This window comes from Pinus tabuliformis, chromosome 1_1 (genome assembly GCF_031772625.1).
Source record: "Pinus tabuliformis cultivar Carrire ecotype Pingquan chromosome 1_1, CPIR1, whole genome shotgun sequence".
NCBI classification, from domain to species: Eukaryota; Viridiplantae; Streptophyta; class Pinopsida; order Pinales; family Pinaceae; genus Pinus; species Pinus tabuliformis.
Window position 1 is genome coordinate 374,242,694 of NC_142297.1, and position 72,089 is coordinate 374,314,782.

At 36.7% G+C, this 72,089-nt stretch overlaps 1 protein-coding gene and 2 pseudogenes across 1 annotated transcript; 2 read left to right on the forward strand and 1 right to left on the reverse strand.

Annotated features, from left to right (window-relative positions):
* Positions 1–9,947: 9,947 nt before the first annotated feature.
* Positions 9,948–16,095, forward strand: LOC149213181 (polygalacturonate 4-alpha-galacturonosyltransferase-like; annotated as a pseudogene).
* A 9,266-nt stretch (positions 16,096–25,361) lies between these two features.
* LOC149213182 (uncharacterized) lies at positions 25,362–26,396 on the reverse strand. The gene is made up of 3 exons (XM_089388939.1): positions 26,290–26,396; positions 25,891–26,192; positions 25,362–25,684 (listed from the first exon to the last, which is right to left on the reverse strand). The coding sequence occupies exons 1-2, from the start codon at positions 26,394–26,396 to the stop codon at positions 25,895–25,897; spliced, it is 405 nt and encodes a 134-aa protein (XP_089245065.1). The 3' UTR covers positions 25,362–25,684; positions 25,891–25,894.
* A 21,441-nt stretch (positions 26,397–47,837) lies between these two features.
* LOC149213183 (polygalacturonate 4-alpha-galacturonosyltransferase-like) lies at positions 47,838–54,031 on the forward strand (annotated as a pseudogene).
* Positions 54,032–72,089: the final 18,058 nt, after the last annotated feature.

A 72,089-nucleotide genomic window follows, 5' to 3' on the forward strand; every position in this document is an offset into this window, starting at 1 on the left:
CATCGCTTCTACCTGAGATTCGAAATTTGTTAGGCTTCAATAAAGGAACCAGTCGACCATTAGGGATCCTTCAAATTTTCCTATAACTTTGAGAAGGAAAACTGTTCATTTGAACGTGATGGTAGTCCAAGGGCCACTAGATTACAATCTACTCCTTGGGTGTGACTACATTTACAGCATGGGAGCTATTGTTTCCTCAATCTTTTGGGTGATGTGTTTCCCGTATGAAGGCAGAATGGTACAACTTGTTGACCAGCTTTCATTCCCCTGTTCAAACATGTCTACTAGTACAATGCCATCCTTGAATGGTCTCTTTGCATGAGGGATGTCTCATCAACCTTCAGTCCATCCACCTAATGACCACGAGTGATTCGGTGAATGTGACGAAACCCAGGGGGCATGCACCCTGGTCTGCTTCGGCAAGAAAACCCAGATAAAAGATAGATTTCCTTATAGGATATATGACCAGTCTAACACACCCATCCGTTTAGGATATGGGATCAGGCTAGAAAAAGATTTCCTCGCCGTAGGTTATATGATTGGTCTGACACACCCGTCCATATAGAATATGGGATCAGTCTGAAACAAGATCTCCTCGATGGTTATGTCATTGGAAGCTCACACCATTCACCTTTGTTATTTCGATGGACAAAGGCAAGGAAGTGTTTTGTCTGCTATGCGGACAAAACAATCTTGCTTTAATGTAAGGACTTCCATATGGTAACCTGGAAACTCTACTTTTATTTATACCTGGGGGCATGCAAACTTTTTTTATGCAAGTAAAAAGCAACCATCATAACTCTAACACCGTATTATTTTACTAACTTTAACCGCTTAGGTTAGGTGATTGGTTTGATCCACCATTCACCTTTGTCGGTAGCCCGACAAAGCAAAGGAAATGTTTTGTACGAAACTATCCTACCTAACCTTAGTAGTTTATTAACTCTTAGTTCTGTAGTTGGTTGTTCCTAGCCTGCATACAAAAGGCTCATGATCAAAGTTTCGCATGGGGCAAGGTCATTAAAAAATGAACCTACTAATAAGAGACATCTTTAAAAGATGGCTGGTACGAGCAAGGTTTCCGCAAAGTTCAAGCTCGTTAAAAAATAAACCTAACACTGAGCACATGTTGGCACAAAGTTCAAGCTCATTAAAAAATAAACCTTCCTCTCGGTAAATAACCTTTGTGATCGCATTCCTATTAGCATTTTGAGCCTTGGTCTTGTTCTTACCGTCACCTCCACTCTTTTAGCCGATCATATGCTTCCACTTGATTGTTTACCCTTTTGAGGAACAGCTACGATGACTGATTCTGTTAGCCACCCTTTTTAGACTGTCGTGCTTGAAAAGTTCCAAACTTACCTGGAACCAATTGTTCCCGAAAATATCACTCATTCCTAAAAAATGAGTCTCTTTTAAGCTCTTTTTAGACTCATAAAATATGAAAAGATTGCCGAGCTACTGGCCTTTACAGCTCGTTAAAGTAAAGGGAAGCACCATCCCTCCTCTATATTTTAATCTTTTTGGTCCTAAGGGATCATTACACAAAAATATCGAGTGCTTGTCTTGTTCAGCTTTCTAAAACTATCGAGAAGTCATCCCTTTCGTATTATTTTATACTTTTTCGGACTTAAGGGATTATACCACAAAAAAGGACTACTCGAGTTTCCTTTCCGTCTCTTTTCAAACTCTCTAAACATGAAAAGGACCGAGTTATCTTTGTCATTAAACTCGTTAAAACCATAGCGAAAAACTTGTCCATCCGGGCAAGAGCGAGTTTCACTGTCGCTAGGCTCACTAAAACATAGCGATAGGTTTGCCTGAAGGGCAAATTATACAACAAGCATATGTTATCCTCCTCAAGATTGACAAAAATAAAGAGGTATTGGTCAGCAATGACTGGGGAAAAGGGGAAGAAAACTTGAAGAACTTCATTGGTAGTAGGTCACTCTTGAACATGACACTTTCACTCCATCGCCATGATTGAGTCAGGTTGGGTTATTCCATTCACCGGTCATATCACCATTGGTCCTCTGTACCATTCTTTTTTGGGGTTAGCGCTACCAATCCATTTTAGTGTCACCGATATGTTCAAGAGAAGTTTCTCAGAGAATTCACCAACCCAGCTAACGCCTCATCCACTGCAATACCTTCACGCTCCATTCTTTCATGACTGCCACCCTGAACCTTGTGTCATCAAATTGTTTTCACCTCCACAAAAATCATTTGCTCTGTTCTGTGTCGTAGATGTGGGATTCATTAAGGCCCTCCTATGACGGGTCACTTCTTATCGACATCAGCTCATTATCTAAGAAATTGACTTAGGAACAACCCTTTCAGTACTTTGAAGCTTGCATGCCTCAATGGCAAGTTTCTAACTTCCAGCGATAGGTTTACATCAATGGCCTTCGACCAAAAGATTTTTTGCGGTGTTCGACACCGAATCATGTATTCACACCACATGAATTAAACTGTAGTACCTTGAGGGTCATTATCATTATCGGTGATTCCTCTCGCGCCTGTTAACAGCTTACATCATTGGCTAGTAATCAGGTGATGTCTTTCCATGTTCAACATCAGAACATTTTTTCACATGGATCGATTTGTACATTGGGTGAAGATTGAACGAGTTTGAAGACCCCGAATCTAGTTTCATATATCCAGGCTATGAAATATTCAGGAAAATAAAGACATCAAATGTACTCCATAGTTGCACAGATAATCATCCAAGCTAAGGGATGATGGCTCTACCAGAATCATAAGTCTGCCACACAGACGGTTGTCTGTCCTATGTACATGAGAATGAATTTATAAAGCTGAGCATGGGAATGCCCACGTCAGCTAGATCATGAAAATATTATGAAGATAATGTATTATATTATATCTTATACAGGTTACCTTCCAGTTCGAAAAACCTCGGATCCTCATGATAAGGCATTTCACCCGACATCAAAAGACTTACGACCTCATGCTTTAAGGGGAAACTGTTATAAACATATTTGGGCACTGCAACCCCAATCACATATGTCGATAAACCAAGGGCTCTCAAACTACTAAAAGTGTTGTTTCAAACCCTAAAGGATCAAGGTCGACTGATTGCATCATCCGAGAAGTTCTTCCTGAAAAACTACTCAGAACTGGTCAAAACTAGACCATACAGAATGCTCCATGCTGAGGGTGTGATCCATCTCACTTGTTACGCACAAAGGGTGCGATGCATACTGAAAAGCCCTTCTATAGAGTCCGATGAGAGAGAGAAAACAAATGGAAGAGGTAGTTTCTAGGTGGAAACTCAGAGAATCTTCTAGAAACTGCTCATATGACACTTACCTCTCTAAATTCACCCAGAGATGAGTAAGAGATGATGAAATCTCCAAGTGGAACCAAGAACTATCAGTGAAATGACACTAATCAAAAACCCAGAAGTTGGCTCACCTCTCTAAAATAATCTATAAATAGATCCCTCATCCTAGAGATCCAGAGGCTGGAATTTTGTATTTTGTAAGGAAGTGCTATTGGTTTCCCTGTGAAACATTGTATTGTTGTGTGATCTAGCTTTTCATGAGGTGAAGAGGGCTTTCATGTTGGGAGGATGATGCTGGATCAGACAGCTGGGTTGTAATCCTCTCTTCTACTTCTACTATCAATAAAGCTATTTGAGTTTTCCTCCATATACTTGTGTACTTATGAATCTTGTATTTGTGTATGCATTTGTATGGTTAGTGTACATCTGATTCTACATTGTTTATGGTATCATAGATCTCTATGCTTTGATGGTATTTTGCTGCTTTGACTCTACAGGTGTTCTTTGAAGCGGGATAAGTGAGAAAGGAGTGGCGAAGCTCTATCAAAGGAGAGAGGAAACAAGCAAGGAGCCAAGCAAAAGACTAAGGTTGGTGCTCTTTGCTTCTCTCTCATCTATCTCCCATAAATAAAAACACAAGTTACTTTGAATTGTTTGTTTCTAAGATAGCTACCCATCTTAGTGGGACTAGCAGATATGAATAGACACTAGTTTTCCCGGAAACACACAAACTCCTCTCCTCGTAGCAATCTTTCAAATGTTAGCCCATAAATCAAACACATGCCCTTGTTTCTCTAGTTTGGAAACCCTTGGATGGATATGACAGTGAACTCCTCCCAACCTCTTCTTTAACCATCTATTGAATGCCTTTGATTCGTATGTGTAAATGATTTTGATTGATTCCTGGAAAGGTGTGAAATCTAATTTTGCATTGATATACTACAAACACCAAACTTAACCCGTGGTAGCCAAAATTTCAGCCTTACAACTCTCTCATCCAATATTAAATACTTCACTAATTAGTCAAGGGGTAATATCCTTAACAATATATTAAATATTAGAAGCATTCATATTAATTGAAAGAATAAGAATATTATTTAATATTAAGTTATAATGTAGGTAGCTGCCAAGTTGACATATGAGACCCCCTTGTTTGTGAGACAAGGGATGCCCTCCATTCAATGCTTTAACTATTTAATCCATGGATGTGTACATACATTAATTTCCATTGGATTGAATCCTATGACCTTTAAAGTGGAAACACTTAACACAAATCGAACATGTAAATACAAACCTAATTTGTATATGTATCAAAGTTAATTTGAGAGTTGCATGGAATGCTTAATTTTGTATAGAAGCAAGGGAGAACTTGAAGGGTTGATCGCAAAAAACATGTATGGTCAATTATGATTATCATAGGTATATTAGTTTGGTTTTCCAAAACCAGAACTTGCACACTTTGTTACTACTGTTAAAGGCATGTCATGATGGTTTATGGGTGTAACATCATGTACATTTAGTTGTGTCTATTAAAGGCATGTTTGTTTAATGACAAAACCAATGGTTTGTCAACTTGGCCAGCTTAGTGAGCTATGTGTTAATCATCTCAATGAACAACATATAAGGTCAATTAGCTTAGCCATTGACATGCACATTCATTATCACTATTATTGACATGTTAGGTTGGATATTAATATGTATTTTTGATTAACATTGTCTCGGAGATTAACAAATCAACATGCATGTTTGACTACAATTGTGGGAGATATGTTAGATAGGTCAACCCCATCAACAACATTTATTTTCAATTTCACATGTTAGAGGCACGACACAATGGTCAATTGATTAGTAACATGTACATTTTGGTTATCACTATTAAAGTTGTGTTAGGATGGTTAACATGTTCAATGACTTGCATGTTTGGTTACAATTATCAAAGCCTCACTTGATTGCTTAATGCAGTAAGTGGAGTGTAAGTCTAGTTACCATTGTCGAAGGCATGTTTTGTTGGTTAAATTAGTTAACATCATATACATTCAAATATGATTGTTAGAGCCATCCAAGGCTATTAAACCCATTTAAAGTAGCGCATAACATCGATGGGGGCTTGCTTATTACATTGTGTGTGAGTATAGTGTGTTATCTTTTCTTGTAAGTTGAAGATTTTTCATTAATAAAAAAGAATGTGCAAGGGCATCAAAATTCATGGCTTATAATTATTTATATATTTAATGTAATATGCCTTTCATTAAGAAGAGGAAACAGACTTTGGGGGATAGGGGAAATGGCATTGTCTAGGGGAAACTTCGATCTCATCTATCTCATCTTCACTCTCCCTTCCCTATCATTAGCATCCCTCTCCTTTTTTTTATCCACAAACACCAATAACAGACTTTTTGTTAAGAAGTAGCATTGGATGACTTAGGACGAGGGTTAGACCTCATATGTTTATCTTGGGTTCCTCCTTGGGGTTTCTGAGCTTACGTATCTTGCTTTAAATTCTTCTTAAACATCCCAACAATATCCTTTCACATCTCTTTTTCATGAAACTTCAGCTTGCGAGCACAATATTCATCCTAAATTTCCTTTGAAGATTCATGTAGCCATTTTTCACTGAGGCCTATTCCTGGGGGGAGATTGGGAGGATCTACATTTGTCAACAAACCTTTTTATTGTTTTCCCATAATGCCCCAAACTTTATAGCCCATGTTTGTAGCAAAGATATGCCCTCTTCCATATGTAAACTATTTATCAGATTGATAAAAGGAGAAGACTGAGCTCTTCCATGAGCTTTTATTTGAAGATGAGAATGACAGTGAAATGTTCATTTTTAACTGTACACCTAAACAAGCTTAGAGACCCTTCCACCTCACTGGCTTAAAATCTGGACTCAAACCATGGCAGAATGTGACATTTTGAAGCGTGTCACTCTAGTCCCTTTGACAAGGAGTGACATGACACCTTTTGTGAAAGAGCAACAAGAGACTGTCGCCTCTTGCCCATTTGAAAGTGGTCAAAATTTTTAGAAAAAAGGGTAAATGTCTAAAAACATCATGGAAAAAGGTTCCCAAAAATTTAAGAATGATTACATTTTATTCAATCACTACTACAAGAGACTATCACCTCTTCCCCCTTTAAAAAAGGTGAAACTGTCTAGAAAAAAATATATATCTGAAAACATCATGAAAAAAAGTTTCCAAATCATTTAAAAATGATTCCATTCCATTGAATCACTACTACATGAATTCATCTTAAAATTTCATTTTATTTATTAAATTTATCATAATCAAAATTCCCCATGGAAGACATTGAGAGGCATTAGAAGATATATATATACTTGTTAAAACATACCATGGCAATTTAATAACTTTATTTAAGACATTTTGTCTCCCATGTACCAGTCACCAAATAAAATTTCTAGGTGGGCGATGCCATTTTTGTTCAAACCCTCAAGGAGCACCCTCAAGGAGCTTTCAAGAATGGAAGAAGAACAATGGGTGACGCAATTTTGTTCATACCCTAGATTTTTGAATTTTGGAGAAGGTTCAGCAATTTTGTTCAAACCATGAATTTTTGAATTCTGGAGGAGGTTTTAGCAATGGAGACCAACGTTTTTCTAGGAGTATCCTATTTTTCCATTCCAGTTTGATAGAGGTAGGGGATTGTTGGGGTTTTGTGCATGGAACGGGACAACTAACTAGAACTTGTGTGGCTCATGATTTCGCTATGGAACCCTAGACCCACATAAGGTTCAAACGGGCTTTTCCTTTCCACCGTCATCCAAAAATTCCCCTCTCTATATAGGTTGTCGCCTTCTCCTCCAAGGCAGTGAAAGAGGTTGATAGATCTATTCCAGAAATTCTGGACTCAAGTAACTGATGAAAAAGCTTCGATTGTTGGACATCCCCTTCGGAATCATACATTTTCCCTAGCACAAGCAACAAAAACCCCTCTGAGGCTACTGCAGCAAAGGCTGTTGATAAATCTAGGGAACAGGCAAAAAAATTCATGGAGCCCATCTGACTCTAGTTCTATTATCGAATTTTTGTCTCTGCAAGATTTGATGGTTATTGAAACCAGAGTAAATTAAAAGAAAGGAAAAACCATAGTAAATTAAATTCAGTTCGAATCCATCAATTAAAATAGACTTCTTTGACTAAGACTAATTCTATCCTAGCTTTAACTGATGGAATGCAAATTTGGCTTCTATGAAAATTAATGTGCAACATGCATCGAGCATGGGTACTAGAAATTACTAGTTAGAGTATATAAAGGTTTTTTAATCCGAAGATGTAAAAATCATATAAAAAGTGATGGCTCTAGGCTAAACCCACGTGTGTGTCCTGATTTCCTCAATGAGTTGATATGAGAAGAAATTTTGAGACGCATTTGGCTTAGACACCAATAACAGTCATACCTATTTAAATGAGATTTTAGAACATTGTGTTTCACATTTCAAGATCCTTGAAATGATCTTTATTTTTCATGAACCCCCTTTCCTTTGATACCAGAATCTCAGAGACGCACAAAGGTTGATCCTTTACCTTCAATAAGCATCTAACCAATGGAAAACCGTGAACACTATTTTTCAAACCCTCTTGATTGATGTCCTAGGGCTAAGGATACTTCACCTTTTGTAGCCTTTTATACTTCTCTGTGAGACAGACAAAGCCCTAATACAAGGCTAAAGTCATGTCAATGAGCTCAAGAATAATATTATATATATGAACTTAGATGCTAGGAAATTTATAGATTCAGATATGATTTTATATAAACTTGCAACAGAGAAGGAATTTCGAGTGAGACACTATCTCCAAACCAAATTCAATTCAAGGGTGATTTCATAATAGAAGATTTGGCCCTAAAGCAACCAAAGCTTCCTGGCTATAGTCATGACAAAAGGCCTTATATATAGATCATTTGACCAAAAATTTGATAGAGAGCTCTATCCTATAGATGCTTGATTGATGAGGCCTTGATCTCATTTCCTTTCTGGGATCTGTAACCTAGAATTTTGCAGTAGGATTTTCAGTGCTTCACGATGACTGATCTTTGAAGAGGAAGGAGGTTAGTGTTGTCAGAAAACTTCTTGCGATCTCTTTCTTCCTTGCTTGGGTTTTCCCTCACCTTAGCTCTGATACCTTGCCCTCACCTTAACTTTGATGCCATTCTGGCGGGGCAAGCTAAACATGAAAACAATGGAGGTAAGAAGTTGTAGATTCTTATGTTATCTATCTTTCATCTTCTAGAACATCATATGTTTTATTGCCAATTTCTGCTAAATTTAAAAATGACATACCGATCTGAGAAGAGGATTTACAATGCTAATAACATCTTCTTTAGTCCATGTTGGCACACTCGAGTCTTGTTAAAGGACCAACTATTTCTTGTGAAAAATTTGAAGAAGATGGCAACATACAACAAGTTTTTTGAGAATCAAAACAAATTATATAAGTGTTATGACATTAATCCAACACTATGTTTATAAACCAGTTCGTACTAATGGACACAGGATGTGTAAAAAGTATTCTTTAACAAATTTTTTCTTTATTGGCTAGTTGAAATCTACATCCTTACTCCTATCTTGAAGAAAGGGTACTTGCTTCCCTTTCACTTCATAGGTATATGAAAACCCAGTTTTGTAAGCACCCATAACCATGAATATTATACCAACTCCCTATGGTTAGTGCATCAATAATGTAAGTGTAACACTTATCCATGTAACATTCATAAGGCATTTAGGTAAGGTTTTACTAACACTGGCATCCCAGGCCATTAAGATCTATCCATGGCCTCAAAATAATGTATTTCCTTTACTCAACAAAACATTCATGATTTCTCTCCCCCAATCATCAGTTTTTTTTCTCTTCATTCTGAATGAGAAATCAATCAACAAGTCACCATTTTAAATGTTAGATCACAATATGTTTAGCTTCTCTCTTGTGCTTACACTCTAGTATTCTCACAGCTTCAGAATCGCGAATCTTAAACAAAGTCTGATGATGTGCATTCAGGGACGCATAATTCACCCTTTCTTTTCATCAAATTACCCCCCTAGCATTCTCTTTACCTTTACATGCCTCAATGCAAGGCATGCCAAGTTGGTACCTACTCAGTTAAATTAGTAAGTTGAGGGGTGTCATATATACCCAACGCTGCCTACCTGTTCCTCCTCTTCCTATGTCGTAGTGTATGAACAGTTAGATAGACTGGCAAGGATCCCCATTAATAATAACATCTATTTTGGCATTTGAATCTGAATGACGTGTTTCCCTTAATTATATGTTTTGTTTTTTTAACAAAAAAGGCTAATAGAGATAGAGACCCTCAAATCTATCTACTTTCGACTCCTATGCCCATTTTCATCTAGGTTTTTACCATGTCAGTGTCCATTTTTTCTCAAAACTGCAAGAAATCAATTGATCTATCCATTTCGTAATGCCTTTGGTAGACTTTTCTATCAAATGATTTGAAGTATATATGATATCTAAGGGTTTTTTTGGTTGTTGATGACTTCATATTTTTCTGCTAACCATGATATGGGTTTGATGTAGAGGATTATGATTCAGTCAGGGTTGCATTACTCAATGTCTGTTTAGGACGAGGAGAAGGAGAAATGTGGTGTTAGGGTTGAGAGCTAAAGATGCCTGTGAAAAGAGGAGGAGTGTGGAATGGAGGGTGGCAGGGCTACCAGCACGATAGAAATGGAGGATGGCGAGGTCGGGCTTTTCATCATCGAATAGCTATGGTGGGATTCCTTGTTATCTTTGTGGTCATGGCATTGGTTTTTCTGGAAGCTAGGTTTCGTCACTCCATATCTACATCTATAACTGGTAAGCTTCTTCCTTGCCTCCTCCCTCGCTAGTAAGCTTCTTCCTACCATCCTCCCTCACTGGTAAGCTTCTTCTTACACTCCTCCCTTGTCAGGTTGCTTCTATCTCTTTTTTTGGGTTGGGTCTACGTTTAATTTATCTTTGTTGGCAAGCATGCCCTTTCTTAATCTCGTAGTATTACAATGAAGTGTAGACTTCTTACAAAATTCAAGTAAGATCTCCATTACAATGAAGTGTAGTTGTCTTATAATATTTTAGAAAGATCCCTTTCATTGAGAACCCACTGAACAATGTATTTATGTGATCTGAGCCTTGGCGGGGAATTATCATCACCCCCAGTTAACCATTGAACCAAGACCCCATGGACCTGCTTAGAAATTTGATTTGCCTTCACCACCCTCGGTTAACCATTAAACCAAAAGCCCATGGACCTGCTTTGGAATTTGATTTTCCTTTTAGCTTTTTCATGGGATCTGAAGGCGTAGATGTTATCAAACTTACTTTTGCACCTCTAACATTTTTCTAGACATTTTGTGAGTTTTCTTTATAGGTTTCCTTTCATTTGATCTGTGTCATGCTGTGAACTCCATCTCTATATTAACACGGTATAATACCTACCAGGAGAAAGATTCAAAGTTTGTACCTCTCTCATGCAAGAGCGAAGGTTTTACCAACTACCCCTAGAGTAATTTCCCTTGCCAAAGATAATGAAACCATTCATCCCAATAGCAAGAAATAACAATGCAGTTTCCATTTTTTAACAAAGGGAAATGCGAAACTGCTTGGTGAATTCACTGGGCACTCCTCATTCTGAGGAGGATGGTACTAAGTGTGCGCTGGATTCTACATAAGCTCGATGGGTATTATAAAAATATATTTGTTAAGAGTTCATTTCAACATCTTACTCATGGGAATTGAATCTTGTGGGAATTGAATTTGGGTGGGAAGGGTAACAATCATTCTTCCCATCCCCTCATTATCCAAGCTAGGCCCACTTTTCATCCATAAAGCTAAATCCACTTCTCATCAGTCAAGCTAAAACTAGTTCTGATCCACCCAACCTAGACCCAATTCATAACAACAATCTTGTTCACCAGCTACTTTCTACTATACATATCATTTTCACACTGTTCCCACAGTGTTCAGAGCACATTGGACCAAAAAAAGTGATAGATATTATACACACCATTTTATTATTCATGTGTAATGAAATCTTGATATTAGCATATCCATGATAGCAAAGCAACCCCATTTTTAGTGTTTCACTATTTTTATAGATATTCTTCTCCATCAAGTCTTTCTACCTGACCTTTTATGCGTTTTTTATCATTTAAAACAACAGGGCACAACTTCTTGGGAGATGGATCTATTAGAATGGTATTCTCTTTCCACATCTTGAAAACCAATTTTATTTTTCTATGGCCATTTTGTTCTTTTTCAGGATCTGGGCAATGCACTTGCAGTTACGTTAGTATAATCCCAGAAAATAAATAGTGTCCCTAAACTGAAATTTAATCAACCTGAGTGGATCGAAATAGAGAGGAATTATTGAGGATACTGGAGCTCTGTCATGTGTTTAAAATCACTCTTGTCTATTTGTTTGCGGGGTTCATAGGAACAGGTAGATGACTGGAGAAGGCAGAGTTTAACAAAGAGCATTGACTCCCTCTTCCGAAAGGAGGCAAGTATAAGAAACTTGTTGTATTTGCATATCTTAAATTTGTTTTCTCCCCTATTGAGCATAGAATTGAAAATAAACTCTATTTACTGGGCAGGTGATTGATGTCATAACAACTAACACAGAGGACTCGGGAACTATAAACTTGAATATTGTTGGACGAAATGATTTATCTTCCTCATGGGTATTAGAAAAGCCCTCCGAAGCAAACCAAAGGGATATTACTAACTCTGAGGTACGATTGGCGAAGATTTTGGTTATTTTCTCTATTGAACATGTAAGGAAACCTATGTGATGATGATCTATGTAGTTGAGTAGGGTTGTATTAAGCAGGAAGTGAAAAATGACATTGGCAAGGGTGCTTCTCTATTTCTAATGGTGTACATCAAGCAGAGGCAAACGACTTCTGGAGACAGCTTATAAAAGTTACATTCACAACAAGATTGTTTGATCTTCAACGAAGAAGGCAAGGAAAATCCTAAGGGGGGTAAAATGAATGATGAGGTGTAGAAAAAATCTTCCATTGACGAAGAACTTCTTATGAGGTTTCAAGAGGTTGACATAGGAAGTGAACATCGAGACATCAAAGAGAATGATCTTGATGGTAAGTTTTTATTTTCCCTAGTTAATTGGTCTATGATGTTGGTAGCCTATTGTAAGGTAATGTCTAGTCAAACTCTTAGGACAATGGTTGTTGTAATGCAGACCATTTGCAGCTTGAAGAAAGTCCAACAAAAGTTTTGCGGAGGATAAAATTCTTTACTGCACTAGATCGCTACTTTTTGTTCTCATGGAAAAGGGAATTGTTATATTATTTTCCAAAATCCTTTTTGAATGTTACTTCTCCAATAGAAAAAATTTATATATCTTAGATTTTAGCATACTATGCTTTAATTTATAGTAGTTTAATGCTTACAGCAATTGAGTCCAAAGACGAGGGAGGAAAGGTCAACAAAGTTGATTCAACAGGATGAAGAAAAATGAGTTGAGCTTGAAAACACGGCAATTAAACATTCCAAGGAGGTAGATTCTATTGTTCTAGGAAAATATAGCATTTGGAGGCAAGAAAATGAGAACGAGAATTCTGACTCCACTGTTAGATTGATGTGAAAGCAACTGATCATGGCTAGGCTGTATTCAAGCATTTCCTAGGCTAGGAATAATCTTGATTTATACCATGAATTGATGCTTCGTATTAAAGAATGTCAGTGTACATTGGGTGAGGCTAATGCAGATTTTGATCTACCTCAAAGGTAATAGTTTTCACATTGGCTGCTTCTAAATCAAGAGTAGTAAGTGCTTCCATTTTCATTTGGTGTTCATATCCTTTGTTTCTTTTAAAGTTACAATCTGTGTGTCAATCTTTCTTCTTTTCATTCTCTTTTTCATGGCCGATAATTGATATGAATGTTTCAGTGTAGCTAAGAAGATCAAGGCTATGGGTCATATCCTATCCAAGGCTAGAGAACAATTTTATGACTGTGTGAAACTAACAAAGAACTTGCGAGCCATGCTTCAGTCTGCAGACGAGCAAGTAAGGATATTGAAAAAGCAAAGTACATTTTTAAGTCAGCTGGCAACAAAGACTGTTCTCAAGGGCCTACACTGTCTTTCCATGTGATTTACCATGGATTATTACTCGCTTTCGATTGAAAAGTGAAATTTCCTAAAAAGGACAAGTTGGAGGATCCAACTCTTTATCACTATGCATTATTTTCTGACAACGTATTGGCTGCATCTGTGGTTGTAAATTCAATTGTCATGAATGCTAAGGTGAAGTGTTATTAATTTAAAATGCTCTAAAGTTTGGAAGTCCAATAGTTTTGTTGCATTTTACATCTAATATTTGGATCTCATTGTAGGTGATTTACTTGTGTTTGCAAGAATCTCAAAAACATGTATTTCATCTCATCACAGACAAGTTAAATTTTGGGGCCATGAAAATGTGGTTTTTACTTAATCACCCAAGGAAAGCTGCGATACAGGTAGAAAATGTTGATGATTTTAAATGGATCAATTCCTCCTATTGCCCTGTGCTTCACCAACTTGAATCCGTAGCTATGAAAGAGTATTATTTCAAGGAAGATCACTCAACTACACTCTCAACACGTTCTTCCAATTTGAAATATATAAATCCAAACTATTTATCCATGCTAAATCATCTTCGTTTCTATCTTCCACAAGTTTATCCCAAACTAGAAAAGATCCTTTTCTTGGATGATGATATTTTGTTGGAGAAAGATTTGACCCTGTTGTGGTCAGTAGATCTTCATGGAAAGGTTAATGGTTCAGTGGAAACTTGTGGAGAAATCTTTTGCCGGTTTGACAAATATCTTAATTTTTCCAATCTGCAGATAACCAGGCACTTTGATCCTAATTCTTGTGGTTGGGCATATGGGATGAATGTATTTGATCTCAAAGAATGGAAGAAACAATATTTAACTGGAATATATCACAAGTGGCAGAACATGGTAAGTGTGGAGTGTGGTTTATTTATGTTAATTCCTATGATACTTACTTTAAAGTATTTGAAGTAAATCTGAAGTAATTAGCTAGAAAAATTAATGGGTTTTTCTTTATTCTATTTCTAAGTTTTTCTTTTATTCTATGTCAGAATGAGGATAGAGTGTTGTGGAAGCTTGGAACACTACCCCCTAGATTTTCGCATTGGCTGCTTCTAAATCAAGAGTAGTAAGTGCTTCCATTTGCATTTGGTCTTCATATCCTTTGTTTCTTTTAAAGTTGCAATCTGTGTGTCAATCCTTCTGTTTTTCATTCTCTTTTTCATGACTGATAATTGATATGAATGTTTCAGTGCACCTAAGAAGATCAAGGCTATGGATCACTATCCAGGGCTAGAGAACAATTTTATGGCTGTGCGATAGTAACAACGAAGTTGCAAGGCATGCTTCAGTCTGCACGCAAGCGAGGACCTTGGAAAAGAAAAGTAAACTTTTAAGTCAGGTGGAAACAAAGTCTGTTCCCAAGGGCTTGCACTATCTGTCCATGCGATTGACCATAGATTATTACTTTCTTCCTCTTGAAAAGCGATAATTTTCTAAAAAGGTCAAGTTCGAGGATCTGACTCTTTATCACTATGCATTATTTTTTGACAATATATTGGCTGCATCTGTGGTTGTGAATTCAATTATCATGAATGCTAAGGTGAAGTGTTATTAATTTAAATTACTCTAAAGCTTGGAAGTCCAATAGTTTTGCTGCATTTTACATTTAATATTCGGATTTCATTGTAGGTGATTTACTTGTGTTTGTAGGAATATGAGAAACATGTATTTCATCTCATCACAGACAAGTTAAATTTTGGGGCCATGAAAATGTTGTTTTTATTTAATCGCCTAGGGAAAGTTGTGATACATGTAGAAAATGTTGATGATTTTAAATGGCTCAATTCCTCCTATTGCCTTGTGCTTCACCAACTTGAATCCGCATCTATGAAAGAGTATTATTTCAAGGAAGATCACTCAACTACACTCTCAACATGTTCCTCCAATTTGAAATATATAAATCCAAAATATTTATCCATGTTAAATCATCTTCGTTTCTATCTTCCACAAGTTTATCCCAAAATGGACAAGATCCTTTTCTTGGATGATGATATTGTGGTGCAGAAAGATTTGACGCCCTTGTGGTCACTAGATCTTCATGGAAAGGATGATGGTTCAGTGGAAACTTGTGGAGAAGGCTTTCGCCGATTTGACAAATACCTTAATTTTTCCAATCCGCACATAGCCAGACACTTTGATCCTAATTCTTGTGGTTGGGCATATCAGATGAATGTATTTGATCTCAAAGAATGGGAGAAACAAGATATAATTGGAATATATCACAAGTGGTAGAACACGGTAAGTGTGTAGTGTGGTTTGTTTATGTTAATTCCCGTGATGCTTACTTTAAAGTATTTGAAGTAAATCTAAAGTAATTAGCTAGAAATCTTAATGGGTTTTTCTTTGTTCAATTTCTAAGCTTTTCTTTTATTGTATGTCAGAATGAGGATAGAGTGTTGTGGAAGCTTGGAAATCTACCCCCTGGATTGAACGTTTTATGGCTTGACCCATCATTTAGATAAGTCTTGGCATGTGCTGGGTTTACGATATAATCCTAGCATGGACTATTTAGAGATTGATAATGCAGTTGTTGTTAATTACAATGGGAACATGAAACCTTGGTTAGAGCTGGCAATGATGAAGTGCAGGCCTTACTAGGCAAAATATATAAAATATGATCATCGTTTCTTACAACAGTGCAATATAAATGAATAGTTGTGACCTTAATATTCATACTGCAATAGATTGTCGAATGTAAAGTGTAAATGCCCTAGATTTTGGTTGATAATTCTTTCTAATTCATTTGTTTTTCCAGTTCCATAGAAGGTTTCTAGTTTATGGCTTAATGAGTCAGGTTTTTGGAGGTGCAGTGGCCTAGAGAAGTTTAAGATTTACAAATTTTATGTCCTCATTGCATTCCTTCATAGTTGGAAGTAAACTCCTATATATGTATTCTTTTCTTTGTTAGTTAATATTTCTCTTTCATTAAGTAATTACACAAATTGTCCTTCCAAGAACATAAAGAAGTACGAGACATAGAGATTTAGGCTTTCATCCCAGGGCAAAACCTCTCAATAGGGGAAATGTAAAGGCCCAAGATTTTGGTTGATAATTCATTCTAGTTCATTTGTTTTTGGAGTTCCACAGAAGGTTTCTAGTTTATGGCTTAATGAGTCAGTTTTTTGGAGGTGCAATGGCCTAGCCAAGTTTAAGATTTACAAATTTTATGTCCTCATTGCATTCCTTCATAGTTGGAAGTAAACTCCTATATAAATATTCTTTTCTTTGTTAGTTAATATTTCTCTTTCATTAAGTAATTTCCTTCCAAGAACACAAAGAAGTACGAGACACAAAGATTTAGGCTTTCAACCCAAGGCAAAACCTCTCAATAGGGGAAATCCCAACAATCCTCCTCTTATTGAATTTATTCAAAATGAGATATCCAACACAAGATTAAAGAGTCCCTCCAAGTCAGCCCTCCTCTTAAAGTCAAGGTCAATAGTTGAGTCTCTACCTAGTCAAAGTTAGAAGCAGCTTCTGAATTTTTGTCCTTATTATAGGTTTAGTCTCTTATTATAATACACTAACTTCAAGTTATAGACTCTTTTCCTTCTATTACTAATCTTTGTCTACTACATCAAAACCTTGACTCTTTACCACAAATATTCAGATCTTGCTACAAATAGATAGCTTTAGATTGAGATTCGGCTTAGTCACAGACTTTGGTTTCTTCAAGTGTTGTAAACTTCTTTTTATCCTCAGTTTTTCTTCTCCCGTTGGATTATAGAATTTGATCTTTTTCACTTTCGTTGTTTCTACCCAAAAAAGGTCTAATATAGGCTAAAACACCTAGATATCATTCTCCATGAGCTTTGAATTAACTAAACAAAGAGTGACTATGCCTGTATTGTTGCCTTTGTAATATTGAAATGTCCTACAATCTTTGCGTGTGAAAAGATGTAATAGCCCTAATTGGAAAACACTGAAACTAGCTCAATTCAGTGTTTAATTGCCATGACCAATTCCTTCATTTTCCCATAGCAGCTATGCTGCAATAGTCTCACATGGAGCGAGGGTTAATTTGCACATGGACATCTCTCTTTTAACAATGAAGGCAATCTGCTAGGCTCTCATCTAATATATGTTCCTAAGATATAATAAACTTATGGTGTATGAGTTATCATCATTATTACTCTTTAGTTATATTATATGTGCTCCATGTCTTTGTGCTCATGGCTTAAATACATAACTCTCCATTGAATTTCTATTAACATCATTCAGAAACTCTTGATTGATTGATGCTCTATGAAATGCATTAGCTCTAAGTTACTCATAATCCACTCTCTTGTTGAGTTAGAGATCAACTGCCACGGTTTTGGAGCTATTGTATTTCCTCAAGGATTTGCTAATTTATTTCCTATACAACTGTTAAAAATTTCTCTCTCCTTGCCTGGAGTGTTCTTAAGCGTTCTTGGGTGGATTTCTACATACTAGAATCGTTTCCCTCTCCGTTGAACATTATTTTCATTTGCTGGGGTGAGTTGGAGCTCAATCTTGGTTGTCTAAGAGGCCATGGTTACTAGACAAGGTCATCCATAATTGCAGGAGATCATTGACTTTCTCATTTCCCTTCATTCCCATAAATCCATCAAATACATGGGTGTTGAAATCTACGAGGCAAAGCATTCTTGATGTGTATTTATGGTAGAATGTAATTATATTATAATGTTGTTAAATTGAGATTCATTACTTGAGTGATTCAAATTATATGTTGTTCCATTGGTATTGGGAATCATTACATGAGAACCCGTTAACTATAATTATTCACCAATAACATCCAGAGGTTTTTCTATACTAGAATGATGATTGTCCATATGATGTATAATGAGGATAAGGTTGAAGAAATGAATGAGAAGAAATCACATTCAGGGGCCAGTGTGGATAAAAGTTGTACTGTAGAAAAAGAAAGTACAACAGTATGGACAAATGTGGACAAATTCTGATGAAGAACATGCAACATCAGCCAACTTCGATGAAAACACAAAGTGTGAATAGTTTGAGCTATCTGATTTCACACTTATTGCATATTCAACTGGCAGATCTGTATCTCCTTGTATTGATAATATGGAAGATCAAGATTACATACAACAATGCATACACGCTTTTACCTTAAGGCAAAGTGTTGGGAAAAATACCCTCAAGGAAAGCTCCACTAAGACAAGTATCAACTCAGTGAGCAAAAACTATTGTAAAGATGCTAGTAGTCAATTATCCAAGGGTGATTTTTGGATGCCCTCACAAGAACTAAAGATTGTATCCCACTATCAAAAGGATCTTCTCTCAACTAAAAAGGGTATGCTAATAAATGCTTATGGGAAAAAGTCACAACACATTTATCTTTGGTTGGGAGTTTATCCATATTGCCCATGATGTAAATAGTTATAATGTCATGTTGAGTAGATTTTTGGCACACCTTTAAGAAGGTATCATCATCGAATGGGGGCTAGAAATTTAAAATGTCATCGATTGAATTAGATATAGGATTATATTTGTCTAGATGGGAAGGTTGATATAGTTTGAGCTTCTAGGAATTAATTATTGGAGAATACCCTATTGCAGAGGAAGCTTTGGGTTGAATGAAAGTTGATGAACCTACTGTAGAATATGCGAGCTAAATTTTCTATTTTTAATATGTTTTTGCCTTATACTATTTCTTATGACGGATGGCATATGATATGTAGGAAGCTTTTCACTCTATAGAAGATATTCATGGCCTTGTGTATGGTCAAGAAGATTCCTAAACCTCAAATGACAACAATGTGCTATTCAAAGTTAACAAAGATATTTTGGATATTAGAAAGTCATTTGTATCATGCTTATGCATGTTACAAGCTCTATATACTCCAGAAAACCTATGATAAATACTTAGCATAGAAGGATTTGCTGGCATCATCTGGATTGTTGGTTGCCACTGTGAAATGGGATGAGGGAAATGTGTAGAAAAATCATATTCTAGAAACCATTTATCTTTGGTTGGGTGTTTACCTATATTGCCCATGATGTAAATAGTTATGATGTCATGTTGAGTAGATTTTGGCACACCTTTAAGAAGTTATCACTATCGAATGGGTGGTAGAAATCTAAAATGTTATCTATTGAATTAGATATAGGATTATATTTGTCTAGATGGGAAGGTTGATATAGTTTGAACTTGTAGGAATTAATTATTCGAGAATACCCTATTGCAGAGGAAGCTTTGGGTTGAGTGAAATTTCATGAACCTACTATAGAGTCTGTGAGCTAAATTATTTTTATTTTTAATAGTTTTTTTCCTTATACTATTTCTTATGATAGATGGCATATGATATGTAGGAAGCTTTTCACTCTATAGAAGATATTCATGGCCTTATGTATGGTCAAGAATATTCCTAAACCTCAAATGACGACAATCTACTATTCAAAGTTAACAAAGATATTTTAGATATTAGAAAGTCATTTGTATCATTCTTATGCATGGTACAAGCTCTATATCCTCGATAAAAGCTACAATAAATACTTAGCATAGAAGGATTTGCAGCTGATGGCATTATCTGGATTATTGGATGCCATTTCTATTATGCCCTATGATCATAAGCATGGGGATCACCATTTTAAGCTTGAGAATGGGAAGGAAAGAAGTTCAAGAATGGCCAGTCTTCTAAGTTTTAGGATTTAGTTTGGATTCTAAAATGGATACCAAAGAAGTGGTAAGTTATTTCAATGAAAAGGCTTAAGTTCATCTGTCATTGTTTGAGATGTTTTCATTTTTATAGGTTTTTCTAGTATAAGTATTATATTTTATGCTTAGTTCAAGAAGTTTACTTCCAATATGTCTAATAATAATATGTTTTTTTGGCAGTTGTCACGCTCAACACTTCTATTTGAAGTGGTAAGTAATAGGTACAAAGATCATTAAAGAAATTATTTTTGAAATTAAGTCTTTCCTTGATGTTGTTGAGAAGTTAGAGGACACATATATTCTTCTAAGCACTTTTTATGATTTTACAGGTTACCTCCCATATGTCTTTCCATATGTACCTTGTACGTTGTTACTTACCAATGTACCTTGTTACCTCCAAACTTGCAAGTAAATTGTTACCTTCCATATGAAGAATTATCACCCACTGAGATAGAAATCAATGTTTCACCTGCCAAAGGTCCCAATGTTCAATCAAAAGTAGTACCCATAGCAGCAACTCCACCTCCTGTCCTAGATCTTCTTGGTTATTTGATAGGTTTAGGAAATGCACTTGTCCCTAGAGATTAGTGAGTAGTAGGCTTTGGGTGGGTATTAGATAGTCAATTCCATTTCATTTTTTTAAATAACAAATGGAAAAAATTAGCTTTATTGTTGTTAGATGTGAATCGTATTTACTATGATAAGTGTCAACCTCATTAAAGCAACCTGTGATATTTGGTTAATGCTTTGTGCAGGCCTCCATTGGCTATTTTACTTGCATCATCAGTATGTCAAGGCCTTCGTATCAATGGGAAACTTAGATGGTGCGATCGTCAAATTTTTTATAGCTTGAAGCTTTAGAATAACTCTTTTGGTCTTGCAGCTGCTGGACCTCTATAGGTGCACTTCATAAAATGTGAAAATAGTTAAGATGTTAGGTCTATTTACTGTAAATATTGCTAGTTTAATAGGATGTAGATGCACATCTATTTTGAGCCATTTTCCTAAGTTTCGTTCCTGGTAAATTAGGTTCCACCATTGCAGCCTCGTATCTCAGCACACACACTACAACCAATGGTACTATTTCAAAACATATCTCCTCGACTGGAAAATGCTCATTTGTAGGTGGAAGTAACAAATAATCAACAACTTGTTTGGTATTTTAATGATAATATTTCATTTGAAGTTTTATTCACTCAGGATGGCAGGATGGAGCATGCAACATTTCTAGACGTAATAATGAATGATAGGATCTAAATTTTAAGCTTTGGAAGTTTTCTTCATTGATGATGGTAAGATGGAGCGTGCAACGTTTTTGGAGGTAATAATGAATGCTAGGACCATTCCCTCTCCACCACTCTGCCATGCAACATTTCTAGACGTAATAATGAATGATAGGATCTAAATTTTAAGCTTTGGAAGTTTTCTTCATTGATGATGGTAAGATGGAGCGTGCAACGTTTTTGGAGGTAATAATGAATGCTAGGACCATTCCCTCTCCACCACTCTGCCTGCGCCTTCGACTCTGTTGGACTTTTAGGACTTTTGGGTCAGAAGGACTCTGCAAGATGGACAAGTCCAAGAGATCAAAAGGGGAAGAGGAAGAGCACATAGATGGTGAGCTTGTGCTCTCCATTGAAAAGCTGCAGGAAATTTAGGATGAGCTTGAGAAGGTAAGTTCTCATGCACTCTAAAAATTGCTTTTGGGGGTTATTTTATTTTATTTATTTATTTTTAAATTGGTTTCTTTCTTATCTTTTTTTAAAACATTTTGCCCATTCCATTCTCTATGTATTAATTTTTTGATTTAGTGGTGCATTTGTGGACTGATTGAATTTTTTCTTGTCCGTGGGCTGCTTGAGAATGATTTGTTACAGCCCTTAAGATGGGGTTTGAGGAAAAGAGTGGTTTTTTCAGTAAACTCACACTTCATCTTCATATTCTTTCAGTCTTTTGGATATGGAAATTTTGATTGGTTTACATATATTGTTTTTCCAATAGTGTCGAGCAAATTATTTCAAGGAATAATTGAAACTAGAACATCCTCAAATTACTTATTTCAGTTTTTTTTCCATATCCATTTATTGTTTGGGCGTCAGTTGTTAATGTTCGAGGTTAAACAAATGTAATATTTTGTGTGATAATTCTTGATCAGTTACAGTTTGCCTATTTACGATTAGGTTCATAATGACCTAGTGACCTAAGGCTCTCTCAACGTAGTATGCCGCACTCCTAAATCCCTTTTGGTCTCAATTACACTCTGCATGTTTATGATAAGGTCATAGTGGCCTGGTCACCTAGGGTACTCTCGCCATAGTCACTGCCCCCAAAGGATCTAACAAGGTTGATGGACTTAATGGAAAAAGCTCACAATTCTATTAGGCACCTGCCCTTAGGGAAGGGTAGACCTGCCTTACCTATATGGTTGTTTACAGTTGGCTTATTCTTACATTTGTCTTTTTATTAGTTGCTAGAAAGCTTTCCTTGAGGAAGTAGTGGATAGAGTGCAAGTTGGATTGTGCATGACAATCAGAGTATTCCTACATTACATATTTGTAATTTCATAGTTTCATTCAATTTAGGAAGAACTAGATTCATTGTATCACTTTTGTTTTCCCTTTCCCCACTTATATAGCGATGTTGTAGCTATGGATTTAATTTTTTCCTTCTACTTTTTCTCTCTGAGATTGAATCTAAAGTTTCCAGTACCTAGCATAGCCTTTTTCTCTTCTATCATAAGATGCATGTGTGTGTAAACCTGTGTAGTTGATGAGATAAGTTTGGAGTGGATTGAAACAGTGAGATTTTGGTGTGGCCGTGGTGATGAATCATTTTTTCAATTGAGCATGGAGAAAAATGGAAAAAAAGTGAAATTTTTAAAGGGTGCATTGAGCTGCTCTCTTTTGGCTATTCATCTCCAATGATGTTGAATGTTAGAAATGGGGGCCAACTGCAAAACTTTTTTCTTTCATGAGACTGCAGAAATCGGTCTCTAAATGAATTGAAAATGTCCACTTGCACTCTCGGTTGTTCTATCACTAGTCTTACATGAGATGTTTGTATTCAAGTCATTCAGTTTATTATTTTTTTTAGCTATTATATGACATCAAACTGTGTGGGGCCTTCTACATGGCTAAGCTACACTTGGGTATTATGGATAATTGAGTCATCAATTATTTTTTATGCTTTGTAGTTCACTACAGGATCTTTAACATTCATTATTGTTTGATACACTGAGCATTAAATATCATCTGCGCTTCTTTGTGCTTTGAATTTCACTACAGTGTCTTTAACATTCAACACTATTTGATACGCTAAGCATTAAATATCATCCGCCCTTCACCATAAACCTTAAAAAAATAAAGCTTTCTTTATATATAATTTATTTGAATGAAAAAAAGGGCGAGAGTTGTTGTTTCAATTTCTCTAGCGTGGCATACACCAAACTGTATAATAGAATAAGCATACAGTTCATGGAATTAAAAATCGAATTATATCAAAGTTACAAATCAGAACACCCATTTTTTAAAATCCCCCTATTAGGGAACACCATCGAAATATGCTTATTTCCATTAGAATCGAGTGACAAGGTTATGATAAGCAGCTTTAAACATGAGAACGCCACTGTGAACTAATGGCATTCTAGGAAGGGGTGTCTTCCTTGTGTACAATCTGAAACAAGTTCTTCATTAGATATATCAAATTTTCTCATAATACAACATTCAATAATCATGTGATTCTGGATCCTATGAATAGTAATAATGAGAATTGACCATGGTTGAAAATATCTAATCTCAGTAAGGGAATACTGCAACTAAAGAAGGTGATGATAGCAATTTGTAGCAGAAGGCCTCTGATCTGGGTCTTGTTCCAAGCATCTATTCTATAAATTCCTCAACAACTCAAACATATTTAGCCCACTTGTCCTGATAAGGTGTCAAGTACTCCACACATCAACTTTAACCCCATGAACACCCCTAGACATCTCGAGCATGGTTCAAGCCACTAAGATTATGATCCGAGGTGCACCAATGGCATCCTCAAAATCTTTTATAAACCACTCATCTGATTCAATGTTCTTCATCATGTTATCCCACCTGAGATCCCTGTGCATAAACAAAAGGGTGTGCAAAGACACTAGTGCCTTGGTCACAAATTTCAGAGCTTCCACAAGCTATTTGGGTTTGGTGTTTGGGTTTGTTCATAGTTTTTAATTTTTATCTTCTTTCTTTAATTTAAAATCAACTACTATAAATGTAATTTTAACGATTGCCATAACTCTTCACTTGGTTTGGTGTTTGGGTTTGTTGTTAGTTTTTAATTTTTATCTTTTATCTTTTTTCTTTAATTCAAAATCAATGACAATAAATGTAATTTTAAGGATTGGCATAACTCTTCACATAACCTTTTAGAGTGTGCTAGCTCAATGGAAGAGCATTTGCTTTAGGAGGTAACATGAATTAATCAATGATTTTGTAGTTCAATTTTAATTAAATGTTTTTTATATCAATATATTTCAATGGTGAGATATTTTTGGATTCATTGTTTTATATTGTCTCTAATCCAAGTGTTGTCCTTAGAGAGACAAAATGAAATTGTCTCTAGTGAGACAAAAATGGTTGTTTTATATACTCTCTTTATAGAAACAATATTTTTTAAGATAATAATATTTAAAACAATATATTTTAAGACAATATTTTTTAAGGCAATAATATTTAAGACACTATTTTTTAAAGCAATAATCTTTAAGAAAATAGTTTTTGAGACACCCACTTAAAGACAATATTTAAGACAATACACAATTTTTTTTTGTCAATTTACCCAAAAATTGTCTCAAAACCCTCCTTTATGTAGTAGTGTACTGTATATCAACAAATAGTCAGTCCTAGATAAACCAATAATCTTGTACTCCATTTATTCTTTCCCATACCTACCATGCAAAAATAATGTACTTAACCAAAACCAAAAGAAAAGACGCCTTTGTGTAGACCAAAAAGAAAGCAAAATCATGAACCATGACATATTTGTGCATATACTACACTGAAGAAATATTTAACTGCATGTACTGAAATATGAAGCAAGATATCACATAAATATCTATAAATATGTAACAATAGGTACACTTAAATTTAATTAGATACATTTAAATGAATATATACATTAAATTTAATTTTGATTGATAATTTTTTATTTAATTAGTTTATTTAATTAATTATTCAATTAACTACTTATTAGGAGATATCACCACCCTACCATAAAATCATTAAAACAAAGTAACCACTCAGGTAGGTTTTGCTCATACATAAATCAGAATTACAATATACCAGCGTCCATCTTCTTCTATTTATAAGTAAATAGAGTATTTGGCTCTAAACTAACTATATATCAACACATAGTGAGTCTTAGATAAACAGATAATGTTCCACTGCATTTATTCATGCCATAATAATGTACTTAACCAAAACCTTGAATTGATATGGGAATGCCTTATAAGTAGACTATTTGACTCTAAACTAACTATATATCAACACATAGTCAGTCTTAGATAAACAGATAATCTTGGACTGCATTTATTCTTTCCCACACCTGCAATGCAATAACAATGTAATTAACAATGTAATTAACCCTCAGGAAAAGAAATTCATGACATATTTAATGCCAAAATTATTAACGATGACATATCTGTGCATATAGTGCAGTAGTGGAGCAAAAGCGAAGCATAAATTTCAGAGAGGAAAACAAAAGCCACTTAGTATAAGTTGCTCTAGTTAAGTTGTCATAAGTTGCTCTACCTTTTCACGCTCTACCTTTGCTGCTGCCGGCATCTGGTTTGTCTCGGTTTTGTTTCCCTGGAAGGCTCATGGTGTACGTGCTGTGGTTATCGTCGCCGACGACGGGATTGTTCATGCAATTGGCGCTGTGCGTCATGTTGTTGGTCATGTTGTTCTTAGGGTTGCTCTTGCTACTCTGGCCGCTAGGGTTGCTCTTGCTACTCTGGCCGCTCGGATGTCCGCTCGGATGTTTCGGGTTTGGCGACATGATTCCCACAGCTATTGAAACTGGAACGCCTTCGAAGGCAACAAGATTCCCACTTCTGCAATAAAAACGGCTTCAGTTCAACAATACATAACGTGGACATAGAATATGAGCAAATCAAAGATATCTCACAGATCAGAAATATACAACCATACCTAGAACTGGAGTAGGGCAAATTCCATAAGCAAGAAGTGAGAAATACGATTGCATAGCCTGCCTTATATAGAAGTAGGCGAACTCCAAACTCGGATTTGAAAACCATCTACATTCCCAACCAGGGTCAAGTTTTGAAGTTCTCATGTATTAAATTTACATGAATGACATCATCAATCATGCAAAGACCAGCGTCACGAGGATTACATATTGTGGACGCCCTGTTGGGCAGACGAGTTATTCTTTTTGAGATTGAAGTGTTTAATCATAAATGTGATTTCTTTAATATGTGTGATTGTTAAAAACTTTTACTATTATCATGGGACCCATTGACCTTTTAGCATAATCTTGTAAGCAACTTTTTTTTGGGTGGACTTTTACCATGTGAATTTAGGTATCACATGTCATTTTATATTTTGGAAGGAAAATCTAGTATAGTTATATGAAAATCTGTGGTATACTTTCTAATTATTATTAATAATAGGGTAATCTTGTATTGAATTTAGGTATCACATGTAATTTTGTACTCGGAAAGAAATATATGTGTGGTATATTTTTTAATAATTATTATTAATAATAAGATTTTTTTAATGTAAAATAATAATAAATTTGTTTATGTAAGATAAATTTTGGTAATCTTGTTAATAAATGTTTTTTTTTTTAATAAGTTTTTGAAAATTTATTTCAATAGAATTGCCACGCTACCTTCAGTTTCCCCACACATACAGAATTCAATAATTAAGACAGTTGTTTTTCCGCGAAATCTTCAGCTCCGCGGTACAGAGACATAAAGAGATAAAGACTTCAATAATTAGGGCAATTATTTTTTCCACAACTCCAGGGAAAATATTTGACGAGAGCGGCATGTCATTTTCAGTTCTCCCTGCGCGCATATGGGGTGGGCGGGCCCATGTCATATTATGCGCCAAAACATTTCATACAGAGACATAAAGATATTCATAATTAGAGCAATTAGTTTTTCCACAACTCCAGGGAAAATATTTGAAGACATTCATAATTAGGGCAATCAGTTTTTCCACAACTCCAGGGAAAATATTTGACAAGAGCTGCATGTCATTTTCAGTTCGGTGTAGTCTTTAGTGAGAATTTTTGGAAGGTTTTCGGGTGGGTTTTTCCGGTCAAATTTCTCTAAAATCCGGCAGCAATTTATTGAAATCGCAAGATTGATAGGTAATTTTTGCACAATCAAAGCGTCCCAGGGGTTTTTCAGGGTGTTGAATCCAAATATGCACTTAAAAAACCATTTTAAATAATAAAAATCAAGATTTAACCTCAATTTTTTCGGCCGGATTCCGTCACCTGAATCTCCAAAAAATCGCACTAAAAACAACTCCTTTTCAGTTCTCGCTGCCCACATATGAGGTGAACAGGCCCACGCCCCAACGTCCTCCACCCTGTCATATTACCCGCCAAAACATTTCATAGGGGACCGGCGAGGCCCACGTGGGCGGCCCCCAAGCGGTACCACCCAAAACGACCTTGTATGTCAGTACACCGCGCGGGGATTACGGGGCGGGCCGCCCAATGCGGACGCGACCCCCACTCATAAATTTTTTTGCCTTTGTTCACGAGTTGAAATGTTTGGCTTTGCATCAACGTCTTCAAAATAGGCTCCCCGACAGAATAGGCTCAACGTCTTCAATGTTTGGCTTTGCATCAACGTCTTCAGAATAGATAACTTCTATAGTAAAGCGTAATTTAATTGTCTACAATTTTTGGCTATTCAAAATTGTTTGAATTTTTACAATTATTTAAGTTTATTTAATTTTGTTCGATCAAATTTTGAAATTTGCCATCAAATTATGCATAGTATTATGGCTAGTTAAAATGATAAAATATTAATTGTGATATTTCAATTTCTGTACAGGGACCTTCCCAGAAACCTCCAACTTACTTACAAAAATATCCAACTGTTTTGAAGCGTTTCGTACTTGCTCTCCAATATCCGGGAGCGGTACCCATGCTTGAGAAGAGAGTAATTGGCCCGTAATTATATTGTTAAAATTTTTTAAAGGTTTTGTTTAATTATTAATTATATTTTAGTATTCTGATTAATACCAAAGTTAAAATAAGCATACATTAATGTTATGTTTAGTTTACTGATGTAACTAAGATTTATTCGCACAGATGGGCAGGCGAGTTATTCTTCTTCTTGGATTTCTTCACGCGCAAAGGGGTAGAGTTATTTTGCTTGGGGCGGATTTTTTTTTTTTAAATCTGTTATTATTAGAGTGAAAAATGTAAATATTTTTAGTTTTTAAAGAACAAGATACATTTTAAACTTTTTGTGATTATTGATTAGAAAATTATGATTCAGATCATCCATAGTACTATATTCATTTTATCAAAATTTCAAATCCTACAAAAAAAATCCATCTCCAAAACAAAACAAAAATAGAATTTTTTACAACAAAGCACTATACTATTTGATTCGCTGTACTATTTGTGTAGTGACAAATAGTACACCAACACAGGAATGAGTTTGGTGAGGCGTTGTTTTTGAACATTGCCAATATGATTTAATTAGTTGAAAAATAAACAAACCTGAATTATTGGTGTTCTTGGAATTTGGATTGAAGTGTTTAATCATAAATATGGTTTCTTTAGTATTTGCTACTGTTAAAAAACTTTTACTTTTATCATGGGACCCACTGACCTTTTAGCATAATCTTGCATGTGAATTCCTTTTTTTTGGTGGATTTTTACAATAATCTTGCATGTGAATTTAGTATTTGCGACTGTTCAAAAACTTTTACTTTTATCATGGGACCCACTGACCCTTTAGCATAATCTTGCATGTGAATTCTTTTTTTGGTGGACTTTTACCATAATCTTGCATGTGAATTTAGGTATCACATCGGAAGGAAAATCTAGTGTGGTTATATGAAAATCTAGTGTATGTGGTATGCTTTTTAATTATTATTAATAATAAAGTAATCTTGCATTGAATTTAGGTATCACATGTAACTCTATACTTCCGAAGGAAAATCTTATCTTTCTAACTAACCTTTATATATATATATATATACACACACTTTAAGTCCCATTTAAATAACGAATTATAATTTTTAACTAACCTTTAACAATTTTTAAATTAATTTATATTTATATATTCACATAATTTAACTAATTTCCATTAAATCTTGACTCTGGTCCTAAATTCAAAATTAGCCGTTAGTCAATATAGCCGTTGGAGTCTCTGCTCAGACTATTTAACTTGCTAAGCTGGATCTGTTTCTTCAACTTGTCCTGATGATGAACCACACTTGTTGGTGCGAAACGCGTCGACAAATGATTTATCTTGTGATTTACACCGAAGAATTTCTCTTAAACTTGATATGGATCACATAAGCCTCAATTCAATAATTGAATCACTCCTAAAAGCAGTCGCTCCTCTTGAAATTATCTTTCCTTTCGAAGTTTTCGTCTTCTCAAAGCCTTCTAGAGAAGCAATTTTGGTTATTTCTTTCGTACTAGATATTGTAGATGAAGCTATATTGGGAATGATGGAATATATTTTTTGGCTAATCCCCCATTAAAAACGCATTATGAGAAATATAACTACTATGCTTATATGCATGCATGTTAGCCATTTATTTGGTATATGCATATTTGGATCTATATTTTGAACTTATACAAATTATCCTTAATTATGGAAGTAGTGTTCATTGACTATTTCATTTAAAAAGAATAAATTGCAATGGAACTTAACCCCATTGTTGAATGGTGATAATTTTGTCAAAATATTAGAAAAACCATGAAGAAATTCTACTTGGCTTATAGGGCTCCACTAACATGCAAATATTGCATGATTGAATCGTGTAATATCCCAACATCAAAATTTTAATGAGATATGGTACACTCTAGGTGTTCTAATGAAATTCTTGCACTAAAAACACCTAACACAATAAAGATCTAAGAATGTAGCCTCTTCTTTATGTAAATAAATAGAAACAAAAATTACATGCCCACACAAGACCTACTAAAGTCCGTGCCTTGGCATGTATGACTGCCCATCAACAAATAAATTAAATATATTGAAGCACAATCGTAGATCCTATATGGATCCACTACGCAAATTACTCCCATGGGTTTTCATACCTAGGATCAACTAGAACTAGCCTTGCCAAGTTCACATCAAAATCCAAATAGATAAATAACTCTCCTATCCCCTTTTACAGGCTTGATTGACTCTTTAGAGACTTTATTTTATTCCTTTCCCTCGAAAAACAAAGGCAACTACCATGGGCCAATGCCATGGGCAACTGCCACATTAAATACCATGGGAAGATTCCATCCACTTTGACCATATCCATATATATATATTACAAATCCTCTTGCCCAAAGATTGTTTGCCCTCAGGTAATCCACTTCTATCCAGAAAAGAAGCATTTGTATATTGATACCAAGATCCCATACAACCCAATGTGTTATTCCATGCCTCCATTCTAAATGATCATGAATGGATCCTTCGATACCTGAATCCAAAACAATCCTTTGGTCAATCCTACCCCCAATGGATTCTCCTAGATCCGAATGCCACCTAAGTCCTTGGACATGTTGGTTATGACACGAGCTCAGCCCTCCATCATTACTTGTGTTTGAGGGCCCAAGTTGTAATATGCCCTTGGCTAAGAGTATCCCATCAATAGAGTTCCAACTCATAATCTCTCATAAATCCATCTCTTGGGAAGTATATAATGCATGAATCCCGGCACATGGAATAAATCTACCATGCTGATGTTTCCTAATGCTCAACTCATGTTGCTCCACCTGATCACCCATCATGATCCATTTGTATAACTCTTCCTTACTATCCCCAATGTATAATGGCAGGTTGGTAGAGGTGCAAGCCTTATATATGTACTCTTGTATAGGGCTGCTTTGCAACTCCCAAATGTACTCCTCTTCCTACCTTGTGAGGGACTTGAGTTGTTCCTCAACACTAGACAATTGTGTCATTGATTCAACACATACCACTATGAGGTCCTCAAATTTTCTATTTTTCTGTAAGACAATGTCTCAGGCTACCCCGACTCTCTACTTCAACATCGTAAGTTCTGTCTTGAAATGCATGATCCTTTACCAAAAGTCCTCTGCTAGAAATTCTCATGCCCTACAGAATGTCTCTATATTTGACTGCACCAGATGCCCCATGACCACAACTTTAACTTGAACCTTTGCTTGACCCTCCAGAAATGGCTTATCATGCATACTATATTTGTCATGATACCCTGCATGATCACGCTCATCATGTCGGTTTATTATTATTGGCTGCTCATTTGGTTCTCCTAGAATGTCTTCTTCTGGCCTTTTTCACATGTGGGGATAAGTTTTCCACCCTCTTTGATTGTCAAACATGGCTCTATTGGTGGACTATTATCTATACCTAATTTTCCATACTCTTTATGCATGTTCTCTTGGATATCTATAGACTCAACTACCTCATCATCAGGAGGAATTCCCTCCTTCCTTTCCCGATTTACTTTGTCAAGTTGATTGATTATCATCGACCTGTCCTATAAGTTTCTCTGAAAAACATGGTGTTGTTGCTCACCAATTGCACTTGACTGCTTGGATCCTTCATAGGTTCTCTTCTAAAAACCAGTGAAATCAACTATGGATGAATCTTCATGACCTGCCCTTGTTTCCTCTTATCACCTGGACATGAATGATTAAGGGCCCAAGGTCCCTTGTAGATATAGCATAGTCCTCTCATCCTTAGTTCATTATTGATGCATATTTTTTTCTTATTTCCTTGATCAATCCTTATTGATAGCACCCTTTTGAGTAATTTTATGTTTTTCTTGTGTTGGTTTGTGTTATATTCTTTTCACATAGTTAACAGGGGGTTTGAGGGGCACCCGTAATGCCACTTTATGGGGTCCGGGGTAACGCCCCAAAAAATTTGGATTTTGGACCATATGTTGGGTTGGGTGGACCCACCTATGGTTTTGTGCATGATTTACGCACATGTTTTCTTGGACGCAATGGTTTTTGGTCCATGGTATTCGACACGATGGTTTTTTCGGTCCATGGTATTGGATGCTTCGACATCTATAAATATGTATTATAACATTGAAAGGAACATAATGAAAAATCAAGTTGGTAGTCCTAGTTTTAGGATCCAGGGGAAAATCTCTGTGTGTATGGGTTTTATGTGTTATGCTCTCACTATTGTTTATTTTATGTGTTTTACAATTCATATGCATATAATTTTTGTACAGGGTTAAAACCTACATTTGGTATCGGAGCAATTTTGGCTTCAAGGGGACACCTTTGTTACTGAGGGGTTTCGCTCGGGCCTATGATAGACCCTGTTCAGTGGGAGATCTACAAGATCAATTCTAGTGGTGAAAGAAGATGGCGAGCAATGGAAGGATAGAGATCGAGAAATTTAATGGTTAGAGTTTTGAGTTGTGGAAACTCAAGATGGAGGATCTGTTGGTGGATAAATATCAGTGGATCATTGTAGATCTGGGTACTAAACCAATGGGAGTTTCCATTGAAGAATGGAAGAAGTTGGATCGGAAGGCAAAGAGCACAATAAGATTGTGTGTCTCAGATTCAGTATTGCTAAATGTATCAGGGGAAGCTACGATGAAGGCTTTGAGGGACAAGTTAGGGACTTTGTACCAATCTAAGTCTCTAGTGAATAAATTGTTCCTATGGAAAAAGCTATATAACCTGAGGATGAAAGATGGAGACTAGGTGACAGAGCATCTGAATACATTTAATACTGTGGTAAGTCAGTTAGTATCTGTTGATATTAAAATTTCAAATGAAGATAAGTGCATCAGTTTGTTGTGTTCTCTACCAGATTCTTTGGATAGTCTACTTATATCAATAGGTAGCCAGAACGGTGATGCCTTATCTGCACGAGGATAGTTCCAGGACAGAAACAAAAATAAGTCATCGAGTGGGAGATCTAAATCTAGAGGGAGATCTAAGTCTTCAGGAAAACCTGTAAAGGTGGTGTGCTGGAAATGTAGAAAGGAAGGGCACTAGAAAAGGGACTGTAAATCTAAAGCTCCTGATAAAGGAAAGGGATCTGATGATGCTCCTTATGTAGAGACGAAAACTACCTCAGATGAAGGTGGGGATGTGTAATTGGCTTCTTCAAGTACACATGTAGATCATGAGGCATGGTTGATCGACTCAGGTGCATCCTTTCACTTCACTCCCCATAGAGAGTGGTTTTGCAAGTATGAGAAATACGATGGTGGTGATGTCTTCTTAAGGGATGATAGGAAGGCTAGAATCGTTGGTCGTGGAAAGGTAAAGTTGAAGTTGCAAGGTGGAAGGGTTAGAACACTTTGGGGTGTTCTGCATATTCCTACATTGGCTAGAAATCTAATTTCTATAAGCAAGCTGGATGATGCAGGTGTAAAGATAGTGTTCAAGAAAGATACCTACAAGATGGTTTGGGGAGCACTAGTATTGATGCGGGGAGTTCATATTAGAACTCTGTACAAGCTGCAAGGTAGTATGGTTGTTGATGGGTGCAACAGTTCTATGGTTCCTGAAAGTGGAGCAGAAAATCTAGTGGTCTCTGGAGGGAAGACCATGCTATGGCATCAAAGGCTTGGACATATAGGAGAGAAAGGCCTTTGAATACTTCATGGTAAAGGTATGAGTAATAGCTCTCTAGATTTTGATTTCTGTGAAAATTGTGTATATGGGAAGCAGAATCGGGTGAGTTTCCGCTCTGGTGGTAAGAGTGCGAAACAGATATTAGAGCTTGTGCACAGTGATGTGTTTGGACCTCTTAAGGTTCCATCACTGGGTAAGTCTATGTACTATGTATCATTTATAGACGACTTCTCAAGGAATACATGGATATATTTCCTTAATAAGAAATCTGAAGTCTTTGACAGGTTTAAAGAATTTAAGGCTCTCGTGGAAAATCGGACAGAGAAGAAAATAAAGGTGCTGAGGACAAATAATGGTGGAGAGTTTTGCAGCAAGGAATTTGAAGAATTCTATAAGAAGTGTGGTATAGCATGATAGAAGACTACTTCATATACACCTTAGCAAAATGGAGTTGCAGAAAGAATGAACAAGACGTTGATGGAAAGGGCAAGAAGCATTCTCAGTGGTGTTGGGTTAGGAAAGGAATTCTCGGCAGAGGCGGTGGATACAACATGTTACGTAGTCAACAGGTCACCTTCATCAGTGTTGGAGGATAAGACTCCACAAGAGGTATGGACTGATAAGAAACCTTCTCTTTCACATCTGAGGGTATTTGAATGTGATGCATATGTACATGTTCCAAAGGAGAAACGAACCAAGTTGGATAGTAAATCTGAAAAGTGTATCTTTATTGGGTATAAGGATGTTTTAAAGGGTTATAAGCTTTGGAACCCAATAACAAGGAAGGTTTTTTACAGACGAGATGTGGTGTTCAGAGAGGTGAAAGATGTTATTAAACATGAAGTCCAACCAAAGGAATCTGAGAAGATAGAGTTTGAGCTGAAGGAGGAAGAATCAGACTCTACCGCAGAAGAGGAATTAGAAGATGAAGAGCCACAAACTCTGGGTCTCAAAAGATCAGTTTGAGAAAGAACGCAGCCAAAAAGGTATAGTCCATTTGCTTTTTATTCAAATTTTTCTTTATCTATTACTAATGATGATCCCAGAACTGTGAAGGAAGCAGTAGATTGAGAGGATGGAAAACTCTGGAAAGAGGCCATGGTTGATGAAATGACATCTTTGCACAAAAATGAGGCTTGGGATCTGGTGGAGTTGCTGGCCGGAAGGAAACCCATTGGCAACAAATGGGTGTTCAAGAAGAAGTCAAATGCAGAAGGAAAGGTGGAGAAATACAAAGCTCGGTTGGTAGCAAAAGGTTATTCCTAGGTGTCAAGAATTGATTTTGGTGATATTTTTTCTCCTGTTGCCAAGGTGACTTCTATTAGATTACTTTTATCTATTATATTTTTTTCAGTCCATGGTATTGGAAACGATGGATTTTTCCGTCCATGTTATTGTATGCTTCGGCATGTATAAATATGTATTATAACATTGAAAGGAACATCATGAAAAATCAAGCTGGTAGTCCTGGTTTTAGGATCCAGGGGAAAATCTCTGTGTATATGTGTTTTATGTGTTATGCTCTCACTATTGTTTATTTTATGTGTTTTCGAATTCGTATGCAGCTAATTTTTTTATAGGGTTAAAACCTACATCCTAACAAACTTCTCGACTAGATCATAGGATCCTTGTGATCCTTCCTCCAAATGGTCAACAATTTACATCTTAGTATATTGCATATGTGAGCATGGCCTTCTAATAATAGAGACACAATCTTTTGTATGCATGTTTTGACATGGTCTAAATGAGTTGATGTAATACTGGTGTAAAAGTTATGGAGCAACTAAAAGATCAACTCATCACATTCCAAATTCAGTATGAATATGGCAAAGTTGAATTCTGCCATGACTGTTAAAATTTCTACATTGGTTCTAAAAGGTAAGAAACATGATTTTATTCAACCCTTTAAGGCCTTCCACTATCAACTACAATATCGCCCTCATAAGATCATTATTGTAAGACAATACTCGGGATGTTAAAGCTATGATCTTGCTGAGAAAAGAAGAAAATGTGAGCTTGACCTCTTCACAAGGATGCTCCGAGAATTTGGGTTGTATTAATGCAAGCATAGATTGCTTGAGATTCCAACTGAGTTTTCTCCATTCTGGTTGCCCCACCTCTAAGAGCCATGTGTCTAATTCCTCTAATTTGTAAAGGTCTATGGTTGACTTTGTTCGTTGCAATTAAGATCCAAGTGCGAAGAACTTAGCTCCTCTTCCTTGTCCTTCCTTCACTTCCCATGGGCATTTTTGTTGCATAATGGCATAGACCATTTTTGAGAAAGACTTGCTATTCTATTATAAAGTGGTATTTCTAAGAAGAGGCCCCATGCTTCTTTTATTTTATCTAGAATTTTGTCCAAAATTTTATGAGTGTTTTCTAGGGAAAGTCCCATCTCCCCTCATACCAAAGCATGAATATAGTAATTCTTCAATGGATTTCGCCCCAAGACAAGGTAAATACAAACTTGATTGGTAATAGTAAGATGATTGTATCACCTCCTTCGTTACCTATTCCCCCCTCTCTTTTTTTAACACAAAATCTCCTTTCTATCATCAAACTCCAAAATATGACAAACCCCTTGTCAAATGCTAAAACCAATCAAAATTTTCAAAACTATAAACATGGTTTAGTCCATAACCCTCCATCTTTCATGCTTCCCCACTGAGATTTTTGAGCGGAAAATCTGTCTAGATGGAAAAGGAATCAGTTTTCAAGTAAAGACCTAGATATTCATATGCTAATCAAGAGTCTGTGGAACCAATAATTATGCCCTTGTGAGTGATCAATGGATCATGTGCAACATTGAATTTGATGTTAGAGGTTTCAAATGTATAGGCATACGACTATATTCAACAATGATAAACCTCTACACCAATCCAACCACATAATGCAACATACTATATAACGAAAAAAGACATAGCATTACCTTATTTAATTATGGTGACCTGCCACAAAATCTTTTGATGAAATATAATTTACTCAATTCTGCAAAACCATAGTGTCTTTGCCTCTATGACTATTGTGTGAGTGATCTTGATGTAGTGAGTTCAATATATCTAATGTAATAAAACAAATACTTTGGCGTGCACCTGAAGAGGATCATGGTTGGCTGCTTAACTGACGCTACGTAAAAATAATCTTGTCTCTGCTATTAAGAGTGATGACAACTTTGGCTCCCATAATGAATCGATGGTCAATGCCAGAACTCAAGCCTATGAAATTCGCTCGGCTCCTTCCTTCGCTTAGAGGTTTGTGGTGACAGTGCAATGCCCAGGCTATGTCCACTTCCTTTCGCCTGGAACAGATATGGGGATGTTCAACTCCTTTCTCTACTCAGACAGTTGTTGTGATAGTGTTTCGGCGCGACCAATGCTCAGGCTATATCAACTAATCAACATGTAACACTCATACTCCCTTTCTCCTTCCATTGAAACGAATCAGAGGTTGAAACCAATCTAACACCTCTACTCATTAGATGGCTCAGTGTTCATTTTAACACACAAAATTACCCTCCTCCCGACCTCGACTGCTACTGAGAAACACCACCCTTTAGATCAGCAATGTGACTGTTTCGTTATGAGTCCCTCGAATTCCCTTCTATCAGCGGTATAGTCCCATGTGATTGACTCGATGGGTCTACGTGATTTTCGGCCGACCTCTTTGCTCTAGTGATTTAAATACTCCCTTTCATGGTGAGGTGCCTCCTAGAAGGTGAAACGGTGGATCAGACCATTGTTGACTTGATCCACGGCTCAACAATGTCGGTAGAGTGTTTTGATGCAATCTATGCCTATGGCTATTGGTTCTATCCTCAATGGCCCTCAGATTCACTTGCTAAAGAAAAAATATTCCACCCTCTCTCCCTGTTTAACTTGGTCCCCTTTGATGAAAGTGTTATCACCAAAAATTGATCATCTAGCCTAATTTACTAGATGGATCAAAGTACACCATGTAAAGTCAATTTTACCATAGTAAAATTGCTTTGATTGTGAGAAATTACTTAATAAACCACCTTTGTTAAGTAATTTATAATTAAAACCATGAAGAATAATTAAATAAATCACTATTTATTTTATTTTCTTCTAGGAATAATTAATTAAACCATTGTTCAATTGTTATTCCTTGTCATATTTGACCCAATTAATAAAAATCAAAAGATAGATTATTAATTAGCTTATTTTTCTCTGGGAAAAATTAATTAATCACTAATTAATTATTATTCGTTGTCAAATTTGATTAAATCCCTTAGGAATAATTAAATAAATCATTATTTATTTATTATTCCTTAACCAATTTCTTGAGATGATAAATAAATCATTTATTTATTCATTATTTCTAAATAAAAGTTTAAATACGTTTTCCCTCCTAACCAAATATAATAAAATATTCCATAGAGGGGGACTGGTAAAATTTATTTTTTCCCTTCACAAGTGTTATAATAAAATATATTCTTTGTATATTTGGTTTCCATTGGATGATTGGAGTTATTATTGTTTCTTTTTGCTGTTTAACTATGATTTTGTCATAGGTCAGGACTTTGCTAGGTTTTGTTTCTATCATTTGTTGCAAATCTACAATGTTTAGTAGCCATTTATATTGTTCAGATTATCTATCATCCGCAGCCTTAAGTGGGTTCTTTTCGTACATCTTTGAGATGAAAACACTACAACAAAATTGACAACTCCATTGGTTTTTTACTTCAGATCTAGAAACTTGGCTGACCTTCAGTTTTCAGGTTAGGGTTTCTTATTTGTTCATACTCTTAATGTTATTTACTAGCTTTCTAACCCTAGATATGTTAAATTTCTAACTTCTGCAAGTTTTCTGGTCTTTTTTGTAGGTCACAGGAATGAGGTGCAACAGAGACGGTAGGTTTTTCTTAGATTTTCCAACCGGGAATCAAGGATCAGAAATCACACTTTTTTGCCCAAAAAGTGCGATCTCGAGTCTAGAGTGCATATTTCACCCCAAAAAACTGCGATCCCCCCTAAAAATAGGTTGGTACCTGCGATTTTAGGGTTTCCAGGTTTTTATCAGATCTGTTTCTGGGTTTTGTCGACAATTGTGTGTTGGGTTGTTTGACCTCTATCTCATCCTACTTAGGCCTTGATCTACTCTGATTTACTCGTCAAAGTGGAATTTATCCCCTTAGGGCTTCTAGTACGCTTCCACCTCTGTAGGAGGAGTTTAGCTAAGTAATAACTCTGAGTTTCTCCAACACATTCAGCCATATTTTCCAGATCTGTACCCTTTTCTTTCAGATCTCCAAAGATAGGTTATTTCCATCCATGGTTTCATACTAAACCTTGTTTGGTCATTGGCCTTAGGGTCCCATCAGTTGCCCTAGGATTTATGCCCACCTCCCTATCTTTTTGTAGCGATCTTCCTCTCTAGTTTTTTGTTGTCGCTGCACCAATTTCTAGTAGCCTAGTGTCATTTCATCCCAGTCAGACCGACACTTAGATCCCTTGAAATTTTTAGTGTGTTTTCAGTCGATTTAACCACCAATAATAACAGTGTTTGCAAATTCATTTTGGGTGGGGTTTGGTTAATGGTTTTGTTGTTCATTTACTATTGTAAATTTTAGTTTATTTTCAACAATATTTTTCTTTTTTACAAACACAATCTGGGCTTAACCAATAAATACACTTACAAACACAAGCACACCTTAAGTGAAGGGCGGTTGGTTTACTCCCCCAAGCCAAGACTGAACGTAATAAATTTATCTCCCCTCATCGAGTTAATGTCATATTGTTGATCTCCCTTCACCATTTTCATGTAACATGTGTCTTACCACCATTATGCCACCAAGGCATTTGTCACAGAGACTCTTATAGCTTCCTCCCCATTTTCCACTCGGGCATATTACTCCTCCCCACTGGGTTTGAGTTCATAGCCCTCTAAGTCCCCATACCGACTCTTCTCCTGGTTCATCTAATTCCGATCCTCCTTCACCACATATTGTCACCATGTTTGGACCCACAACTGGTGTACGAACACAAACTAGTGTTGGCTCTAGTTCTACCCTAGTGATCACATCTAGAGGAGCAATCTCATGAACCATTCAGAAAACTCCCATAGCCAGATGATAAATGACACAATACACCACGATGCTGGTTGGCATGCTATGCAGACTAAGCTTCTCTCAAATATCCCAATGTTTGAGGGTAATTCTAGAGAGGATCCTATTGGTCATGTTCGCTCCTTCCACATTTGGTGTTCATCCAACTCCATTACCGATGAATTCATTTGTTTTCAGCTATTCCAATGCACGCTCACTAGAGACGCTACAAAATGGTATGTGGACTAGCCCACCACATTTCATTCCATTTTCGTGATGCTTGCTAAATTGTTCCTCGAATATTTCTAGTTACCTCTTCGATAGGACACTGGTAAAAAGATATTGACCTCATTTCGTTAGTCCTCTGCTACTCGCCTTTCCGACCATGTTCAAGAGTGGTGTAGAAGGAGGAGCACACGTCGTGCCCCGCACTTCGAGCACCGTGTCTATCTAGATTGGTTTCTCAGGAGCCTTTTAGCACCCATTGGAAAGGATGCCTCGTCCCATTTTCCTCAGACTAAGGAAGAACCTCTCCAAACCACTCTGAGATATGACATGATTTATGTGCAATCTAGTTCTATCTATACCGTCGTTCCAAACCTTCCCTGTTCTGGAGGTTCCAACACACTGGGGTAATCTCACGTTGCCGATGGTATCATTGGAACCTTTTCACATCCTTCACCATATACTCAACAAAGTTATGGACGTCCACAGGGGGGCACTAGTTCCTCCAACACTTATGCCCCTCCTCCTAGCAACATGTTTTCAGGGCCCCAACCTATCTACCAAACCATTTCTCCTCCTTATGAATAGTCAAGCACTAAAGCCCCTTAAGTATTAACACCGCAACCTCCCATGCAACCTCAGCCCCCGTAGTTACTACCCCCTTAGGGTCAAGTGTCTGCACAATAAAGTGCAACCAATCCCCAAAAATTGAAGAAAAATAATAAGGGGAAGGGTAACAATGGTTACAAGGGTAGCCAGTGTAATCCAGGTAATCAACCTAGTGAATCCCAGGGGAACCAACCTAACACCAACAACCAGCAATAGGGAAGCCAACCCAAGAAAAACAAGGCTATTCATATGAACAAGGCTTGTGCATGTTGTGGTGTACATGGACATTATACACATGACTGTCATATCTTACCCTAGATGCACCAAATGTGGGAAGCTCAAGCAACTTTTGGAGGTCAACAATTGCCTCAGAATCCTACACCATCTCAACCGACAATGCTTACAAATCCTTTCCATCAACATGGATTTGTTTCTTCTTAATCTCACCCAGGTCAAGCAGCCCACCCTCCCTAACTTTCTGGTCCTAGTGACTACTAGATCCTCATGATGAGCTCTGATGAGGTTAATCCCTCCAATATCAACTTGCAAACTTGATCGCGTCAATATGATAAGCCATCAACTTCATCTGCCACTGAGTCCAAAGCCAAAGCTTCTACTCAGCCTCTTATGACATCAAATGTTCCATTACAAATCCCTCAACCTAAAGTTGAGGCAACTCCTAAGATCCCAAAGGGACCATTATGCCTTAACATGGCTTCTAACTGAGTTGCCAATACATACAGTATAGTAGATGACTTGGAGCAATCACCTACTGCCATGTCGATGCTGGATGTACTCCAGTCATGCCCATCTTAAAAGAAGGCTCTAATAACTTCTTTGGGTGTAGTAGATCCCTATGAAAATCATTTGATTGTCTTCCCAGTCGATACATCAGAACATCCCCCATTGCCTTGCTCCGTTGCTTTCTAGGTACTAGTCCGAGTCCGTAATGTCATCATCTCTCGATGCATTACTAACGATGGTGCATCCACCTATGTGATGTCCACCATCACTTTGCATGCTAGGGACAAACACTCCTCCTAGCCTCTTAGCATGTACCGCAACTATCCAGTGACCCTTGCGGGCAAGAATGTCCATGTAATATTGAGGTTATTGATGCCCCTTTAGATTACAACATTCTCTTGGGTCGTATTTACACATATGCCATGTCAGCTATCGCATCTATAGCTTTTCGCAAGATGTTCTTCCCCCATGAAGGGAAGATCGTTACCATAGATCAGTAGAATTACCACGAGTTGGCATCTGTGACGTCCCCCGAGTCCATTATCTCATCAGTGTTAGATAAGAAGTCTTCAACTCCTCTCACTTGTGTTTCATTGAGAGTCTATAAAGATTCCTCATTATTGGGTTCTTTCCCTGGTCCTCCCCCTGTCATCTTATAGCCTAAATCTTTTAGTTTCACGAGCTGCACTCAAGCAGTCTGGTACATTCGATCCACAACAAGCTCCTCTGCACCATGCGGTTACCATCCTAGCCGAGCCATCCAGATCCACTTCCCAGAACCTCCTCCATTTGTGGATGCCTCTCCTATCTTACCCGAAGAACTGTTCCTCCAGGTATCAACCATCGAGGAGTTGTTCCACCGGGACATTACCTTGTAGGCTAGACACCTTTCTTATTTCCCCCTCCCACAATATTTTATGTCCCTATCATGTCTTCGTTGGTCCTTCCTAACATGACTTTAGGGATCCTCGTATGGTACATTGACCCACCTGAAAGCATTCTTCTTGGTCAGCTAAGACCTTATCATGCTCTGACCCTGGTTCAACTGGTCCCTATGGCCCCTACCACTACTTTAGTTGTATCACAACCTCAAGAGAAAATCACTCCTGTTGTGAAAGCATCTGGATAGGGTGGAAAAGCTAAGAGGAAAGAACCTAAGGACAAGGCTCCCCAACCTCCTCCAGTCCCCAAGGCCCCAAAGTCATCACCTCCATGTGCTTTTTGTAAAGCTGTGGGGCACATGACCAATACTTGTCCTGAGCTTCCTCATCTCAAACCTCTGGTTCATGAAATGTTCCCTGAGTCAAATATCCCTAAAGTCCATGTTAACTTACTGGGTCCACCCTAGAAACTCACAGCATTATGCAAAAATCACCCTTGTGCCCTGTGTGATCATCATGGTGACTACTCCCACTGTTTCCCTCATCTCAATGAATTTTGTGATTTCCCTAAGGCACTTCGCGAATACGAGACCACTCGTAATGGATCACCTTCTCCTCTTCATGTGGATTTTTGTACCAATAGTAAACCAGAATAGGGAGAATCTGGTCCCACCATTGTGATCCCTTCCTCAGATGCCAAGATGACAGATGCCAAGGGCCATATCCTTTACCTATCATCATCCTTGATTTCCACGTAAGCAATCCTTTCTGAGGTTTCTGAGCACACTTCTATTCAACCTCTTTCGATAGAATCCCAAGTCTCAACATACATAGATCCTTCATCTACTATCTCATCGTCTACCATTCCATATGATGCGTATGTGAACCTTCTTTCTCAGATTGACACCCTAGGTACCGCACTGCATGATGTAGTCAATATTCATCTCATCCGCTCATCTTCCATTTTGATGAGGACATCATGGAAGCTATTTCTACCCCTAATTACCCTTGCACTTAGGCAAGGGGTAATATTTTTTGGAGGATTCTAAAGGCCATTTCCTTCCTAATAATCCCAATGTAATCTACCTAAAGAAATTCTTCTCATAGCTTATCTATTTGATTTGTATATCTTTATTTCTATCATGAAGTTAGGTAGGATGCATCATCTCATTTGTCGTCTTTTGTACCTTTCATATGGATCCATCATCCACACCATATATCGGTCATGTTGATGGTGCAAGTCGCTTCTCTAGGAATATAGTCTCAACAACCTGGGCCATTTTTACCCCCTTCCATACATTAATCCTTTCAAACGACGTGTACATTGGATCTGCCACTAATAACTAGGCCGAATATGATGCAGTGATAGGTTTGTTAGTCGGTTCCCTTTCTCATCGCATCCTTCATCTTCATGTCCATTTATATTCCTTGCTACTTGTCATGCAATTGAATGGTGTGTATCATGTGCATAACCAAGTCATATTTATAAAATATTTGCGTGTTAAGCTATTGGTACATGAATTTGAAACCATTACTTTTAGTTAAGTTCCTAGAGCCCAAAATAACTATGTAGATATCATTGAAAATAACATTCTAGATTGGCATTTATCACATGTATATGACAGAAGACAACCATAAACAAAACACATGGTAAACCATCATCGTCATATAAAAATGCATAATCATATTATGTATCATATAACTGTTAAGAGCTCATAGCTCTAAATACATCTGACATGCCCATAACATGTTACAAAAATCAAAATCAAAGGGACCCACATGTACCAATATCTAGTCACTATTTGAAGGATCACGTACCAATATCTAGTCACTATCTGATAATCACCCTATAAGTGACCTCAGTTGAAGATTTATTAAACAAAAGGTATTACAAACTCATGTGCTGGTGTGTGTTCTGTGTTATTTAAGCAATGGATCGATCAGATTGCCAATACACAAAAAATAAGTGGAAAGACAGCAGAGAAATATAGTAAGCAACACAAAGACACAAGAATTTTTAATAAGGAGTTCACCCTATTCTCTAGGGCCACGTCTCTGGTCCAGCTTTCAGTGGTGGCATTGTTTTATTGTGTCTTTAAGCAAAGAATTACAAATACAGGGACTTAATATGAGTTCTCCTAAAGCAGGTTTTGCTTGGCAAGGTGGTTCTTGGACTCCCCAAGCCACTCAGAGTACACCGACTCTTGTTCTTCCTACCAGCTCTGTGACCCTCGATCTACAGTGGAAAGAGCCAACTGTGAAGCTCAATCCAGACAGATTCCTCTATAGGAAGGCTTGAATCTTCAATCTCTCTGGTGCTTGATGCTACCTGTGGTCAGCTCGGCCCTCTATCTCTTCTGCTCGGCTTTACTGCTCTTTGTGTTTAGTGCTCCTCTCAGGGTTCACTGTTCACTATATCTCTTGGTCACTTGGACTCTTTCTGTTCTTCCCTTAGTTTGACCGTCTCTGTTCATGGCTTTAGCCATTCGATTCCTGTGCCTGTTCGGTTCCTTTCCCACCTACGTCGACTCAACTTCTGCAGCTGCGCTTGGAGTTCCCTATTCGGCATCAGCATGAACATTCAGGAAGTGGCCACGTGCCTCCGTTTAATTTGTGCCAGCATGCTTCATCGATTCGTTTCTTCCGTTATGTCACAGACACGTTCTTTCTCCACCGTGGCAATCAACGGATTCCAAATCCCTCTAAATTGCAGCTTAATTCCCTGTCAATTATGCTTCCTTCTATCGGGTGCAATCTCAGCCATCCAATCTGGGCTACTCCAGATCCAACGTCATACGCACGTCGAGCGCGGTTGACTTGCTCGACCGATAGCATATGATCGCGGTGGTTTTTCTCTCACCTCTGCTGCCATGTGTCGATTGCTGAGTGGGATCACTCCGCTCTCCTCCAAAATCTCTTACTGTTCAAGGGCACCCCAATCAATACTGTTGGTTTTCCAAAGTGCGGGTCCTGCCTTTGGTCCTTTAGCACTTTTTGCTTTCCACCTGCGGTTCTCTGGCTCCCAACGTGACCGAGTGCTTAAGCCATTCCACTTCTGCCCTGTTTTCCTAGCAATGTCGCTAATCGCACATCAAAATCGCTTCCTTTTCCCGATCCGGGGCTCCCAGGGGCTATTTTGACCTCTTGCATAGTCTCTGTGGGCCTTGTTCAGCGCACTTTGACCGAGGTCCTCGTCGTTCCACGTTGGCAGCCATTGCCACTTGTTCAAGGCGTTTCTAATCACTGTTTTGGAATTTTCAGAGATTTGGTCAACTTGATACAGTCAAGGCTCTTGACTGTGGATCCGATTCGAATCATGGCCTCCCTACTAAACAAGCTTTTGGACCACCAAAAGTTGGTTTTCTTCAAGCGTCGACTAAGTGAGGAAACTACTGTCTCACTTGTCCAATCTCGATCCATTTTGCACTGCTTGGCTTCAAACCCTTAAGCCCAATCCTGAGGTATTCTACTTGTCCACTGCGTGTCATCCTTACCTTTCTGTCCAGCACTATATCTTCCTGCTTCAGATATGATTTTATATAAACTTGCGATAGAGAAGGAATTCTGAGTGAGACACTATCTCCAAACCAAATTCAATTCAAGGGTGATTTCATAATAGAAGATTTGGTCCTAAGGCAACCAAAGCTTATTGGCTATAGTCATGAAAAAAGGCCTTATATATAGATCATTTGACCAACAATTTGACAGAAAGCTCTATCCTAGAGATGCTTGACTGATGAGGCCTTGATCTCATTTCCTTTCTGGGATCTGCAACCTAGAATTTTGCAGTAGGATTTTCAGTGCTTCACGATGACTGATCTTTGAAGAGGAAGGAGGCCAGTGTTGTCAGAAAACTTCTTGCGATTTCTTTCTTCCTTTCTTGGGCTTGCCCTCACCTTAGCTCTGATACCTTGCCCTCACCTTAACTTTGATGCCATTCTGGCGGGGCATGCTAAACATGACAACAATAGAGGTAAGAAGTTGTAGATTCTTGTGTTATCTGTCTTTTATCTTCTAGAACATCATATGTTTTATTGCCAATTTCTGCTAAATTTAAAATTGACATACCGATCTGAGAAGAGGGTTTGCAATGCTAATAACCTCTTCTTCAGTCCATGTTGGCACATTCGAGTCTTGTTAAAGGACCAATTGTTTCTTGTGCAAAATTTGAAGTAGATGGCAACATACAACATGTTTTCTAAGAATCAAAACAACGTATATAAGTGTTATGACATTAATCCAACACTATGTTTATAAACCAGTTCGTACTAATGGACACAGGATGTGTAAAAAGTATTCTTTAAAAAAAAATTTCTCTGTCGGCTAGTTGAAATCTACATCCTTACTCCTATCTTGAAGAAAGGGTACTTGCTTCCCTTTCAGTTCATAAGTATATGAAAACCCAGTTTTGTAAGCACCCATAACCATGAATATTATACCAACTCCCTATGTTTAGTGCATCAATAATGTAAGTGTAACACTCATCCACGTAGCAGTCATAAGGCATTTAGGTAAGGTTTTACTAACACTGGCATCCCAAGCCATTAAGATCTATCCATGGCCTCAAAATGATGTATTTCCTTTACTCAACAAAACACTCATCATTTCTCTCCCCCAATCACCAATTTTTTTTCTCTTCATTCTAAATGAGAAATCAATCAACAAGTCACCATTTTAAATGTTAGATCACAATATGTTTAGCTTCTCTCTTGTGCTTACACTCTAGTATTCTCACAGCTTCAGAATCGCGAATCTTAAACGAAGTCTCATGATGTGCATTCAAGGAAGCATAATTCACCCTTTCTTTGCATCAAATTACCCCCCTAGCATTCCCTTTACCTTTACATGCCTCAATGCAAGGCAGGCCAAGTCGATACCTGCTCAGTTAAATTAGTAAGCTGAGGGGTGTCATATATACCCAACACTGCCTGCGTGTTCCTCCTCTTCCTATGTCGTAGTGTATGAACAGATAGCTAGACTGGCGAGGATCCCCATTAATAATAACATCTATGCTGGCATTTGAATCCAAATGACGTGTTTCCCTTAATTATATGTTTTGTTTTTTTAACAAAAAAGGCTAACAGAGATAGAGACCCTCAAATCTGTCTACTTTCGACTCCTATGCCCATTTTCATCTAGTTTTTTACCATGTCAGTGTCCCTTTCTTTCTCAAAACTGCACGAAATCAATTGATCTATCCATTTCGTAATGCCTTTGGTAAACTTTTCTATCAAATGCTCTAAAGTATATATGAGATCTAAGGGTTTTTTCGGTTGTTGCTGACTTCATATTTTTCTGCTAACCATGATATGGGTTTGATGTAGAGGATTATGATTAAGTAAGGGTTGCATTACTCAATGTCTGTTTAGGATGAGGAGAAGGAGAAATGTGGTGTTAGGGTTGAGAGCTAAAGATGCCTGTGAAAAGAGGAGGTGTGTGGAATGGAGGGTGGCAGGGCTACCAACACGATAGAAATGGAGGATGGGGAGGTCGGGCTTTTCATCATCGAATAGCTATGGTGGGATTCCTTGTTATCTTTGTGGTCATGCCATTGGTTTTTCTGGAAGCTAGGTTTCGTCACTCCATATCTACATCTATAACTGGTAAGCTTCTTCCTTCCCTCCTCCCTCGCTAGTAAGCTTCTTCCTACCCTCCTCCCTCACTGGCAAGCTTCTTCCTGCCCTCCTCCCTTGTCAGGTTGCTTCTATCTCTTTTTTTGGGGTGGGTCTACATTTAATTTATCTTTGTTGGCAAGCATGCCCTTTCTTAATCTGGTAGTATTACAATGAAGTGTAGACTTCTTACAAAATTCAAGTAAGATCTCCATTATAATGAAGTGTAGTCATCTTATACTATTTTAGAAAGATCCCTTTCATTGAGAAACCATTGAACAATGTATTTATTTGATCTGAGCCTTGGCGAGGAATTATCATCACCCCCAGTTAACCATTGAACCAAGACCCCATGGACCTGCTTCGAAATTTGATTTGCCTTCATCACCCCCAGTTAACCATTGAACCAAAACCCCATGGACCTGCTTTGGAATTTGATTTTCCTTTTAGCTTTTTCATGGGATCTGAAGGCGTAGATGTTATCAAAATTAATTTCCTTGCTTATTGTCAAAATTTTAGCACCTCTAACATTTTTCTAGACATTTTGTGAGTTTTCTTTATAGGTTTCCTTTCATTTGATCTATGTCAAGCTATGAACGCCATCTCTATATTAACACGGTACAATACCTACCAGGAGAAAGATTCAAAGTTTGTACCTCTCTCATGCAAGAGCAAAGGTTTTACCAACTGCCCCTAGAGTAATTACCCTTGCCAAAGATAATGAAACCATTCATCCCGATAGCAAGAAATAACAATGCACTTTCCATTTTTTAACAAAGGGAAATGCATATGACTGGTAAATTCGTTGGGAAACTGCTTGGTGAATTCGCTGGGCACTCCTCATTCTAAGCAGGATGGTACTAAGTGTGCGCTGGATTCTGCATAAGCTGGATGGGTATTATAAAAATATATTTGTTAAGAGTTCATTTCAACACCTTACTCATGGGAATTGAATCTTTTGGGAATTGAATTTGGGTGGGAAGTGTAACAATCATTCTTCCCGTCCCCTCATTATCCAATACAGGCCCACTTTTCATCCATAAAGCTAAATCCACTTCTCATCAGTCAAGCTAAAACCAGTTCTGATCCACCCAACCTAGACCCAATTCATAACGACAATCTTGTTCACCAGCTACTTTCTACTATACATATCATTTTCACATTATTCCCACAGTGTTCACAGCACGTTGGCCAAAAAAAATGATAGATATTATACACACCATTTTATTATTCATGTGTAATGAAATCTCGATCTTAGCATATCCATGATAGCAAAGCAACCCCATTTTTAGTGTTTCAGTATTTTTATAGATATTCTTCTCCATCAAGTCTTTCTACCTGACCTTTTATGCGTTGTTTGTCATTTAAAAAAACAGGGCACAACTTCTCAGGAGATGGATCTATTAGAATTGTATTCTCTTTCCACATCTTGAAAACCAATTCTATTTTTCTATGGCCTTTTTTTTCTTTTTCAGGATCTGGGCAATGCACTTGCACTTACGTTAGTATAATCCTAGAAAATAAATAGTGTCCCTAAACTGAAATTTAATCAACTTGAGTGGATCGAAATAGAGAGGAATTATTGAGGATATTGGAGCTCTGTCATATGTTTAAAATCACTCTTGTCTATTTGTTTGTGGTGTTCATAGGAACAGGCAGATGACTGGAGAAAGCAGAGTTTAACAAAGAGCATTGACTCTCTCTTCCCAAAGGAGGCAAGTATAAGAAACCTGCTGTATTTGGATATCTTAAATTTGTTTTCTCCCCTATTGAGCATAGAATTGAAAATAAATTTTATTTACTAGGCAGGTGATTGATGTCATAACAGCTAACAGAGAGGACTCGGGAACTATAAGCTTGAATATTGTTGGACGAAATGATTTATCTTCCTCATGGGTATTAGAAAAGCCCTCCGAAGTAAACCAAAGGGATATTACTAACTCTGAGGTACGATTGGCGAAGATTTTGGTTATTTTCTCTACTGAACATGTAAGGAAACCTACGTGATGATGATCTATGTAGTTGAGTAGGGTTGTATTAAGCAGGAAGTGAAAACTGACATTGGCAGGGGTGCTTCTCTATTTCTAATGGTGTACATCAAGCAGAGGCAAACGACTTCTGGAGACAGCTTAGAAAAGTTACATTCGCAACAAGATGGTGTGATCTTCAATGAAGAAGGAAAGGAAAATCCTAAGGGGGGTAAAATGAATGATGAGGTGTAGAAAAAAGCTTCCATTGACGAAGAACTTCTTATGAGGTTTCAAGAGGTTAACATAGGAAGTGAACATCGAGACGTCAAAGAGAATGATCTTGATGGTAAGTTTTGATTTTCCCTAGTTAATTGGTCTATGATGTTGGTAGCCTACTGTAAGGTAATGTCTCTAGTCAAACTCTTAGGACAATTGTTGTTGTAATGGAAACCATTTGCAGCTCGAAGGAAGTCCAACAAAAGTTTTGCGGAGGGTAAAATTCTTTACTGCACTAGATCACTACCTTTTGTTCTCATGGAAAAGGGAATTGTTATATTATTTTCCAAAATCCTTTTTGAATGTTACTTCTCCAATAGAAAAAATTTATATATCTTAGATTTTAGCATAGTATGCTTTAATTTATAGTAGTTTAATGCTTACAGCAATTGAGACAAAAGGCGAGGGAGGAAAGGTCAACAAATTTGATTCAATAGGATGAATAAAAACGAGTTGAGATTGAAAACATAGCAATTAAATGTTCCAAGGAGGTAGATTTTGTTGTCCTAGGAAAATATAGCATTTGGAGGTAGGAGAATGAGAACGAGAATTCTGACTCCACCGTTAGATTGATGTGAAACCAACTGATCATGGCTAGGGTGTATTCAAGCATTTCCCAGGCTAGGATTAATCTTGATTTATACCATGAATTGATGCTTCGTATTAAAGAATGTCAGTGTACATTGGGTGAGGCTAATGCAGATTCTGATCTACCTCAAAGGTAATAGTTTTCGCATTGGCTGCTTCTAAATCAAGAGTAGTAAGTGCTTCCATTTGCATTTGGTGTTCATATACTTTGTTTCTTTTAATGTTGCAGTCTGTGTGTCAATCTTTCTACTTTTCATTCTCTTTTTCATGGCCGATAATTGATATGAATGTTTCAGTGCTGCTGAGAAGATCAAGGCTATGGGTCATGTCCTATCCAAGGCTAGAGAACAATTTTATGACTGTGCGACAATAACAAAGAAGTTGCGAGCCATGCTTCAGTCTGCAGACGAGCAAGTAAGGATCTTGAAAAAGCAAAGTACATCTTTAAGTCAGCTGGCAGAAAAGACTATTCCCAAGGGCCTACACTATCTGTTCATGCGATTGACCATGGATTATTACTTGCCTTCCCTTGAAAAGTGAAATCTCCTAAAAAGGACAAGTTGGAGGATCCAACTCTTTATCACTATGCATTATTTTCTGACAATGTATTCGCTGCATCTGTGGTTGTAAATTCAACTGTCATGAATGCTAAGGTGAAGTGTTATTAGTTTAAAATACTCTAAAGTTTGGAAGTCCAATAGTTTTGCTGCATTTTACATTTAATATTTGGATCTCATTGTAGGTGATTTACTTGTGTTTGCAGGAATCTCAAAAACATGTATTTCATCTCATCACAGACAAGTTAAATTTTGGGGCCATGAAAATGTGGTTTTTACTTAATCACCCAAGGAAAGCTGCGATACATGTAGAAAATGTTGATGATTTTAAATGGATCAATTCCTCCTATTGCCCTGTGCTTCACCAACTTGAATCCGCAGCTATGAAAGAGTATTATTTCAAGGCAGATCACTCAACTACACTCTCAACACGTTCCTCCAATTTGAAATATATAAATCCAAACTATTTATCCATGCTAAATCATATTCGTTTCTATCTTCCACAAGTTTATCCCAAAATGGAAAAGATCCTTTTCTTGGATGATGATATTGTGTTGGAGAAAGATTTGACCCCATTGTGGTCAGTAGATCTTCATGGAAAGGTTAATGGTTCAGTGGAAACTTGTGGAGAAAGCTTTCGCCGGTTTGACAAATATCTTAATTTTTCCAATCTTCACATAGCCAAGCACTTTGATCCTAATTCTTATGGTTGGGCATATGGGATGAATGTATTTCATCTCAAAGAATGGAAGAAACAAGATTTAACTAGAATATATCACAAGTGGAAAAACATGGTAAGTGTGGAGTGTGGTTTATTTATGTTAATTCCTATGATACTTACTTCAAAGTATTTGAAGTAAATCTGAAGTAATTAGCTAGAAAACTTAATGGGTTTTTCTTTGCTCTATTCCTAAGTTTTTATTTTATTGTATGTCAGAATGAGGATAGAGTGTTGTGGAAGCTTGGAACACTACCCCCTAGATTTTCGCATTGGCTGCTTCTAAATCAAGAGTAGTAAGTGTTTCCATTTGCATTTGGTGTTCATATCCTTTGTTTCTTTTAAAGATGCAGTTTGTTTGTTAATCTTTCTGCTTTTCATTCTCTTTTTCATGACCAATAATTGATATGAATGTTTCAGTGCACCTAAGAAGATCAAGGCTATGGATCATGTCCTATACAAGGATAGAGAACAATTTTATGGCTGTGCGATAGTAACAATGAAGTTGCAAGCCATGCTTCAGTTTGCAGACAAGCAAGGACCTTGGAAAAGCAAAGCAAACTTTTAAGTCAGGTGGCAACAAAGTCTGTTCCCAAGGGCTTGCACTGTCTGTCCATGGGATTGACCATAGATTATTACTTTCTTCCTCTTGAAAAGCAATAATTTGCTAAAAAGGACAAGTTCGAGGATCTGACTCTTTATCACTATGCATTATTTTTTGATAATATATTGGTTGCATCTATGGTTGTTAATTCAACTATCATGAATGCTAAGGTGAAGTGTTATTAATTTAAATTACTCTAAAGTTTGGAAGTCCAATAGTTTTACTGCATTTTACATTTAATATTTGGATTTCATTGTAGGTGATTTACTTGTGTTTGCAGGAATCTGAGAAACATGTATTTCATCTCATCATAGACAAGTTAAATTTTGCGGCCATGAAAATGTGGTTTTTATTTAATCGCCCAGGGAAAGTTGTGATACATGTAGAAAATGTTGATGATTTTAAATGGCTCAATTCCTCCTATTTCCCTGTGCTTTGCCAACTTGAATCTGCATCTATGAAAGAGTATTATTTCAAGGAAGATCACTCGACTACACTCTCAGCACGTTCCTCCAATTTGAAATATATAAATCCAAAATATTTATCCATGTTAAATCATCTTCGTTTCTATCTTCCACAAGTTTATCCCAAAATGGACAAGATCCTTTTCTTGGATGGTGATATTGTGGTGTAGAAAGATTTGACGCCCTTGTGGTCACTAGATCTTCATTGAAAGGATAATGGTTCAGTGGAAACTTGTGGAGAAAGCTTTCCCCGGTTTGACAAATACCTTAATTTTTCCAATATGCACATAGCCAGGCACTTTGATCCTAATTCTTGTGGTTGGGCATATCGGATGAATGTATTTGATCTCAAAGAATGGGAGAAACAAGATATAATTGGAATATATCACAAGTGGTAGAACACGGTAAGTGTGTAGTGTGGTTTGTTTATGTTAATTCCTGTGATGCTTACTTTAAAGTATTTGAAGTAAATCTAAAGTAATTAGCTAGAAAACTTAATGGGTTATTCTTTGTTCGATTTCTAAGGTTTTCTTTTATTGTATGTCAGAATGATAGAGTGTTGTGGAAGCTTGGAACACTACCCCCTGGATTGAATGTTTTATGGCTTGACCCATCCTTTGGACAAGTCTTGGCATGTGCTAGGTTTAGGATATAATCCTAGCATGGACTGTTTAGAGATTGACAATGCAGCTGTTGTTAATTACAATGGGAACATGAAACCTTGGTTAGAGCTGGCAATGATGAAGTGCAGGCCTTACTAGACGAAATATATAAAATATGATCATCCTTTCTTACAACAGTGCAATATAAATGAATAGTTATGACCTTAATATTCATACTGCAATGGATTGTCAAATGGAAAGTGTAAAGGCCCTAAATTTTGTTTGATAATTCATTCTAATTCATTTGTTTTTGGAGTTCCACAGAAGGTTTCCAGTTTATGGCTTAATGAGTCAGGTTTTTGGAGGTGCAGTGGCCTAGCCAAGCTTAAGATTTACAATTTTTATGTCCTCATTGCATTCCTTCATAGTTGGAAGTAAACTCCTATATATGTATTCTTTTCTTTGTTAGTTAATATTTCTCTTTCATTAAGTAATTACACAAATTGTCCTTCCAAGAACACAAAGAAGTACGAGACACAGAGATTTAGGCTTTCAACCCAGGGCAAAACCTCTCAATATGGGAAATGTAAAGGCCCTAGATTTTCGTTGAAAATTCATTCTAATTCATCTATTTTTGGAGTTCCACAGAAGGTTTCTAGTTTATGGCTTAATGAGTCAGTTTTTTGGAGGTGCAGTGGCCTAGCCAAGTTTAAGATTTACAAATTTTATGTCCTCATTGCATTCCTTCATAGTTGGAAGTAAACTCCTATATAAGTATTCTTTTCTTTGTTAGTTAATATTTCTATTTCAATAAGTAATTACACAAATTTTCCTTCCAAGAACACAAAGAAGTACGAGACACATAGATTTAGGCTTTCAACCCAGGGCAAAACCTCTCAATAGGGGAAATCCCAACAATCCTCCTCTTATTGAATTTATTCAAAATGAGATATCCAACACAAGACCAAAGAGTCCCTCCAAGTCAGCCCTCCTCTTAAAGTCAAGGTCAATAGTTGAGTCTCTGCCTAGTCAAAGTTAGAAGCAACTTCTGAATTTATGTCCTTATTACAGGTTTAGTCTCTTGTTATAATGCACTAACTTCCAGTTTAGACTCTTTGCCTTCTATTAGTGATCTTTCACTACTATAGCAAAACCTTGACTCTTTACCATAGATATTCAGATCTTGCTACAAATAGATAGCTTTAGATTGAGTTTCGGCTTAGTCACAGACTTTGGTTTCTTCAAGTGTTGTAAACTTCTTTTTATCCTCAGTTTTTCTTCTCTCGTTGGATTACAGACTTTGAGCTTTTTCACCTTCTTTGTTTCTACGCAAAAGAGGTCTAATATAGGCTAAAACACCTAGATATCATTCTCCATGAGCTTTGACTTAACTAAACAAAGAGTGACTATGCCTGTGTTGTTGCCTTTGTAATATTGAAATGTCCTACAATCTTTTCCTGTGACAAGATGTAATAGCCCTAATTGGAAAACACTGAAACTTGCTCAATTCAGTGTTAAACTGCCATGACCAATTCCTTCATTTTCCCATAGCGGCTATGCTACAATAGTCTCACATGGAGCGAGGGTTAATTTGCACATGGACATCTCTCTTTTAACAATAAAGGCAATGTGCTAGGCTCTCATCTAATATATGTTCCTAAGATATAATAAACTTATGTTGTATGAGTTATCATCATTATTACTCCTTAGTTATATTATATGTGCTCCCTGTCTTTGTGCTCATGGCTTAAATAAATTACTCTCCATTGAATTTCTATTAGCATCATTCAGAAACTCTTGATTGATTGATGCTCTATGAAATGCATCAGCTGTAAGTTACTCATAATCCACTCTCTTGTTGAGTTAGAGATCAACTGCCACGGTTCTGGAGCTATTGTATTTCCTCAAGGAGTTGCTAATTTGGTTTCTATACAAGTGTTAAAAATTTCTCTCTCCTTGCCTTGAGTGTTCTTAAGCGTTCTTGGGTGGATTTCTACTTACTAGAGTTGTTTCCCTCTCCACTGAGCATTATTTTCATTTGCTAGGGTGAGTTGGAGCTCAATCTTGGTTGTCTAAGAGGCCATGGTTACTAGACAAGGCAATACATAACTGTAGGAGATGATTGGCTTTCTAATTTTCCTTCATTCCAATAAATCCATCAAATACATGGGTGCTGAAATCTATGAGGCAAAGCATTCTTGATGTGTATTTATGGTAGAATGTAATTATATTATAATGTTGTTAAATTGAGATTCATTACTTGAGTGATTCAAATTATATGTTGTTCCATTGGTATTGGGAATCATTACATGAGAACCCATTAACTATAATTATTCACCAATAACATCCAGAGGTTTTTCTATACTAGAATGATGATTGTCCAGTATGATGTATATTGAGGATAAGGTTGAAGAAATGAATGAGGAGAAATCACATTCAGGGGACAGTGTGGATGAAAGTTGTACTGTAGAAAAAGAAAATACAACAGTATGGACAAATATGGACAAATTCTGATGAAGAACATGCAACATCAGCCAACTTCTGATTTCACACTTATTGCATATTCAACTGGAGGATTTGTATCTCCTTGTATTGATAATATGGAAGATCAAGATTACATACAACAATGCATACACACTTTTACCTTAAGGCAAAGTGTTGGGCAAAAGACCCTCAAGGAAAGCTCCACTGAGACAAGTATCAACTCAGTTAGCAAAAACTGTTGTAAAGATGCTAGCAGTCAATTATCTAAGGGTGATTTTTGGATGCCCTCACAAGAACTAAAGATTGTATCCCACTATCCAAAGGATCTTCTCTCAACTAAAAAGGGTATGCTAATAAATGCTTATGGGAAAAAGGCACAACACTTTTACCTTTGGTTGGGAGTTTATCCATATTTCCCATGATGTAAATAGTTATAATGTCATATTGAGTAGATTTTTGGCACTCCTTTAAGAAGGTACCATCATCGAATGGGGGCTAGAAATTTAAAATGTTATCCATTGAATTAGATATAGGATTATATTTGTCTAGATGGGAAGGTTTATATAGTTTGAGCTTGTAGGAATTAATTATTGGAGAATACCCTATTGCAGAGGAAGCTTTGGGTTGAATGAAATTTGATGAACCTACTGTAGAATATGTGAGCTAAATTTTTTATTTTTAATATGTTTTTGCCTTATACTATTTCTTATGACGGATGGCATATGATATGTAGGAAGCTTTTCACTCTATAGAAGATATTCATGGCCTTTTGTATGGTCAAGAAGATTCCTAAACCTCAAATGAAAACAATCTGCTATTCAAAGTTAATAAAGATATTTTGGATACTAGAAAGTCATTTGTCTCATGCTTATGCATGGTACAAGCTCTATATCCTCCAGAAAAGCTAAGATAAATACTTAGCATAGAAGGATTTGCAGCTGATGGCATCATCTGGATTGTTGGCTGCCACTGTGAAATGGGATGAGGGAAATTTGAAATGGGATCGGGGAAATGTGTAGAAAAATTATATTCTAGAAACCATTTATCTTTGGTTGGGTGTTTACCAATATTGCCCATGATGTAAATAGTTATGATGTCATGTTGAGTAGATTTTTGGCACACCTTTAAGAAGTTATCACTATCGAATGGGTGGTAGAAATCTAAAATGTTATCTATTGAATTAGATATAGGATTATATTTGTCTAGATGGGAAGGTTGATATAATTTGAACTTGTAGGAATTAATTATTCGAGAATACCCTATTGCAGAGGAAGCTTTGGGTTGAGTGAAATTTCATGAACCTACTATACAGTTTGTGAGCTAAATTATTTTTATTTTTAATATATTTTTTCCTTATACTATTTCTTATGACAGATGACATATGATATGTAGGAAGCTTTTCACTCTATAGAAGATATTCATGGCCTTGTGTATGGTCAAGAATATTCCTAAACCTCAAATGACGACAATCTACTATTCAAAGTTAACAAAGATATTTTAGATATTAGAAAGTCATTTGTATAATTCTTATGCATGGTACAAGCTCTATATCCTCCATAAAAGCTACAACAAATACTTAGCATAGAAGGATTTGCAGCTGATGGCATTATCTGGATTATTGGATGCCATTTCTATTATGCCCTATGATCATAATCATGGGGATCACCATTTTAAGCTTGAGAATGGGAAGGAAAGAAGTTCAAGAATGGCCAGTCTTCTAAGTTTTGGGATTTAGTTTGGATTCTAAAATGGATACCAGAGAAGTGGTAAGTTATTTCAATGAAAAGGCTTAAGTTCATCTGTCATTGTTTGAGATGTTTGCATTTGTATAGGTTTTTCTAGTATAAGTATTATATTTTATGCTTAGTTCAAGAAGTTTACTTCCAATATGTCTAATAATAATATGTTTTTTTGGCAGTTGTCACGCTCAACACTTCTATTTGAAGTGGTAAGTAATAGGTACAAAGATCATTAAAGAATTTATTTTTGAAGCTAAGTCTTTCCTTGATGTTGTTGAGAAGTCAGAGCACACATATATTCTTCTAAGCACTTTTTATGATTGTACAGGTTACCTCCCATATGTCTTTCCATATGTACCTTGTACGTTGTTACTTACCAATGTACCTTGTTACCTCCAAACTTGCAAGTAAATTGTTACCTTCCATATGAAGAATTATCAGCCACTGAGATAGAAATCAATGTTTCACCTCCCAAAGGTCCCAATGTTCAATCAAAAGTAGTACCCATAGCAGCAACTCCACCTCCTGTCCTAGATCTTCTTGGTTATTTGATAGGTTTAGGCAATGCACTTGTCCCTAGAGATTAGTGAGTAGTAAGCTTTGGGTGGGTATTAGATAGTCAATTCCATTTCATTTTTTTAAATGACAAATGGAAAAAATTAGCTTTATTGTTGTTAGATGTGAATTGTATTTACTATGATAAGTGTCAACCTGATTAAAGCAACCTGTGATATTTGGTTAATGCTTTGTGCAGGTCTCCATTGCCTATTTTACTTGCATCATCAGTATGTCAAGGCCTTCATATCAATGGGAAACTTAGATGGCGCTATGGTCAAATTTTTTATAGCTTGAAGCTTTACAATAACTCTTTTGGTCTTGCAGCTGCTGGACCTCTATAGGTGCAGTTCATAAAATGTGAAAATAGTTGAGATATTAGTTCTATTTACTCTAAATATTGCTAGTTTAATAGGATGTAGATGCACATCTATTTTGAGTCATTTTCCTAAGTTTCGTTCCTGGTAAATTAGGTGCCACCATTGCAGCCTGGTAGCTTAGCACACACACTACAACCAATGGTACTATTTCAAAACATATCTCCTGGACTGGCAAATTCTCATTTGTAGGTGGAAGTAACAAATAATCAACAACTTGTTTGGTATTTTAATGATAATATTTAATTTGAAGTTTTATTCACTGAGGATGGCAAGATGGAGCATGCAACATTTCTGGACGTAATAATGAATGATAGGATCTAAATTTTAAGCTTTGGAAGTTTTCTTCATTGATGATGGTAAGATGGAGCGTGCAACGTTTTTGGAGGTAATAATGAATGCTAGGATCATTCCCTCTCCACCACTATGCCTATGCCTTCGACTCTGTTGGACTTTTATGACTTTTGGGTCAAAAGGACTTGGCAAGATGGACAAGTCCAAGAGATCAAAAGGGGAAGAGGAAGAGCACATAGATGGTGAGCTTGTGCTCTCCATTGAAAAGCTGCAGGAAATCTAGGATGAGCTTGAGAGGGTAAGTTCTCATGCACTCTAAAAATTGCTTTTGGGGGTTATTTTATTTTATTTATTTATTTTTAAATTGGTTTCTTTCTTATCTTTTTTTAAAACATTTTGCCCATTCCATTCTCTATGTATTAATTTTTTGATTTAGTGGTGCATCTGTGGAGTGATTGAATTTTTGCTTGTCAGTGGGCTGCTTGAGAATGATTTATTACAGCCCTTAAGACGGGGTTTGAGGAAAAGAGTGGTTTTTTCAGTAAATTCACACTTCATCTTCATATTCTTTCAGTCTTTTGGATATGGAAATTTTGATTGGTTTACATATATTGTTTTTCCAATAGTGTCGAGCAAATTATTTCAAGGAATAATTGAAACTAGAACATCCTCAAATTACTTATTTTAGTTTTTTTTCCATATCCATTTATTGTTTGGGCATCAGTTGTTAAAGTTGTTAATGTTCGGGGTTAAACAAATGTAATATTTTGTGCGATAATTCTTGATCAGTTACAGTTTGCCTATTTACGATTAGGTTCATAATGACCTGGTGACCTAAGGCTCTCTCAACGTAGTATGCCGCACTCCTAAATCCCTTTTGGTCTCAATTATAGTCTGCATGTTTATGATAAGGTCATAGTGGCTTGGTCACCTAGGGTACTCTCGGCATAGTCAATGCCCCCAAAGGATCTAACAAGGTTGATGGACTTAATGGCAAAAGCTCACAATTCTATTTGGCACGTGCCCTTAGGGAAGGGTAGACCTGCCTTACCTATATGGTTGTTCACAGTTGGCTTATTCTTACATTTGTCTTTTTATTAGTTGTTGGAAAGCTTTCCTGGAGGAATTAATGGATAGAGTTTAAGTTGGATTCTGCATGACAATCAGAGTATTCCTACATTACATATTTGTAATTTCATAGTTTCATTCAATTGAGGAAGAACTAGATTCATTGTATCACTTTTGTTTTCCCTTTCCCCACTTATATAGCTATGTTGTAGCTCTGGATTTAACTTTTTCCTTCTACTTTTTCTCTCTGAGATTGAATCTAAAGTTGCCATTACCTAGCAGAGCCTTTTTCTCTTCTATCATAAGATGCATGTGTGTGTAAACCTGTGTAGTTGATGAAATATGTTTGGAGTGGGTTGAAACAGTGAGATTTTGGTGTGGCAGCGATGATGAATCATTTTTTCAATTGAGCATAACATGTCTATATGATATAATGGAGAAAAATGGAAAAAAAGTGAAATTTTTAAAGGGTGCATTGCTCTGCTCTCTTTTGGCTATTCATCTCCAATTATGTTGAATGTTAGAAATGGGGCCCAACTGCAAAACTTTTTCTCTTTCATGAGACTGCAAAAATCGGTCTCCAAATGAATTGAAAATGTAGAGGTGCAATCTGGGTTGTTCTATCACTAGTCTTACATGGGATGTTTGTATTCAAGTCATTCGGGTTATTTTCTTTTAGGTATTATATGATGTCAAACTGTGTGGGTCCTTCTACATGGGTAAATTGCACTTGGGTATTATGGACAATTGAGCCCTCAATTATTTTTTATGCTTTTCCGTTCACTACAGGATCTTTAACATTCATTATTGTTTGATACGTTGAGCATTAAATATCATCTGTGCTTCTGTGTGCTTTTCCTTTCACTACAGTGTCTTTAACATTCAATACTGTTTGATACGCTCAGCATTAAATATCATCCGCCCTTCACCATAAACCATAAAAAAATAAAGCTTTCTTTATATATAATTTATTTGAATGAAAAAAAGGGAGAGAGTGGTGTTTCAATTTCTCTAGTGTGGCATACGCCAAACTGTATAATAGAATAAGCATACAGTTCATGGAATTGAAAATCAAATTATATCAAAGCTACAAATTAGAACACCCATTTTTAAAAATCCCCTATGAGGGAACACCATCGAAATATGCTTATTTCCATTAGAATCTAGTGTCAAGGTTATGATAAGCAGCTTAATGTTATGAAAAATGCAGGGAATTGACATGAGATCGCCACTGTGAACTAATGGCATTCTAGGAAGGGGTGTCTTCCTTGTGTACAATCTGAAACAAGTTCTTCATTAGATATATCAAATTTTCTGATAATACAACATTCAATAATCATGTGATTCTGGATACTATGAATAGTAATAATGGGATACATAGGACTGAGAATTGACCATGGTTGAAAATATCTAATCTCAGTAATGGAATACTGCAACTAAAGAAGGTGATGATAGCAATCTGCAGCAGAAGGCCTCTGATCTAGGTCTTGTTCCAAGCATCTATTTTGTAAATTCCTCAAAAACTCAACATATTCAGCCCACTTGTCCTGATAAGGTGTCGAGTACTCCACACATCAACTTTAACCCCATGAACACCCGTAGACATCTCAGGAGCATGGTTCAAGCCACTAGGATTATGAGGGTAAATCCGAGGTGCACCAATGGCATCCTCAAAATCTCTTATAAACCACTCATCTGATTCAATGTTGTTCATCATAAAGGGTGTGCAAAGACACTAGTGCCTTGGTCACAAATTTCAGAGCTTCCACAAGCTGTTTGGGTTTGGTGTTTGGGTTTGTTAGTAGTTTTTAATTTCTATCTTCTTTCTTTAATTTAAAATCAACGGCTATAAATGTAATTTTAACGATTGCCATAACTCTTCACTTGGTTTGGTGTTTGGGTTTGTTCTTAGTTTTTAATTTTTATCTTTTATCTTTTTTCTTTAATTTAAAATCAATGACAATAAATGCAATTTTAAGGATTGGCATAACTCTTCACATAATTTTTTAGAGTGTGCTAGCTCAATGGAAGAGCATTTGCTTTAGGTGGTGACATGAATTAATCAATGATTTTGTAGTTCAATTTTAATTAAATGTTTTTTATATCGATTTATTTCAATGATGAGATATTTAAATGAATATATACATTAAATTTAATTTTGGTTGATAATTTTTTATTTAATTGGTTTATTTAATTAATTATTCAATTAACTACTTATTAGGAGATATCACGACTCGACCATAAAATCATTAAAACAAAGTAACCACGCAGGTAGGTTTTGCTCATACATAAATCAGAATTACAATATACTAGCGTCCATCTTCTTCTATTTATAAGTAAATAGAGTATTTGGCTCTAAACTAACTATATATCAACACATAGTCAGTCTTAGATAAACAGATAATCTTCGGCTACATTTATTCTTTCCTATACCTCGCATGCAATAATAATGTACTTAACCAAAACCTTGAATTGATATGGGAATGCCTTATAAGTAGACTATTTACCTTGTATGTCAGTACACCGCGCGGGGATTACGGGGCGGGCCGCCCAATGCGGACGCGACCCCCACTCATATATTTTTTTGCCTTTGTTCACGAGTTGAAATGTTTGGCTTTGCATCAACGTCTTCAGAATAGGCTCCCCGACATAGTTTTCTCACGGATCAATGAATTACAATAATAGATAACTTCTATAGTAAAGCGTAATTTAATTGTCTACAATTTTTGGCTATTCAAAATTGTTTGAATTTTTACAATTATTTAAGTTTATTTAATTTTGTTCGATCAAATTTTGAAATTTGCCATCAAATTATGCATAGTATTATGGCTAGTTAAAACGATAAAATATTAATTGTGATATTTCAATTTCTGTACAGGGACCTTCCCAGAAACCTCCAACTTACTGATGTTAAAATGGCTAGTTAAAATAAGCATACATTAATGTTATGTTTAGTTTACTGATGTAACTAAGATTTATTCGCACAGATGGGCAGGCGAGTTATTCTTCTTCTTGGATTTCTTCACGCGCAAAGGGGTAGAGTTATTTTGCTTGGGGCGGATTTTTTTTTTTTAAATCTGTTATTATTAGAGTGAAAAATGTAAATATTTTTAGTTTTTAAAGAACAAGATACATTTTAAACTTTTTGTGATTATTGATTAGAAAATTATGATTCAGATCATCCATAGTACTATATTCATTTTGTCAAAATTTCAAATCCTACAAAAAAAAATCCATCTCCAAAACAAAAAAAAAATAGAATTTTTTACAACAAAGCACTATACTATTTGATTCGCTGTACTATTTGTGTCGTGACAAATAGTACACCAACACAGGAATGAGTTTGGTGAGGCGTTGTTTTTGAACATTGCCAATATGATTTAATTAGTTGAAAAATAAACAAACCTGAATTATTGGTGTTCTTGGAATTTGGATTGAAGTGTTTAATCATAAATATGGTTTCTTTAGTATTTGCTACTGTTCAAAAACTTTTACTTTTATCATGGGACCTACTGACCTTTTAGCATAATCTTGCATGTGAATTCCTTTTTTTGGTGGACTTTTACAATAATCTTGCATGTGAATTTAGTATTTGCGACTGTTCAAAAACTTTTACTTTTATCATGGGACCCACTGACCCTTTAGCATAATCTTGCATGTGAATTCTTTTTTTGGTGGACTTTTACCATAATCTTGCATGTGAATTTAGGTATCACATCGGAAGGAAAATCTAGTGTGGTTATATGAAAATCTAGTGTATGTGGTATGCTTTTTAATTATTATTAATAATAAAGTAATCTTGCATTGAATTTAGGTATCACATGTAACTCTATACTTCCGAAGGAAAATCTTATTTTTCTAACTAACCTTTATATATATATATATATATATCTATATATATATATATATATATATATATATACACACACTTTAAGTCCCATTTAAATAACGAATTATAATTTTTAACTAACCTTTAACAATTTTTAAATTAATTTATATTTATATATTCACATAATTTAACTAATTTCCATTAAATCTTGACTCTGGTCCTAAATTCAAAATTAGCCGTTAGTCAAGATAGCCGTTGGAGTCTCTGCTCAGACTATTTAACTTGCTAAGCTGGATCTGTTTCTTCAACTTGTCCTGATGATGAACCACACTTGTTGGTTCGAAACGCGTCGACAAATGATTTATCTTGTGATTTACACCGAAGAATTTCTCTTAAACTTGATATGGATCACATAAGCCTCAATTCAACAATTGAATCACTCCTAAAAGCAGTCGTTCCTCTTGAAATTGTCTTTCCTTTCGAAGTTTTCATCTTCTCAAAGCCTTCTAGAGAAGCAATTTTGGTTATTTCTTTCGTACTAGATATTGTAGATGAAGCAATATTGGGAATGATGGAATATATTTTTTGGCTAATCCCCCATTAAAAACGCATTATGAGAAATATAACTACTATGCTTATATGCATGCATGTTAGCCATTTATTTGGTATATGCATATTTGGATCTATATTTTGAACTTATACAAATTATCCTTAATTATGGAAGTAGTGTTCATTGACTATTTCATTTAAAAAGAATAAATTGCAATGGAACTTAACCCCATTGTTGAATGGTGATAATTTTGTCAAAATATTAGAAAAACCATGAAGAAATTCTACTTGGCTTATAGGGCTCCACTAACATGCAAATATTGCATGATTGAATCGTGTAATATCCCAACATCAAAATTTTAATGAGATATGGTACACTCTAGGTGTTCTAATGAAATTCTTGCACTAAAAACACCTAACACAATAAAGATCTAAGAATGCAGCCTCTTCTTTATGTAAATAAATAGAAACAAAAATTACATGCCCACACAAGACCTACTAAAGTCCGTGCCTTGGCATGTATGGCTGCCCATCAACAAATAAATTAAATATATTGAAGCACAATCGTAGATCCTATATGGATCCACTACGCAAATTACTCCCATGGGTTTTCATACCTAGGATCAACTAGAACTAGCCTTGCCAAGTTCACATCAAAATCCAAATAGATAAATAACTCTCCTATCCCCTTTTACAGGCTTGATTGACTCTTTAGAGACTTTATTTTATTCCTTTCCCTCGAAAAACAAAGGCAACTACCATGGGCCAATGCCATGGGCAACTGCCACATTAAATACCATGGGAAGATTCCATCCACTTTGACCATATCCATATATATATATTACAAATCCTCTTGCCCAAAGATTGTTTGCCCTCAGGTAATCCAGTTCTATCCAGAAAAGAAGCATTTGTATATTGATACCAAGATCCCATACAACCCAATGTGTTATTCCATGCCTCCATTCTAAATGATCATGAATGGATCCTTCGATACCTGAATCCAAAATAATCCTTTGGTCAATCCTACCCCAATGGATTCTCCTAGATCTGAATGCCACCTAAGTCCTTGGACATGTTGGTTCTGACACCAGCTTAGCCCTCCATCATTACTTGTGCTTGAGGGCCCAAGCTGCAATATGCCCTTGGCTAAGAGTATCCCATCAATAGAGTTCCAATTCATAATCTCTCATAAATCCATCTCGTGGGAAGTATATAATTCATGAATCCCTGCACATGGAATAAATCTACCATGCTGATGTTTCCTAATGCTCAACTCATGTTGCTCCACTCGATCACCCATCATGATCCATTTATATAACTCTTCCTTACTATCCGCAATGTACAATGGCAGGTTGGTAGAGCTGCAAGCCTTATCTATATACACTTGTAGAGGGCTACATTGCAACTCCCAAATGTACTCCTCTTCCTGCCTTGTGAGGGACTTGAGTTGTTCCTCAACACTAGACAACTATGTCATTGATTCAACACATACCACTATGAGGTCCTCAAATTTTCTAGTTTTCTGTAAGACAATGTCTCAGGCTACCCCAACTCTCTACTTCAACATTGTAAGTTCTGTCTTGAAATGCATGATCCTTTCCCAAAAGTCCTCTAATAGAAATTCTCATGCCCTACAGAATGTCTCTATATTTGACTGCACCAAATGCCCCATGACCACAACTTTAACTTGAACCTTTGCTTGACCCTCCGAAAATGGCTTATCATGCATACTATATTTGTCATGATACCTTGCATGATCATGCTCATCATGTCAGTTTATTATTATTGGCTCCTCATTTGGTTCTCCTAGAATGTCTTCTTCCTGGCCTTTTTCACATGTGGGGATAAGTTGTCCACCCTCTTTGATTGTCAAACATGGCTGTATTGGTGGACTATTATCTATACCTAATTGTCCATACTCTTTATGCATATTCTCTTGGATATCTATAGACTCAACTACGTCACCGTCAGGAGGAATTCCCTCCTTCCTTTCCCGATTTACTTTGTCAAGTTGATTGATTATCATCGACCTGTCCTATAAGTTTCTCTGAAAAACATGGTGTTTTTGCTCACCATTTGTACTTGACTGCTTGGATCCTTCATAGGTTCTCTTCTAAAAACCGGTGAAACCAACTATGGATGAATCTTCATGATTTGCCCTTGTTTCCTCTTATCACCTGGACATGAATGGTTAAGGGCCCAAGGTCCCTTGTAGATAAAGCATATTCCTCTCATCCTTAGTTCATTATTGATGCATATTTTGTTCTTATTTCCTCCATCAATCCTTATTGATAGCACCCTTTTGAGTAATTTTATGTTTTTCCTGTGTTGGGTTGTGTTTATTCTTTCCACATAGTTAACAGGGGGTTTGAGGGGCACCTGTAACCCCACTCTATGGGGTCCGGGGCAGCGCCCCGAAAAATTTGGATTTTGGACCCTATGTTGGGTTGGGTGGACCCACCTATGGTTTTGTGCATGATTTATGCACATGTTTTTTTGGACGCAATGGTTTTTGGTCCATGGTACTCGATGCGATGGTCTTTTCGGTCCATGGTATTGGATGGTTCGACATCTATAAATATGTATTATAACATTGAAAGGAACATAATGAAAAATCAAGTTGGTAGTCCCAGTTTTAGAATCCAGGGGAAAATCTCTATGTGTATGTGTTTTATGTGTTATGCTCTCACTATTGTTTATTTTATGTGTTTTAAAATTCATATGCATCTAATTTTTGTACATTGTTAAAACCTACATTTGGTATCGGAGCAATTTTGGCTTCAAGGGGACACCTTTGTTACTTAGGGGTTTGGCTCGGGCCTATGATAGACCCTATTCAATGGGAGATCTGCAAGATCGATTCTGGTGGTGAAAGAAGATGGCAAGCAATGGAAAGATAGAGATCGAGAAATTTAATGGTCAAAGTTTTGAGTTGTGGAAACTCAAGATGGAGGATCTGTTGGTGGATAAAGATCAGTGGATCATTGTAGATCTATGTACTAAACCAATGGGAGTTTCCATTGAAGAATGGAAGAAGTTGGATTGGAAGGCAAAGAGCACAATAAGATTGTGTGTCTCAAATTCAGTATTGTTGAATGTATCAGGGGAAGATACGATGAAGGCTTTGAGGGACAAGTTAGGAACTTTGTACCAATCTAAGTCTCTAGTGAGTAAATTGTTCCATTGGAAAAATCTATATAACCTGAGGATGAAATATGGAGACTCGGTGACAGAGCATCTGAATACATTTAATACTGTGGTAAGTCAATTAGCATCTGTTGATATTAAAATTTCAGATGAAGATAAGTGCATCAGTTTGTTGTGTTCTCTACCAGATTCTTTGGATAATCTACTTATTGTAATAGGTAGCCAGAACAGTGATGCCTTGTCTGCACGTGGACAATCCCAGGACAGAAACAAAAATAAGTCATCGAGTGGGAGATATAAATCTACAGGGAGATCTAAGTCTTCAGGAAAAACTGTAAAGGTGGTGTGCTAGAAATGCAGAAAGGAAGGGCACTACAATAGGGACTGTAAATTTAAAGCTCCTGATAAAGGAAAGGGATCTGATGATGCTCTTTATGTAGAGGTGAAAACTACCTCAGATGAAGGTGGGGATGTGTACTTGGCTTCTTCAAGTACACATGTAGATCATGAGGCATGGTTGATTAACGCAGGTGCATCCTTTCACTTCACTCCCCATAGGGAGTGGTTTTGCGAGTATGAGAAATACGATGGTGGTGATGTCTTCTTTGGGGATGATAGGAAGGCTAGAATTGCTAGTCGCGGAAAAGTAAAGTTGAAGTTGCAAGGTGGAAGGGTTAGAACACTTCCGGGTGTTCTGCATATTCCTACATTGGCTAGAAATCTCATTCCTATAAGCAAGCTGGATGATGCAGGTGTAAAGACAGTGTTCAAGAAAGGTACCAAGAAGATGGTTCGAGGAGCACTAGTATTGATGTGGGGAGTTCGTATTAGAACTCTGTACAAGCTGCAAGGTAGTATGGTTGTTGATGGGTGCAACAGTTCTATGGTTCCTGAAAGTGGAGCAGAAAATCTAGTGGTCTCTGGAGGGAAGACCATGCTATGACATCAAAGGCTTGGACATATAGGAGAGAAAGGCCTTTGAATACTTCATGGTAAAGGTATTAGTAATAGCTCTCTAGATTTTGATTTCTATGAAAATTATGTATATGGGAAGCAGAATTGGGTGAGTTTCCGCTTTGGTGGTAAGACGGCGAAACATATATTAGAGCTTGTGCACAGTGATGTGTTTGTACCTCTTAAGGTTCCATCACTGGGTAAGTCTATGTACTATGTATCATTTATAGATGACTTCTCAAGGAATACATGGATATATTTCCTTAATAAGAAATCTGAAGTCTTTGACAGGTTTAAAGAATTTAAGGCTCTCGTGGAAAATCAGACAGAGAAGAAAATAAAGGTGCTGAGGACAAATAATGGTGGAGAGATTTTCAGCAAAGAATTTGAAGAATTCTATAAGAATTGTGGTATAGCATGATAGAAGACTACTCCATATACACCTCAGCAAAATGGAGTTGCAGAAAGAATGAACCAGACGTTGATGGAAAGGGCAAGAAGCATTCTCAGTGGTGTCGGGTTAGGAAATAAATTATGGGCAAAGGAGGTGGATACAACATGTTATGTAGTCAACAGGTCACCTTCATCAGTGTTGGAGGATAAGACTCCACAAGAGGTATGGACTAGTAAGAAACCTTCTCTTTCACATCTGAGGGTATTTGGATGTGATGCATATGTACATGTTCCAAAGGAGAAATGAACCAAGTTGGATAGTAAATCTGAAAAATGTATCTTTATTGGGTATAAGGATGGTTTAAAGGGTTATAAGCTTTGGAACGAAGTAACAAGGAAGGTTTTTTACAGACGAGATGTGGTATTTAGAGAGGTGAAAGATGTTGTTAAACATGAAGTCCAACCAAAGGAACCTAAGAAGATAGAGTTTGAGCTAAAGGAGGAAGAATCAGACTCTACAACAGAGGAGGAATTAGAATATGAAGAGCCACAAACTCCGGGTCTCAAAAGATCAGTTTGAGAAGAAGGTAGCCAGAAAGGTATAGTCCATTTTCTTTTTGTTCAAATTTTTCTTTATCTATTACTAATGATGATCCCAGAACTATGAAGGAAGCAGTAGATTGAGAGGATGGAAAACTCTGGAAAGAGGCCATGGTTGATGAAATGACATCTTTGCGCAAAAATGAGGCTTGGGATTTGGTGGTGTTGTCAGCTGGAAGGAAACCCATTGGCAACAAATGGGTGTTCAAGAAGAAGACAAATGCAGAAGGAAAGGTGGAGAAATACAAAGCTCGGTTGGTAGAAAAAGGTTATTCCTAGGTGTCAAGAATTGATTTTGGTGATATTTTTTCTCTTGTTGCCAGGGTGACTTCTATTAGATTACTTTTATCTATTATATTTTTTCAGTCCATGGTATTGGACACGATGGATTTTTCCATCCATGGTATTGGATGCTTCAGCATGTATAAATATGTATTATAACATTGAAAGGAACATAATGAAAAATCAAGCTGGTAGTCCTGGTTTTGGGGTCCAGGGGAAAATCTCTGTGTATATGTGTTTTATGTTTTATGCTCTCACTATTGTTTATTTTATGTGTTTTAGAATTCATATGCAGCTAACTTATTTATAGGGTTAAAACCTACATTCTAACAAACTTCTCCACTAGATCATAGGATCCTTGTGATCCTTCCTCCAAATTGTCAACAATTTACATCTTAGTATCTTGCATATGTGAGCATGGCCTTCTAATAATAGAGACACAATCTTTTGCATGCATGTTTTGACATGGTCTAAATGAGCTGATGTAATACTGGTGTAAAAGTTATGGAGAAACTAAAAGATCAACTCATCACATTCCAAATTCGGTATGAATGTGGCAAAGTTGAATTCTGCCATGACTGTTAAAATTTGTACATTGGTTCTAAAAGGTAAGAAGCATGATGTTATTCAACCCTTTAAGGCCTTCCACTATCAACTACAATATCTGCCTCATAAGATCATTATTGTAAGATAATACTTGGGATGTTAAAGCTATGATCTTGCTGAGATAAGAAGCAAATGTGAGCTTGACCTCTTCACAAGGATGCTCCGAGAGTTTGGGTTGTATTAATGCAAGCATAGATGGCTTGAGATTCCAACTAAATTTCCTCCATTCTGGTTGCCCCACCTCTAGGAGCCATGTGTCTAATTCCTCCAATTTCTAAAGGTCTATGGTTGACTTTGTTCATTGCAATTAAGATCCAAGTGCGAAGAACTTAGGTCCTCTTCCTTGTCCTTCCTTCACTTCCCATGGCCATTTTTGTTGCATAATGACATAGACCATTTTTGAGAAAGACTTGCTATTCTATTATAAAGTGGTATTTCTAAGAAAATGCCCCATGCTTCTTTTATTTTATCTAGAATTTTGCCCAAAATTTTATGAGTGTTTTCAAGGGAAAGTCCCATCTCCCTTCATACCAAAGCATGAATACAGTAATTCTTCAATGGATTTCGCCCCAAGATAAGGTAAATACAAACTTGATTAGTAATAGTAAGATGATTGTACCACCTCCTTCCTTACCTATTCCCCCCTCTTTTTTTTAACACAAAATCTCCTTTCTATCATCAAACTCCAAAATTTGACAAACCCCTTGTCAAATGCTAAAGCCAATCAAAATTTTCAAAACTATAAACATGGTTTAGTCCATAATCCATCATCTTTCATGCTTCCACACTGATATTTTTGAGCGGAAAATCTGTCTAGATGGAAAAAGAATTAGTTTTCAAGTAAAGACTTAGATCTTCATACACTAATCAAGAGTCTGTGGACCCAATAATTATGCCCTTGTGAGTGATCAATGGATCATGTGCGACATTGAATTTGATGTTAGAGGTTTCAAATGTATAGGCATAAGACTACATTCAACAATGATAAACCTCTACACCAATCCAACCACATAATGCAACATACTATATAACGAAAAAAGACATAGCATTACTTTATTTAATATATAAGACCTGCAACAAAATCTTTTGATGAAATATAATTTACTCAATTCTGCAAAACCATAGTGTCTTTGCCTCTATGACTAATGTGTGAGTGATCTTGATGTAGCGAGATCAATATATCTAATGTAATAAAAAAAATACTTTGGCGTGCACCTGAAGAGGACCATGGTTGGCTCCTTAATCGATGCTATGGTAAAAATAATCTTGTCTCTGCTATTAAGAGTGATGACAACTTTGGCTCTCATAATGAATCGATGGTCAATGCCAAAACTCAAGCCTATGAAACTCGCTCGGCTCCTTCCTTCACTTAGAGGTTTGTAGTGACAGTGCAATGC

What these genes read in the sequence shown, in the direction of transcription:
- LOC149213182 (XM_089388939.1), bottom strand. Translation starts at nt 26,396, where the DNA reads ATGGTTTTCAAATCCGAGTTTGGAGTTCGCCTACTTCTATATAAGGCA. An exon ending in TTGCCCTACTCCAGTTCTAG is followed by an intron (nt 26,193 to 26,289) that starts GTATGGTTGTAT and finishes TTTTTATTGCAG; the next exon opens with AAGTGGGAATCTTGTTGCCT.